The 72,089-nt window shown below is 48.9% G+C and overlaps 1 pseudogene; it reads right to left on the bottom strand.

Moving 5' to 3' along the window:
- Window positions 1-48,870: 48,870 nt before the first annotated feature.
- On the bottom strand, window positions 48,871-50,297 carry LOC103634108 (patellin-3-like; annotated as a pseudogene).
- Between the last annotated feature and the right edge of the window lie 21,792 nt (window positions 50,298-72,089).

Genomic DNA, 72,089 nt, shown 5'->3' with positions numbered 1-72,089 from the left:
GTCGGCCGGGCCAACGGTCGGCCGCGCTATCTACGCGGGACACGTGGCCGAGCCAACGGCTAGAAGGGGGCACCGGACTGTCCGGTGTGCACCGGACATGTCCGGTGCGCCAACGGCTCCAAGGCCGCCAACGGTCGGCTTCGCTATTTAAGGAATGAAATCGGGCACCGGACAGTGTCCGGTGTGCACCGGACTGTCCGGTGCGCCAAACGACAGAAGGCAAGAATGGCCTTCCAGATTTGCTCTCAACGGCTCCTAGCTGCCTTGGGGCTATAAAAGGGACCCCTAGGCGCATGGAGGGAAAAACCAAGCAACCTTAGAGCATTCTTGATTATCCACACTCAGTCTTTGCGCATTCGTTTGTCATTCTCAGTGATTCGAGCTCCGTTCTAGTGAGAACTTTGAGATAGTCTTTCAAGCTCGATTCTTGGCCGTGTGTGTGCGCATTTTGCTGTGGATTTGTGTGTGTTGCTTCCCTCCCTTACTCCGTGCTTCTTTGTGAACTTTAAGTGTAAGGGCGAGAGACTCCAATTTGTGGAGATTCCTCGCAAGTGGGATAAAGATAAGCAAAGCAAAACATCGTGGTATTCAAGTGGGTCTTTGGACCGCTTGAGAGGGGTTGATTGCAACCCTCGTCCGCTGGGACGCCACAACGTGGAGTAGGCAAGCGTTGGTCTTGGCCGAACCACGGGATAACCACCGTGTCATCTCTGTGATTGATCCTTGTTGGTTGTTGTGTTTTGTTGAGGATTCAGATCTAGCCACTTGGCAATTATTGTGCTAACGATTAACCAAGTTTTGTGGCGTAAGATTTTGAAGTGTTACAGGATCACCTATTCACCCCCCTCTAGGTGCTCTCAGGTTCGGAACCGAGTCGGGAACGGCGTCCGTCGTATGGCGCGGCTGAAAGCCTGCGGACCGGGTGGTTCGGGCGAGGGACTCTGATCCTCCCCGCTGTCGTAGCGTCCCCCACGCCTGGGGTGGTAGCCTCGGCGCACCCTCTCGTCGAGGTGGGTTCGACGGTTGCGGTGAGGGTATTCGTTGCCGAGGCGACCCGGGGCCGCAGGCGCTGTGTTGCGCGTGCGCCCGGTGTGGACCGAGGCTTCCCGCATGAATCGGGAAGTCGCGGCGCGATGTTCCGAGGGGTACCCCTGCCTTCGGGAGGCAGAGCTTTCGGCCCGTCGGACCGCGGCATCCTCCAGGAGGTTCTTGAGCTCTCCCTGGATACGCCGCCCCTCGGTGGTTGATGGCTCCGGCATCGTGCGGAGAAGTATTGCCGCTGCAGCCAGGTTCTGGCCGACACCACTGGAAACCGGTGGCGGCCTTACCCTGACATCGTCGGCGACGCGGTGCTGGATGCCCTGGGGTAGATGACGCACTTCTCCGGCCGGAGGTTGGCCCGTCCATGCCTACCCATTGTCCCGACGGAACGGCTCAAGTGTTCCTGCTCCCTCGTCGAGCCTGGCCTGCATCTCGCGGATTTGCTCGAGCTGTGGGTCATGACCCCCCACCGGGATGGGGACCACAGCTAGCTCCCGAAGGATGTCAACGCGAGGCACAGGCCTAGTGGGATCACCGTTCTCCGGCATACCAAGATGGTTGCCTTCGTCGAGACCCCCTAGATCGACATGGAAACATTCACGACTTGGGCCGCAGTCCTTGTCGCCGAGGCTACGGCTACCGTCGGAACAGTCGGAAAGGCAGTAGTCGCACGCGGTCATAAAGTCCCGCATGGCACTGGGGTTACCAAGTCCGGAGAAATCCCAACTAAAGTCGGGCTCGTCATCTTCCTCGGAACCCGAGGGCCCGTAGGTCGAGACGGCCGTCAGCCGGTCCTAGGGCGACCGCATACGATACCCCAGAGGGTTTGGACTCGCCTCTATGAGAGCGTCCACCAAAGTGAAGTCGCTTGGTGGGTCGAGGCTAAATCCAAAAGGCGCGAGATGGGAATCGGTCGGTACCTCTTGATCGACGGGCGGTGACGAAGTCACGTCAGGGGCTGACTGCACCGTCGTCTCAGGTACGAGGATGACGCCCAGCAAGTCCTTTGCGAGCGTGCTGGCGTCGTCCGTTTGCTTGGGGTTGGCGTGTTGCGGGGAGATGGCGCTCGTCTTCATCTCAGACGCGAGGTCGATGCCCGAGGTCATTACTTGTTTACCGGAGCGAGCCAGATGGGACGCCAGTCTTGTTCCCCATAGCCTGAGTCAGCTTGGGGTAGGGTAATGATGGCGCCTCCTGTGACATGGTCGGTCCGAGCCCTGGGTTGGGCGAGGTGGAGGCTCCTCCGAGGTCGAGGTCGAGTTTGTCTTCCAAGGCTGAGGTCGAGTCCGAGCCCCTGGGTCGGGCAAGGCGGAGACCGTCGGCTGAGGCCAGGGCTGAGTCCGAGCCCTGGGGTCGGGCGAAGCGGAGTTCGTCGTCTTCCGGGGCTGAGTCCGAGTCCGAGCCCTGGGGTCGGGCGAAGCGGAGTTCATCGTCTTCCGGGGCTGAGTCCGAGTCCGAGCCCTCGGGTCGGGCGAAGCGGAGTTCGTCGTCTTCCGGGGCTGAGCCCGAGTCTGAGCCCTGGGTCGGGCGAAGCGGCGTTCGTCGTGTTCCGGGGCTGAGCCCAAGTCCGAGCCCTGGGTCGGGCAAGGCGGAGCTTCCTATGGCGCTCGAGGCCAGACTTGGCTGCTGTCAGCCGCACTCTGCCGAGTGGCACAGCAGTCGGAGCGGCGCAGGCGGCGCTGTCCTTTTGTCAGGCCGGTCAGAGGAGCGGCGAAGTGACTGCGGTCACTTTGGCTCTGTTGACTGAAGGGCGCGCGTCAGGATAAAGGTGTCAGGCCACCTTTGCATTAAATGCTCCTGTGATTCGGTCGGTCGGCGCGGCAATCGGGCCAAGGTTGCTTCTTGGCGAAGGCTGGGCCTCGGGCGAGCCGAGGGTGTGTCCGCCACTGGAGGGGGTCCTTGGGCGAGACGTGAATCCTCCGGGGTTGGCTGCCCTTGCCCGAGGCTGGGCTCAGGCGAGGCGAGATTGTGTCCCTTGAGTGGACCGATTCTTGATTTAATCGCACCCATCAGGCCTTTGCAGCTTTGTGCTGATGGGGGTTACCAGCTGAGATTAGGAGTCTTGAGGGTACCCCTAATTATGGTCCCCGACAATTTTTGTCAAAACCTTATGAGTCATGACATGTTGCATCATGCTAAGCTTAAAATATTCTTTGAAGTGTTGCACAAGTTTGGATTTATCTGAATTTGAAACCTGATTTGAATTTGGATTTGAAAAACCCTATAGAAAAGGAATTAGAAAATCCAGAGAAAAAGAAAAGGAGAAAGCAGCCCAAACCAGCCTAGCTCGGCCCAGCCAGGCCACGCGCCCGCGCCGCCTGACAGACGGACCCCGCCTGTCAGCGGTAGTTTTCCCTCGCGTGTGCCCTCCCTCTCTCGCTCTCTGCCTAGTGCGGCCGACCTATTGGCGCCAGTTTCCTTCGCTCGTTCGCTCTCTCTCTCTGTCTCACGGGCCCGGTTCGCCAGTTGTCGAGCCGTTGCCCCGCACGTCCTCTTTTCTCTCTGTGCGCCGTGGGCCTGCTTTGTCAGTTCCGCCTTCCCCGCGCTCGTCGTGGACCGACGCGTGCGCACTCGCGCAAGTCAAGGATTTCTCGGCCATGACGCCCGCCCACGCGCCCAGCTCCCTTTTTAGAGCCCCGCCCGTGCCCCGCGCTCACCCCTCGCCTCATTTCGCACACCCTCGCCCTCTCTCGTGCTCTGCCCTCGCCGCCAGACGCCGCCGGAGACCGCGCCAAGCCTCCCCGAGCTCCGCCCCGAGATGAGACACCTTTCACTAGTACAGAGAAGATCTATACTGGCGGTCGTAAACATATTTTTAGTGGTGTTTATCGTAACCGCCAGTGCTAGGGGCCAGTAAAAATCATCATTTTTACAGGCGGGTAACTGAAGACCGCCAGTGAAAATCGATTTTCACTGGCGGTCGACGTAATAAAACCGCCAGTGAAAATCGATTTTCACTGGCGGTCGACGTAATAAAACCGCCAGTGCAAATCGTTTCCAGGAAACATAAAACAGATTTTAAAAATAGCAAAAAATTTTATTTGTATTAGACCACCCCACCCGCCAAAAAAATTTAAAACCACCACTGGCAAGTCGCGGCATTTTTCGCGCGCTACGCGGTTGTTAGTAATCGAACCGTAGACCTCACCCTCGCGCGTACCCTCAACTACCACTCCGTCTATGACATGCCTTGTGTCTAGTTTGTAGTTGTTTTCTCCACATATTACAATCATTTGAGTGTAAATTGCTTATTTGAGAACCTAAACGAATTCAAATAAAAAAGTTGTCAACTACAAAGATAAATAACTTTTGAAGTTCTACAACTTTTATTTTGACACTTTTTTCATCCGAGGTAGTTTGCAAAATTTGAATTTTAAATTTGACATACTTAGATTCAATTTTTGAGAACCGAAATGAGTTCAAATAAAAAAGTTGTCAACTACAAAGTTTCATAACTTTTAGAGATCTACAACTTTTATTTTGGTGGTTTTGTCATACGAGGTCGTTTGAAAAACTCGAAAAATTAAGGATAAAAATGATTTCTAGTGGCGGTTCCTTAAGAAAACCGCCACTAGAAATCATATTTCTACTGGCGGTTCCTTAAGAAAACCGCCAGTAGAAATCCATGATTTGTAGTGGCGGTTTTCTTAAGGAACCGCCAGTAGAAATACGATTTCTAGTGGCGGTTTTCTTAAGGAATCGCCACTAGAAATAGCACAGTCGGTGGATAACCGGATCCGTCTGTAAAAATATATCGTCCCGCAGGTGTTGACCCTTTTTCTACTAGTGTTTGCCCGTGCCCAATTTCCCTTATTGCGCCCTGTGTTCGTCCAATTTCGCCTTCGCCGGTGCTCGACCGTGGCGGTCCGCCGTGCTCGCGCGGTGGCCGGCCGATTTAGCCCGGTCTAGTTCACCGGAGTAGGTCCCTGTGTCGCCCTTGCCTCTGCTGAAGTTAGCCAAGGCCTTAGTGCGCCTTAAGTCCCCTCCCCGTGTCCTGAATGGCTCACCGGAGTTTCTCCGGCCCGCTCGAGACTCTCTCACCACCGTTCCCCCTCTCTGTCCGTGGATTCATGGCCCTTTCCCCACCATCGAGTTTGCCGTGGAACCCTCTCCCTCTCTGCCCAACTCCTGTGACCCCGGAGCCACCCTAGCTCGCGCCTATCTCAGCTCCGGCGACTTCACCGCCGCGGAGAGGAGCGGCGCCGCCCACAGCCGTCTGTTTCCCCGGTCTGATCCCCTCCGTCCGATTTAGATCGAACGGCTCGGACCACGGGTAACGCTTCGCGCACGCACGTTTGACGCCCTATCCCGCCTGTCACCGCCGCCCGCAGCCGCTCATCCTTCTCGGTCTGATTTCCCCCGTCCGATCTTGATCGAACAGCTCAGACCCCCCCCCCCCCGTCCGGTCTTGATCGAACGGCTCGGACCCCCGTAGCCGTCTGTTTCCCCTCTGGCGCTGGGCTCGCTCGGTCAGCGCGCTCTCCCCCTCTGTCGCTGACACTCCCTGTCCCACCTGTCAGCGCTCGCCCGCGCGCGCGCCCTCGACCGTAGATCTAATCTGGGTCGTCGGTTTCTGATCCAATGGCTGAGATCACCCCGTACCCCTTCGCGTGGTTGTTTTGTTTAAGAACCCCCTGGTTTTAGGAAATCAACCCGTGGTCCTCTGTTTTAGCGCATAGGTCTCTGGTTTGTTTTCATATGAACTCCAAATTTAGTGGTTCAAATTACAAAATGTTCACCAAATTATTCTCTATTCAAATAAAATATGACCAACTGTAATATGTACACTTTAATTTTTACACTTAGAATATAGAATTAAAGTATATGTTGATTTATTTATTTAGTGAAATAAATAAAAGGAGAACCCTAGGAATAAAGTATATTCAAACTTGTGAGATTAGTGTTATGCATTACTTGGATTTACTTTTGGTTTAACCTTTAGACCCTAATGTGATAAATAGAATTAGGTATGTAATTATGAATAATATTTAAAGGATAATCAATTCCTAAATGAGAGTAGTTTATATTATAATTATAACTTTCCTTTGTTTTAATCACTACTTAACCCTTTTTAGCTATGTCCTAAACATTTAGAGAGTAATCAACTCCCCAATTAGGATTACTTCATTTTCTTTGTAACTTGATATCATTCCCCTACATTTAATGCTATACCTTTTTGAGTTATGTGTCAATGATTGTAAATGTTTGATGTGTTGTTCATTTATACTTTTCCCAAATGTATTGAATGTATGCTCGCTTTACTTAGACAACGAGCAGTCCGAGATTTCTGAGTGTGTTGTTGGAGACCTCCCTGAGCAACAACCTGGTGAAGGCAAGTGTCCTCAGACCTACTATGTCCTACTATACTTTATAATTCACTGTCCCGCATTACATTACTGAAACTTAAGGATTGACTAGTTTGTATTTCCCTTACCCTTGTTTACCTTTTTGGGTTAATTATGGTTAGCTTATGCTATTGCTTAAACTTAATCAATGAACATGATGCGATCTTTTATGATACGATGATGTTATCCCGATGAGGTCCTTGTGATTGCTTTAGGGGGCTCAGGCTCTTTCCTGAGTGCCTCTCCATAAGGACCTGTTTGGGGAGTGACAACCCGGGATCTCAGTGCAACCATGAGGGTGGAATGGGACGCCCTTAGCTGATTAATTAGAGGAACCAGAGGAGTAGTTGGCTTCGCCGTAGGGCCGTCAATGGGGTCCGGGCACAATACTTGCTCTGCCGAGGTTGGTTGCAGAGGTTCTTTGATTTGGTTTTGTTAGTCACCCTTCCTTTGGGGAGATGTACTGTGTTTATCAAACTGGAGAAACCTAACAGGCGGCTATGACCTCTGGGAAATCTTTGTAAAGGCTACGTAGTGAGACCCTGCTAGGTCACCTTGGTAGTGATCAATGGGGAGGCTAGAACCCCGGGCAGAATGGGAATCACGGCTTGTGGGTAAAGTGTGCGACCTCTGCAGAGTGTTAGAAACTGGTATATCAGCCGTGCTCACGGTTATGAGCAGCCTTGGGATCCTCTTCGATTAGAAGAACAATGGTTACTTTTATGATGATGGTTAATAATGATGATATAAAATCTGATCTCTGGTATTTCCTCTTTTGAGGAGGTACTTCTGGGTAATAACTGGGTTGTTACTAAAACTAGGCTCTACTTATAGTAATAAAACTTGACCAACTAAAGGCATCTACTTATCCTTAACTCCACATACAGCTAGTCCACTTTAGCCAAACGGGACATTTGATGAGTACGTTGATGTGTACTCACCCTTGCTTTACAAACCACCCCACCCCAGGTTGTCCCCATTGCTCTTAGTGCTCAGGAAGTGAAGCTGGCAACATGGATGACTTCGAGGAGTTCCAGGAATACGATGAGTTCTAGTTTAGCTTAGTGGCAAACCCCTAGTTAGCTGCCTGTGTAGGCTTAGCATCTACGTTTCGTATCTCTGCACTTTGATATTATGTTGAACTATGATTATGTAATAGACTCTATGGATGTCTCAGACATCTTGATGTAACCAAGTACCTTTCCGCTATTTAATTCAAGCATTGTGTGATGATGTCCAATTATGTAATCGCTGTGTACGTGAGTTTTGATCCTGGCACGTACATGGTTCGCATTCGGTTTACCTTCCAAAAACCGGGTGTGACAACTGCTCCCCCACTTTGGCCACTGTTCTCGAACAACTCCGGATGGGACATGCACGCGTCTGGGCACAGCCTCACCCTCGGGAGAGAACTCTGCATCGCTCAAAGACGGCTTCAACCTCGGGAGAAGTCTCTACCTCGCCTGATGATGGCTTCAGCCTCGAGAGAAGTCTCCACCTCGCCCGAGCACGACCTCGCCCGACTGCCCTAACAGCAAGCCACCAACTCCTCGTGAATCCAGCAGGAGGCCACTCTGGTGACTGTTCTAACCACTCTCTACACGACTGCATGTCTCAGCGCAGGTCCGATCATGGCCTCGAGAGGAACCCCTGCCTCACCCGAGCATTGCCTCAGTCTAGATAACATCGACGAAAGGACGCCTGATGCTACCTATCCGTTCGCAGATACTGCTGACATCGGGATGGCTACAGGAACTATGAGGTCGGTGACGAGTCTGCTTTACACCATGGGACAAAATACCATCTGCTTTTTCCCATTCTTTTTATTATTCCAACAACTACGATTCGGACAACACATCCACAAGATATGCTCGGGTACGCGTGCGATCCTCGATCCTGGCCTCGTCTCTCGGCTCGGTCAAGATGCAAGAAATAGGGGTCGGACGTCCTCCCCCTGATCCAAGTCAACCACAAGTACAAAGGCCATTCCGGTGGCCATGCTGCTACAGGGGCTCGGACTTGCTTTCTCTCCCATTTACGACAAACACTACAGGAATTCAGGCAATCCCCGTGTTGGAACTTGCTATCAGTCGCAAGAAAGCCAACAGGGGTGAACAGTGTGGACAGTAGGGTTACGCGTAAGATGGCCAATAGCTCTATTATCCAGGCCTCTCACGGGCACTGTGCGGGGGTATTTATAGGTACCTGAACGCCCAGCGCCTTGTGTTAAGGACGCATGTGCCCTCAGCTACCTAGGTCATCCCCGGAATATTCCCATAAAGCAGGGTTACAGACTGTAATTACAGGGATGCCTTTACAAATTAGGCCCGTAACACGCGGCGGCCACGCAGGGCCCGTTACAATGGGCCGGATCGCACGTGGGCCTCTGAGCTGGACGAGGCCGCACTGTGGGATGCCTTCGTCGCTGGTCTTCGTCCGGTGCCGATCAAGCGAAGGGTGTCCCTGCTCGCTTTGTCTCTGTCAGAGCAGCGGCTAAGCAGCGGAGACTTCGAGCGAAGGGTGGCGTTTCTGCCTTCGCTCCAACATCTGCCCTCCGAGGGACCAGTTCGACAAAGTCACCTGGTGCCGAAGACGTCGCTAGATGGTGGAGACGCTGCCCTCGCTCGAAGTGGTTCCGCAGGGGTTTTTGATGTGACCGTTGATTGACCGCGTACTGTTGGATTGCGGGTTTCCCGAAGCGCCACGCTCTGTTGGATTGCGGGTTCGCAAATGGAGAGTTTTTCCTTACGGGTGGAATATTGCTGCTGTTGTGTCGGCAGTGATGGACAAGGATCGCCAGGGGGCTGCACAAAAGCGCCAGGCGGCTGTCAGGCTTGTTGAAGCCAGGCCAAAGAGGCAGCGGGGGTCGGCGAAGGCTGCGGCCCCCGGCGGAGGCAAGCCGCCGCTGGCGGCGAAGTCAGGCGTCCCTGCATCTAGCAAGGCGCCAGAGACAGCGGCGGGCGCCGGAGGCTCCAAACCGGCGAAGGCTGTGCCGCCGCCCAGCAGGGTGGCGGAGGCCGCGAAGGCCGCCCGAGCGTTGCCGTCGGCAGGCAAGCGTGTCGCCGACTTCGCCACCGACATTTGTGTGGAGGACTATCTTGGTGGTAAGTCGCTGGTTTTTTTTAATGTATTGTTGTTTTTCCGTTGATACGTTGCAGGGTCGGACGAAGGCCAACTTGTTATGGTTGCGCCTGCCGCGGCGACAGCGGTTGCTGCCGCAGCGCCGAAAGCGAAGGGCGGGGCTCTTAGCGCCGGAGGCGAGGTGTCAGCCCTCGCGGTTGTCATGGATGAGGCGGGCGCTGCGACCCGCCGGCTAAAGGAGGTGACAGAGGCGCTAAGTCAGGTCCGCTGAGCTGGACTTCGTTCCCCCTTCTTTTTTTTTACCGGCTTGCTGGGGTCGCGGTCTTACGATTGCTCTGCAGGTGGCTGACTTCGCCAGCCGCACTACGTCGGGGGCTCTCACGGCAGCTGTGGCTGCCGAAGTCGAGAGACTTCGGACACAACATGCTGACGCCGTCCGTGAGAAGTCGGCCGCCGACAGCAAGTGTCGCAAGCTGGCGGACAAGGTGGCCACGCTGGAGGGAGAGAAGACTGACCTCCGGCGCCAGCTGGCGGGGGAGAGGAGGGAGACCAACGAGGCTCTTGTCAAGGCGCAGGCTGCGCAGGCGGAGGCTAACCTGGCACGAGCGGAGGGCAATCTTGCCAGGGAACGCGCCAAGCAGCTGCAGGAGCGGCTCACCGCCCTGGAGAGCCGCGTGGAGAGGGCCGAGGCCATGTCGCGCGCGGAGGCGGAGCGGACGCGCCAGCTGCTTGTGGATACATACCGTGGGCTAGGCGCGGGGACCGGTGATTTCGAAGTGCCGGACCGGGAGTCCGGACTTCGCTGCCTGGAGTGGGTGCAGGAGGAGTTGCAGGCTCTCCCCAATGTCGTGGAGGGGTTTATGGCGTATGCCTCCCTGGTCACCTGCGAGGGGGCGATGAATGCGCTCTCCCGGGAAGGGTGCCGGCACTTCGAGGTTTTCGACCAAGTCGAAGAAGATTTTGAGCGAGATATCTTTAAGGTTGAGGACCGCGTAGTGAAGGAATCCGCCGGAGCTATCTTCGACCGGCTATGGGGCGAACACGGTCGCGAGGTGGTCAGAGAGCGGGCCGAAACGGCGAGGGTTCAGGTAACATTTTCGAATGTTTGGTGTTTGTTGGATGTAGGCTATGTGTGTGTGTTTGATGAGTTTGGTGTGTTTTGTCTTAGGCGGCGCGTGGCGAGAGGGTCGACGACTTCGGGGCGCTGAACAGCATGCTATCTGACCCGGAGTCAGCCCCAGCGGAGGCCGTGCCTGGGCCCGTCCTGGGGCCGACCCCGGAGACTGGGGGAGACGCGCCGGGTGCCTCCGTAGCCGCTGCGGCCAGCGAAGGCCTGCCCCCAGAGGTCGCCGAAGGCGCACCTGATGCCTCCGCAGCGGCTGCGCCGAGTGCCGTAGATCCCGCAGCGGTGGCGGCGGGGATAACAGCGGAAGCAACGGCGGAGCCAACGGCGGAGGCTCCCGCAACGTCAGGGCCGTCGCAGGTGGCGTAGTGGGTGTAGAGGGTTGGGGAAATTTGTACATGTTACTGAATTTTGGTTGCTGCGTAGGTTCAAGATTTTGGGCCTGCGCACACAACCGCTACTACTAAAATTTTGGCGGCTTCGACCGTGGAAGATGGTAATGAATGTGGTGGGTCTGCATCTGAGTTTTTGGATTGTGCTGACTCTGGGAGCTCGGTTGAGTGGACTGAGGAGTCGTCGGAGGAGGACTTGGACTACTTTGCGGCCTTGGATGTGGCTGCGGCGGAGGCTTCGCCGCACGTCGCGGACGCAGGAGATGTGCCAGGTCCTAGCACCGGGCGACGACGACGAAGGGCGGTTGCGAAGCGTAGAGTTAGTGGGACGGAGGGGGCTCGGCTTCGTGTGAGTGGGACTGGCCGGCAGGAACTGTTGTCTTTGCCGGCCACCGTGAATACAGGTGAAGGGGAACTGCGAAGTCTTTTTGTGGGTGAGGAGCTTAGGATAATGTTATTTAATTATAGGGAGATGGGAATTATTCCTAAGGTTGAGCCGATGTAGAGTGTGGTGCCCTCGCTTGTATATGTAGAGGCCTGTATGATGAAGTTGTGTGCCCTCGCTTGTATACGTGTGCGAAGGCGTTGTGTACTTTGTCTGGTATGTTTTGTTATGCTGTGCTGGTGTGATTATAGTTCGGCTGCGCCCTTAGGCGGCTTCGGCGGGGATAGCCTTCGCGGTAGGCTTCGGTTTTTTCGCACTTGTGCTAATCCGGCTGCACCCTTGGGCGACTTCTGCGCGGATAGTCTTCGCGGTAGACTTCGGTTTTTGCGCACTTGTTGTGCTAGTCCGGCTGCACCCTTAGGCGACTTCTGCACGGATAGTCTTCGCGATAGACTTCGGTTTTTGCGCACTTGTTGTGCTAGTCCGGCTGCACCCTTAGGCGACTTCTGCACGGATAGTCTTCGCGATAGACTTCGGTTTTTGCACACTTGTTGTGCTAGTCCGGCTGCACCCTTAGACGACTTCTGCACGGATAGTCTTCGCGATAGACTTCGGTTTTTGCGCACTTGTTGTGCTAGTCCGGCTGCACCCTTAGGCGACTTCTGCGCGGATTTGTCGCACGCGAGGGTGGCTAGCGCTTGGCCTCACGGTGACCTCGAATTGGTCGAATGTCGAAGACCGTCGTCGCGGTCTTTTTTCGACGCATGTTTTTGCGGGGGATTTTTCACACATATATTACATGGCTCCGCCTCGTTAAAAACCTCACCCCCCAGGAGGAAAAGAGTGCGGGCCGGTACAAGATTGTTTTTGGCGAGTTACAAGGGCAGAATCAGCCCCGATGAGTCAAGCAAAAAATTTGCGAAGGTTGTCGATGTTCCAGGAGTGCTCCAGGTCCTCGCCGTTCGGCGTTGTGAGCCGGTAGGCGCTGGGGGGAAGCTTTTGTCTTGACTATAAAGGGGCCCTCCCACTTGGGCTCCAGCTTGCCCCTGGACTCCGTCCGAGCTGTTCGGACGAGTACGAGGTCCCCTTCGCTGAACTCCCTCGGGATGACTGCGTGGTCGCGCCATGCTTTGGTCTGGGCTTGGTATTTGTTTAGGGCCTGTAGGGCGAAGACCCGGTCTCCGTCAATGAGATCTTTTGAAGTAGGCTCGTCCACGTCGGGGACGGCTGTCGGAACTGTACGCGGGGACCCATGCTTTATTTCTTGCGGGGTCATGGCCTCCGATCCGTATAGAAGGCGGAAAGGAGTGAACCCAGTCGCCCTGCACTCGGTTGTGTTTAGCGCCCAGACTGCCTCCGGTAACAAATCGGTCCATCTACCTTTTTTTCATCGAGGAGCATTTTCTTGACAGCTGTGAAGATTTTCCCATTGGCGCGCTCCACGACCCCGTTGGACTGCGGGTGATAGACTGAAGCGAAGGCGAGTTTGGTGCCGATGGAAAAACAAAAATCCTTGAAATCTTGGCTGTCAAACTGCTTGCCGTTGTCAACTGTTAGCTCGGACGGTACTCCGAAGCGGCAAACGATGTTTTGCCAGAAGAATTTTTGGGCAGTCTTTGATGTTATTGTAGAAACAGCCCTCGCTTTGATCCATTTGGTGAAGTATTCGACGGCTACGAAATCGAACTTGAGGTTCCCCTGAGCGGTGGGCAGGGGCCCGACAATGTCCAGGCCCCAGCGCTGGAGAGGCCATGTATGGGCAATCAGCTTTGTATACTGCGAGGGGCTGCCTGACCGAGGAGAAAACTTCTGGCAGGCTTCGCAGGACCTTGCGACCCGATTTGCGGCGCAGATCATTGCGGGCCAGTAAAACCCTTGGCGGATCACCTTGGCGGCTAGGGCCCTTGGCCCTGCGTGCGAGCCGCACGTGCCACTGTGGACTTCACGTAGGATCTGCATGCCTTCGGTTTCGGTGACGCACTTAAGCATTGGCTGACTGACCCCTTTCTTGTAGAGTTGGCCCTCAATCAGTGCGAAGTCCCGGCTTCGATGTCTGAGGCGCTTGGCCTCACTGACGTCGGTTGGATGATAGTACCCCTGTAGGAACAGGGTTATTGGTGCCCGCCAGTCTTCGGTCATGATTAGGTTGACTATGCGGTGGCCCTCGCTATCATTAGTTATTTGGAGCCCTTCGGGGCTCCGGACGGCTGGCGTGCCGATGGTGTGAAAGAACACGTCGGAGGGCAAGGGCTCGCCCCTGGCGGCAGCCTTGGCCAATGCATCGGTGAAGCGTCCCGATCCTTTGGGACTCAAATGTGAATCAATTACTAGTCCCAGGAGGCTAGTAAACACATTCCTTACTTCAAATAGTACAGAGTTAAGACGAATTTATTACAATACCGGGGTACAAGCTCGAGAGAGAGCCAAATAGAGAAGCGCAGTAGGAAAATACACTAGCCCAAGCCACAGGCAGAACTGGGTGCAGACACAGCCCTCTTAATCAAGCATAGCAGAAAAGAAGTCCTCGGCTGCTGAAAAACATAAATAAATCTGGGTGAATACACTAGGTATTCCGCAAGCCCACCCCGCTCCCGTAGAGAGAAAGAGACCTATGATGTACATGCTCAATTTGGTGGAGTTGATGTCACTCATCATTCTCTTAGAGAATGGCAGTTGCTTGAAGGTTTACCCCATAGTCTTTTAAAAGTAAACAAAAACTCAACCACCACTGAGCTTCCCGCTCCCGTGGCCTTAGTTCTTTCTTAACACTTACTCATTCACACATTCCCCTTTTCTTGAAATTCATAGAGAAAGTTCTAATTGTCATACCATACCGGACTCATCCATACCAGTGGACACGGACTATTCGAATAGGTTTCAACTCTGCGCAGAGGGGTACACTTTACCCACTAGCCCGGTTTCTGCGATCTCACCGTCGCGAGACCCGAATGCCGGATCTCTTTCCTTACCCGTACGTCCTAACCTTAACGGTTATCCGGAAGGAGTCAGGCCACCGCCATGTCCAAACCGGACAAAACTTTCCCCCTCCTTATCCTCCCGGTGCTCCCCAGCCTTCTTAACCCTGGGGTTGGACCGCACGAGTTCGGATCGAGTGACTGCCCACACAGTCTCGAGTGGTTGTACGATAAAGGAGTACAGGTAGTGAAAATGACAAGTCGGTCCTTATATGAGGGGACAATCCTTCTGCTCACGCCTAAACCAGCTGAGCCAACACCTTAGGCCCTCCCCTAAACCAGGGAGTCCCTGATCACCCCACTCTCAAGGTGATGAGGGTGAGTACCCTTCATCGCATAACTTTTCAAAAAGAGGTTTTATTTGGAGAAACACTTTGCCCTACTTCCAGATCCACATTTCGTAATCGGAAATAATATGTTAATGCGGGCCATCTCTTACTCACAATGCAATATTCCCCCATGATTCCCGGCCTAGGCAGTGGTAGAGAGAATAGGTAATTTATGCATCAAGGGAAGGATGGACTTGCCTTCGTTGAAGCTCTCTTGGCACAGAAGATCTACTTCCGGAAGTTCGGGCTCCGACCCTTCTTCCGGAGCTACGGGATCCGGAACTGCGGTTCCCGCTTCTTCTAGGAAACATACAGTAAAACAATACATCAATAGTGGTTCATTAATCATAGTGTGCCATTTTCTATCAACATTATTTTATGTGGCCTTGGAAATCCTTTTTGATAATTTTTGGTGCATAAAATATTGAGAAAACTATTTAAATGGGAAAAAGGGTGGAAAAAGAAAAAGAAAAGGGGATTCCTCTCTGCTGGGCCGAGGACACGGTTTTTGGCCCACCCCGGGCGCGAGCGCGCGCTGAGGCGCTTTCGGCCCAGCGGCGGCCCACGAGCGAGGGGGGGAATGGCGCGGCCACGAGGGTAACGGCGTCGCTTGAGGGCCCACTTGCCAGCGAGAGGGGGGGGGGAGGAAACGGCGTCGCGGCCAGACGGCGGGTGAACCGGCCGAGCGCGGGGAAAAACCGGCCGCCGGGGAAGCTTGACGGCGGCTTGCCACCGGTGGCCCGGCTCCTGGTCCGAGGGGGGGGTTTAGCACGGGCGGCAGTTGGTGCTTCTCATGGTAGGTTCAATTTGGCCAGAGGGGGTCGGGAGGGGGCTGCCCACGGGGAGGGGGCGGAGTTCCGCGGCGGGGATCGCCGCCGGTGGGCTCTGGGTGGGGAACGAGAGCTGGAAGACGGTGCTTCGGGTTCGCGGTTACGCGAGGGAGCTGCTCGGCTCATTCAATTCCTTGCCGGATCAACAGAGAAGGAGAGGGAGGAGGAGGAAAGGACTCACCGGAGAGGAGAACGACGCCGGCGCTTCGCGAATTGGGCTCGGGGGAGGGGAGGAGAGGGATGGCCGGGGCTGGTGCGAGGAAGGAGGGGCTCGAGGCGAGCTTTTTATAGGCGCGCGGGGGAAGGGGCAGTGGAGCTCCCTGACTCCGGCGAGCTTCCCCGTGCCGCCATAAATGGCACACAGTGCCGCCGAGGGGATGCTACGGCGGGGCGGTACCGACGAGGACGCTGGTCAAGGGGAGGAGGACGGAGCGGTGCCAACCTTCCCTGTGCGGCAGGATGGCAGAGGGAAGGACGGAGGCGACGGCCGGAGGTGACTTCGGCGAGGGGACGGCGGACGGGCGACGAAGCGCCTGACACGCGGGGCCATCCTGCCAGAGGGAGCGAGCGCGCGAGAGAGAGAGAGCGGCTGACGGGTGGGGACACCTTGCCAGCGAGAGAGGTGCGGGGCGAGGAGCGAGCTGGCGCGCGCGCGGAGGCAGGCCGAAGATGGGCCGAAAGCGGAGGAGTGCGGGCGCGTGGGAAAGGGGGAGGTCGCGGGCTTGGGCCGGGATTCGGTCCAGCAGGGGGAGGAGGGAGTTGTTCCCTTTTTCTTTTTACTTTCTAATTTCTATTTCCCATTTTGTCCCTTTTTCTTTTGAACAAAATATTTTGTGGATACTCTAAGTGTTTGGAAAATAGAATCTAAGTGAGGTGCTTTGTGATCAAACAAAATGTATGCATATGATGAAAGAAAAACTAGTGGAGGTATTCGATTTAAAGGATGAAGGGAGGGGAAAGGGGTAGATTAGGGTTTCAAACCTGGGTTAGGATTTTTGGGATGCTACAAACCTACCCCACTTAAAGGAATCTCGCCCTCGAGATTCAGATGGGGCTCGAGAAAAGGTAAGGGTATTCCTTCCTCAGAGAGTCCTCACTCTCCCAGGTGGCTTCCTCTTCTCCATCTCTGCTCCACTGAACCTTACAGAGCTTCACTTCTGAATTGCGGGTCCTTCTGACTGCTGAGTCGAGAATCTTCACTGGCTTTTCCCGGTACTGGAGGTCCTTTTGAATCTGAATTGTCTCTGCCTCGATACGGGTTTCTGGTACTTTTAGGCATTTGCGGAGTTGAGACACATGGAACACATTGTGAATATCTGACATGGATTCTGGTAGCTCAAGACGGTATGCCACGGGTCCTATTCGGGAAATGACCGGGTAGGGACCGACGAAACGGGGTGCTAGCTTTCCTTTCATCTGGAACCTTTTGACACCACGCATTGGGGAAACCTTGAGATAAACAAAATCTCCTTCCTCAAATCTGAGTTCCCTTCGCCTATTGTCTGCGTAACTCTTCTGTCGACTTTGAGCTTCAAGTAACCTCCTGCGGATCAAAGCAACTTTTTCTTCGGCTTCTTTAACAAAGTCGGGTCCTTCTAGTGTCCTTTCCCCCACATTGGACCACATTAGGGGAGTCTGGCATTTTCTTCTATACAGTGCTTCGAATGGTGACATTCTGATGCTGGCCTGATGGCTGTTGTTGTACGAGAATTCGGCGTACGGTAAACTGGACTCCCAATCTCTGTCGAAGGCTAACACACAGGCTCTGAGTAAATCTTCAAGGATCTTGTTGACTCTTTCGGTTTGACCATCTGACTGGGGATGATAAGCAGTGCTGAAATCTAGCTTGGTGCCCATTGCTTGCTGAAGGCCCTTCCAAAATTTTGAAGTGAACTGCGTTCCTCTATCTGATACTATCTTCCGTGGAATGCCATGTAGCCTGACTATCTCTTTAAGGTATATTCGGGCAAGGGCTGCTCCTCCAAAAGTGGTCTTTACTGGAACGAAATGGGCCACCTTGGTGAGATGATCGATTATTACCCATATGGAATCATTTCCTTTTTGTGATCTGGGTAGTCCGGTTACGAAATCCATGCCTATTTCTTCCCACTTCCATTCGGGTATTGGGAGGGGTTGAAGTAGGCCTGCAGGCTTCTGATGTTCGGCCTTTGTTCGCTGACAGGTGTCACATCGGGCCACGTACTGTGCTATTTCCTTCTTCATTCCTTTCCACCAATATCTGGCCTTGAGGTCTAGGTACATCTTGGTGGTCCCTGGGTGGATAGAGTAAGCTGAGTTGTGGGCTTCATCGAGCAGGGTTTCTCGTGCTTCTCCCACTGGCACGCACAGGCGGTCCTTGAACCAGAGGGCTCCTTGCTTATCTGTCCTGAGGTCCGGAAGTTGCTCCTTTCGTGCTCTTTCCATAAGCTTGGTGGTTTCTGCGTCCAGGCGTTGAGCCTTGCATATGAGATCTTCTAGATTTGGCTTGACTTCTAGGCCACCGTTGTCTCCCAGACACGCATTTAGCTGAGCTGATTCTTTCTTCCAATCTTCCAGAAAGTTTGTTCCTTTACCCCCGAAAGGTTTTCGGCTGAGGGCGTCTGCTACTACGTTGGCCTTTCCGGGGTGGTAGTGGATTTCGAGGTCATAATCTTTGATCAATTCGAGCCACCTTCTTTGACGGAGGTTGAGGTCTGGTTGCGTGAAGATGTACTTCAGACTCTTGTGATCAGTGAAGATGTGGCATTTGTTCCCAATCAGATAATGCCTCCAAATTTTTAGGGCGTGCACTATGGCTGCCAATTCCAGATCGTGGGTGGGATAGTTCTGTTCGTGCGGCTTGAGTAAGCGAGATGCATAAGCAATGACTTTCTCATTTTGCATTAAGACACACCCTAAGCCTTGCTTGGAAGCATCACAGAAGATGACAAAATCTTGGTGTATGTCTGGCAGAGTCAGGACTGGTGCAGTTGTAAGTTTCTCTTTGATGATTTGGAAACTTTCTTCACGCTTGGGAGTCCACACAAACTTATTGTCCTTTTTGAGAAGTTCGGTCAAGGGCTTTGCTATGCTGGAGAATCCCTTGATAAAGCGGCGATAATACCCTGCCATTCCCAGAAAGCTTCGTACTTCACTAACATTGGATGGTTGCTTCCAATTTGAAACAGCTTCTACCTTGGATGGGTCCACTTCTATCCCTTCTGCAGTCAAGATATGCCCCAGGAAAGCTATCTTCTCTAACCAGAACTCACACTTGCTGAGCTTCGCATAAAGTTGATGTGCTCTGAGTCTTCCGAGGACGATTCGAAGGTGATGCTCATGGTCCTTGCGATTCTTTGAATAAATAAGGATGTCGTCGATGAAGACCACGACAAACTTATCCAATTCTTCCATAAATACCTTATTCATGAGGTTCATGAAAAAGGCGGGTGCGTTGGTTAGTCCAAATGGCATCACTGTGAACTCATATTGCCCATATCTGGTGACGAATGCAGTTTTCTGAATGTCTGCCTCTTTGATTCTCAGTTGGTGATACCCTGACCTGAGGTCTATCTTGGAGAAGTATTTGGCTCCTTGTAGTTGGTCGAATAGGTCATCGATTCGAGGAAGAGGGTACTTATTCTTGATTGTGACTTCATTCAAGGATCGATAATCAATACACATCCTCATACTCCCATCCTTTTTAGTAACGAAAAGAACGGGTGCTCCCCAGGGAGACGAACTGGGACGGATGTACCCTTTTTGTTGTAGTTCTGAAATCTGGAGTTTCAATTCTGCCAACTCAGTGGGGGCCATGCGGTATGGTCTCTTTGCAATGGGTGCAGTGCCGGGAATGAGATCTATATAGAACTCTACTCCTCTTTCTGGTGGCATCCCGGCCAACTCTTCTGGAAATACATCTTCAAACTCCTTGATTACAGACATGCTTTCTACTGCCAGATTAAATATCATTGGATCATTTGCGGGCGGCTGGACTTGACAGGAAACTGCCTTTCCTTGGTGATCTATGAGAAGAACAGCCTTGCTTGCGCAGCTGATAACACCCTTGTGCTTAGCTAGCCAATCCATTCCTAGGATTACATCAATTCCTTGGGATGGCAAGATGGTTAAGTCTGCCAGGAACACTACCCCACTTAAAAGGATTCTGACTTGGGAGCACCTGAGTTTGCACAGGAGGTCCGATCCCGGGGTTCGGGTGACCAAAGGGATAGCTAGGGGTGTAGAGGGGATGCCATGCTTTTCCACAAACTTAGCAGCTATGAAAGAATGGGATGCTCCTGAATCAAAAAGCACAGAAGCGGGAGTAAATTCAACAAGGAACTCACCGAGCACTACTCCCGGGGCTTGCTGAGCTTCTTGAGCGTCGACGTAGTTGACCCGGGCCCTGCCCTGGTACTGAGTCCTGCTCTGCTGGCTGTTGGAAGGAAGCGCCTTGGAGGTAGGTGCCGATGGAATCTTGGGGCCATTCACCGAGTTGGAATAGGTTGGTCCCGGTGCCTTCAACTGAGGGCAGTTGTTCTTGAAATGACTGGGGTCCCCGCAGTGCCAACAGGCGTTTGCTGGCGGCTGGTTGCTTGCCACGGAGGGTGCCTGATGGGAGCTCTGACTCTGCTGACTGTAGCATGATGGAGAGGGTCCAGATTGTTTATTGAAGCTTGGACCCCTGGGTGGAAGCCCAAAGGGTCGAGCTCTCTGGTGACGTTCTTGCTGTTGCGCTCGGAGGACCTGGAATTTCCTCTTGATGTGCCCTTTCTCTTCCTCTTTTGCTCTTTCCACTTGAATAGCTTTGTTGGAGAGGTGAGAGAAGTTGTGGAAGTCTTGGCTGGCGAGGATGGTCTTAAGCTCGGGTCTTAATCCTCTCAGGAAACGGGCCATCTTTCTAGACTCGGTGCTGACATCTTCAGGCGCGTAGCGGGCCAGCTCTGTGAACTTGTGCACATATTCACTGACTGACCTTCCGCCTTGAGTTAACTCCCGGAATTCATCCTCCTTGAGTTGAACTATCCCCTAGGGTACGTGGTGCTCACGGAAGGCTGCTTCGAATTCTGCCCATGTAGCATCTCTGACGGCTTCACTGAAAGTGTCCCACCATGCTAAAGCCATTCCTGAAAGCTGATGAGCTGCCAGCTGAACACGCTGATTCTCAGGACAAGCGATGGCTTCCAACTTCCTCTTGATCGTGCGAAGCCAGTCATCTGCATCGAGGGGATTGCTGGACCCCGCGAACGTGGGAGGCTTGAGTCTCAGAAATTCTCCCATCCTGTCCTGGGGCCTTCCACCGCCTGGGCGCTGGTTTTCCAGACTTCGAGTGAGGACTTCAATGAGTCGGGTTTGATTGGCCAGAACTTGGGCTAGGTCTAGTGGTAGTTCTGGAGGTGCGGGGAGGTGGGTCTCACCCCCTTCTCCGCCAGCCTCTCCTTCAGCTCCTAGAGGAAGTCTTGCTCCAATCCCGGAGGCGGTAGGCGTGGTTCTATCCGAAGCCATCTGCCATGGGAAGAGAGTCACTATTATGCACATGCCCCCTTTTTTTACTGGTTATTTTATTCATCACATCAAGCCATTACACAACACACTGCTACCACTAGCTCATCACACGCGGGTGCTATTTAAGGTACCCCCGAACTCTTTCTCTAAAGTGTCCCCAAATTCCTTGAGAAGGTCATCAAGGCTGGCCAGGGACATGTCCTCGGTGTCGGACTGGTTCCTAGGAGGGTTCTCTTCCTTCTGCTCAGTCTGACATCCTTGGCTTTTGGTCTTCTTGCGGATCTTCCTTGCGGGGGCGAGCTTCTTCAGTTTCTTGTCGTAGTCCATTTTGAGGGTGCGGTAAGCTTCACGGGTATTGGTCTCTTCGCCTTCAGCTATCGAGAGGCTCTCTTGAAGGGACGCTTTTTCTTCTGAAAGTTCCCTGACTTTTTGCTCCAGGCTTTCCACCCGGGAGGTTAGGGAGGTGCAGTGGAGGGCGAGGTCATCATATTGGTTATCGAGGGTGTGAAGGTATCCAGCCATGTAGACAATGGTGGGATCATTCTCCATAGGATCTCCTCCTGATAGGGCCGGAAGTCTTTTCCTCCAGGTGGGGGTATTCTTGTTGCTGGGTGGAAAGTAGCGAAGGGGGGTTTCAATGATTACTTTGTTGTAGTTCTGACACAGTTGTCGGAGGGCTTTTCGGGCGACATTTTGGCAAGCATCTAGGAAATGGTCTCCGGTAAAAGTGACTTGGAAGGAACGTTGGTTTGGATAGCTTTGGCTTTCCCCCAGGTAGACTGCCATAGAGCATCTCATCATTCCGCCCTCGATATGCTCCGTCCAGACGTATTCCGTTTTCTTGCGGATTCCCATGCGGAGCGCACAGCTTCGCAAGAGGCGTGGGAACCCTTCCACTTCCGAGCAGTAGGATGACTTAATGGCCAGAGAGTCTTCCATCTGGAATAGGAAAAGAAGGGTCTTGTTAAAACCGGGGAAGGGAAGAGAAAACTTTTCTTGAGGTAAGAGGTATTTTCTTTTTAAAGTAAGTTTTTAGGGTCAGGGCTGCGACCTACGGCCAGTCCTATGGGTTCTGATACCACCTGAAGCGTCCCGATCCTTTGGGACTCAAATGTGAATCAATTACTAGTCCCAGGAGGCTAGTAAACACATTCCTTACTTCAAATAGTACAGAGTTAAGACGAATTTATTACAATACCGAGGTACAAGCTCGAGAGAGAGCCAAATAGAGAAGCACAGTAGGAAAATACACTAGCCCAAGCCACAGGCAGAACTGGGTGCAGACACAGCCCTCTTAATCAAGCATAGCAGAAAAGAAGTCCTCGGCTGCTGAAAAACATAAATAAATCTGGGTGAATACACTAGGTATTCCGCAAGCCCACCCTGCTCCCGTAGAGAGAAAGAGACCTATGATGTACATGCTCAATTTGGTGGAGTTGATGTCACTCATCATTCTCTTAGAGAAAGGCAGTTGCTTGAAGGTTTACCCCATAGTCTTTTAAAAGTAAACAAAAACTCAACCACCACTGAGCTTCCCGCTCCCGTGGCCTTAGTTCTTTCTTAACACTTACTCATTCACACATTCCCCCTTTTCTTGAAATTCATAGAGAAAGTTCTAATTGTCATACCATACCGGACTCATCCATACCAGTGGACACGGACTATTCGAATAGGTTTCAACTCTGCGCAGAGGGGTACACTTTACCCACTAGCCCGGTTTCTGCGATCTCACCGTCGCGAGACCCGAATGCTGGATCTCTTTCCTTACCCGTACGTCCTAACCTTAACGGTTATCCGGAAGGAGTCAGGCCACCACCATGTCCAAACCGGACAAAACTTTCCCCCTCCTTATCCTCCCGGTGCTCCCCAGCCTTCTTAACCCTGGGGTTGGACCGCACGAGTTCGGATCGAGTGACTGCCCACACAGTCTCGAGTGGTTGTACGATAAAGGAGTACAGGTAGTGAAAATGACAAGCCGGTCCTTATATGAGGGGACAATCCTTCTGCTCACGCCTAAACCAGCTGAGCCAACACCTTAGGCCCTCCCCTAAACCAGGGAGTCCCTGATCACCCCACTCTCAAGGTGATGAGGGTGAGTACCCTTCATCGCATAACTTTTCAAAAAGAGGTTTTATTTGGAGAAACACTTTGCCCTACTTCCAGATCCACATTTCGTAATCGGAAATAATATGTTATTGCGGGCCATCTCTTACTCACAATGCAATATTCCCCCATGATTCCCGGCCTAGGCAGTGGTAGAGAGAATAGGTAATTTATGCATCAAGGGAAGGATGGACTTGCCTTCGTTGAAGCTCTCTTGGCACAGAAGATCTACTTCCGGAAGTTCGGGCTCCGACCCTTCTTCCGGAGCTACGGGATCCGGATCTGCGGTTCCCGCTTCTTCTAGGAAACATACAGTAAAACAATACATCAATAGTGGTTCATTAATCATAGTGTGCCATTTTCTAACAACATTATTTTATGTGGCCTTGGAAATCCTTTTTGATAATTTTTGGTGCATAAAATATTGAGAAAACTATTTAAATGGGAAAAAGGGTGGAAAAAGAAAAAGAAAAGGGGATTCCTCTCTGCTGGGCCGGGGACACGGTTTTTGGCCCACCCCGGGCGCGAGCGCGCGCTGAGGCGCTTTCGGCCCAGCGGCGGCCCACGAGCGAGGGGGGGGGGGGGAATGGCGCGGCCGCGAGGGTAACGGCGTCGCTTGAGGGCCCACTTGCCAGCGAGAGGGGGGGAGGAAACGGCGTCGCGGCCAGACGGCGGGCGAACCGGCCGAGCGCGGGGAAAAACCGGCCGCCGGGGAAGCTTGACGGCGGCTTGCCACCGGTGGCTCGGCTCCTGGTCCGAGGGGGGGGGTTAGCACGGGCGGCAGTTGGTGCTTCTCATGGTAGGTTCAATTTGGCCAGAGGGGGTCGGGAGGGGGCTGCCCACGGGGAGGGGGCGGAGTTCCGCGGCGGGGATCGCCGCCGGTGGGCTCTGGGTGGGGAACGGGAGCTGGAAGACGGTGCTTCGGGTTCGCGGTTACGCGAGGGAGCTGCTCGGCTCATTCAATTCCTTGCCGGATCAACAGAGAAGGAGAGGGAGGAGGAGGAAAGGACTCACCGGAGAGGAGAACGACGCCGGCGCTTCGCGAATTGGGCTCGGGGGAGGGGAGGAGAGGGATGGCCAGGGCTGGTGCGAGGAAGGAGGGGCTCGGGGCGAGCTTTTTATAGGCGCGCGGGGGAAGGGGGGGCGGTGGAGCTCCCTGACTCCGGCGAGCTTCCCCGTGCCGCCATAAATGGCGCACAGTGCCGCCGAGGGGACGCTACGGCGGGGCGGTACCGGCGAGGACGCTGGTCAAGGGGAGGAGGACGGAGCGGTGCCAACCTTCCCTGTGCGGCAGGATGGCAGAGGGAAGGACGGAGGCGACGACCGGAGGTGACTTCGGCGAGGGGACGGCGGACGGGCGACGAAGCGCCTGACACGCGGGGCCATCCTGCCAGAGGGAGCGAGCGCGCGAGAGAGAGAGCGGCTGACGGGTGGGGACACCTTGCCAGCGAGAGAGGTGCGGGGCGAGGAGCGGGCTGGCGCGCGCGCGGAGGCAGGCCGAAGATGGGCCGAAAGCGGAGGAGTGCGGGCGTGTGGGAAAGGGGGAGGTCGCGGGCTTGGGCCGGGATTCGGTCCAGCAGGGGGAGGAGGGAGCTGTTCCCTTTTTCTTTTTACTTTCTAATTTCTATTTCCCATTTTGTCCCTTTTTCTTTTGAACAAAATATTTTGTGGATACTCTAAGTGTTTGGAAAATAGAATCTAAGTGAGGTGCTTTGTGATCAAACAAAATGTATGCATATGATGAAAGAAAAACTAGTGGAGGTATTGGATTTAAAGGATGAAGGGAGGGGAAAGGGGTAGATTAGGGTTTCAAACCTGGGTTAGGATTTTTGGGATGCTACAATCGGCCTCCTCGTTCTTGGCCCTATCCACATGCTGCAAGGTGAATCCTTTGAACTGTCTCTCGAGACTTCGGATGGCCGCGAGGTACTGCATGAGCGCGGGGTCTTTTGCTGCATAGTCTTTCTCGACCTGGCCGGCAACTATCTTGGAGTCTGTTTTGATGATACATGTGGTGACTCCGAGGGCCCTTAGCTTGCGGAGGCCGAGAATAACCGCTTCATACTCTGCTATATTGTTTGTGCATCTGTCGGATTCCAGAGCGAAGCTGAGGCGTGCTGCATATCTGTGTTTGACTCCGGCTGGTGAGGTGACGACTGCGGCGACGCCTGCCCCCGCATGGCACCATGCGCCGTCGCAATGGATGGTCCAAACCTTCTCTGTGGACGGGTCCGGCTGTGTTATTGGCCCTGTCCAGTCGACAACGAAGTCTGCCAGGACTTGTGACTTGATGGCTGTCCTGGGCTCAAAGCTGATGTGGTAGCCGGAGAGTTCGGCTGCCCACTTGGCAATCCTCACCGATGCCTCCGGGTTTCTGAATAGTTCGCCGAGCCCCCTGTCTGAGGTGACTCGGACCTTGAATGCTTCAAAGTAATGGCGCAGCTTGCGCGAAGACATGACAATTGCGTAGGCGATCTTCTCCAGCTCTGTCATGTTGCATTTGGACGGTGTCAGGACCTCGGAGACATAGTAAACAGGGCACTGTCTGACCGTGCCCTCAACTGTCTGCTCCTGCACTAGTGCCGCGCTGACCGCGTGCAGCGAAGCCGCGACATAGAGCAATAGGGGGAGCGAGGAGTCGGGGCTTGTGAGGATGGCCAGCTCCGACAGGTACTGTTTTAGTGAGGCGAAGGCCGCTGCTTGCTCCGGTCCCTAGGCGAAGTCTTTTGCACCGCGGAGTGTTTTGAGGAAGGGGAGACTTCGCTCGGTGGACCTGGAGATGAATCTGTTGAGAGCGGCCAATCTGCCTGTCAGACGCTGGACGTCCCTGGCGGACTGCGGAGGTGACATGTCGACGATGGCCTGGATCTTGGTTGGGTTGGCCTCGATGCCGCGGTGTGACACCAGGTAGCCCAATATCTTGCCCTGGCGAACACCGAAGACGCACTTTTCCGGGTTTAGGCGGAGTCGTGCATCTCGCATGTTCGCGAATGTCTCGGCGAGGTCGGCGAGATGGTCCTCCTTATTCTTGCTGGCGACGACGATGTCGTCCACATATGTAAATATATTTCTGCCAACCTGCCCTTCAAGTACTGTTTTGGTGAGTCTGGAGAAGGTGGACCCGGCATTCTGATGAAGCAATAAGTGCCGAAGGGTGTTATAAAGCTGGTGCTAGCCTTGTCTTCCTCCTTCATGTATATCTGGTGATAGCCGGAGAAGCAGTCGAGGAGTGACATGACCTCGCATCCGGCCGCGCTATCGACTATTTTGTCGATCCGCGGCAACGGGAAATTGTCCTTTGGGCAGGCCTTATTGAGACTGGTGAAGTCTATGCACATTCGCCATTTCCCGCTTTTTTCTGCACCATTACGACATTGGAGAGCCACGTGGGGTAAGCCACTGGCTCGATGAATTTAGCTTCTAGGAGGCGGTGCACCTCCGCCTTGGCGGCCTCTGTCTTTTCGTCGGACATTTTGCGAAGCCTTTGCTTTTTTGGTCGCACCGAAGGGTCAATTCCCAAGCTGTGCTCAATTATGGATCGGCTGACTCCGACCAGGTCGAGGGCGGACCAGGCGAAGACATCTTTATTCTTGGCTAGGCAGCAGAGAAGCTTCTCTTCTTCATGTGAGGTAAGGTCTTCGCTGACAGTGACTGTCTGCTTGGGCATGGCCTGATCGAGGGGGACAGTCTTGGTCCCGTCTTGGCTCTGCAACTGTGCCTTGTCATGCTGCTTATCGGTTGGGCTGGCGGGTGCAGGGACCTCACGCTAGGTCGTGAGGCAGTGCACGTTCCTCTGACCAGGCACGAAGTCCCGCTCTATGTTGCGCGCCGTCTGCTGGTTGCCGTAGATCGTAATAGCGCCTAGCGGACCTGGTATCTTCATACATAGGTACAGTCCGTGGATGGCAGCTTCGAACTTATTGATGGAGCCCCGACCCATGATGGCGTTGTATGGATATACCATGTTGACAATGTCGAAGGTTACTTGCTCACTTCGGGCATTGGGTGCTACACCGAAGGAGAGGGGCAACTCTATTTTGCCAACGGGAAAGGTGCCCTTGCCGCCGAAGCCATACAACGGGTTGTCCGAAGGCTTGAGCAGGCTGTGGCTTATACCCATGCGGTCGAAGGTGTGGAGGAAGATGATGTCCGCCTGACTGCCGTTGTCGACTAGGACTTTGTGTAAGTCCCAGCCTGCCACGCTGCAATTGATGACCATGGCGTCGATGTGGGGGGCGCTGCGCAGGTCGACGTCTCGTGCGTCGAAGGTTATCGGTATGTGGGACCACTTTGTCTGCACGACTGGGCCAGTGACGGCGACATGGTTGATGCTGCGATAGTGGTCCCGCTTCTGCCGCTTGGTGTCGAAGTCAGTGCTTGACCCCCCTGTTATCATGTGAATGATTCCGCGATATGGTTGATCGGCGAAGTCTTCCTGCTTTGGGGCATGGGGGATGTTTTGATGTTGCTGGTGTGGAGGTGGGGGTGGAGGAGGTACGATTTGTACTTCCTGATGGTGTTGGTAAGCGTGGTGCGGTGGATGCGGAGCGGGGGCGTGGATATATGGTGGAGGGGGTTGCTGGTAGTTGTGCGCGACAATTCTAGGGTTGTCGGCTGGCTGCGCCCGTGCCATTCTGTCTCTGGTGGCCTTCGTTTCGGGGCAGTCTTTGGTTTGGTGGGCGCAGTCTTCGCCGTGAAAAAGGCAGTAGAATCGGCGCGGCGGCTGTGCGCGCCCTCGGCCCCTGCCACGAGTTCCATTTCCGCGGCCTTGGGGGGGATATTCCTGGCGGCGAGGGGGGTCAGCAGCGGGATGCTGGTTGGTGATGTTGTGCACTTGCTGCTGACTGCGGCCGTCTCGACCGGAGTCTGGCTGCGGAGTCCTCGTCCATGTGCGGCTGGACTGCGGGGCATCTTTGGGCTTCCGCTGTGACTCAACCTTGCGCTGGTGGAGCTCTTCGGATTTGGCATATTTTTCAAAGAGCTGATATAGCTCCTAGAGGTTTTTGGGTGGATCTCTGATACAGTGACTGTAGAGGACGCCGGCACGAAGGCCACTGATGGCGTAGTGGATAGCGATCTGATCATCGACGGAGGGCAGCTGTGACTTGAGTGTTAAGAATTTGCGGTAATACTCCCGCAGAGTCTCCTTTTCCAGCTGCTTGCAAAGCGAGAGCTCGGCCAAGGCGTCGGTGTCTGGGCGTTACCCTTGGAAGTTGAGCAGGAACTTATCCCTGAGACTTCTCCATGAATCAATGGACAGCGGAGGCAATCTGGTGAACCAGGTGAGTGTTGGGCCCTCTAGGGCGATGATGAAAGACTTCGCCATTGTGGCGTCGTCCCCTCCGGCGGATGCAACGGCGACCTGATAACTCATTAGGTATTGTGTCGGGTCGGTGCTGCCGTTGTACTTGGGATAGGTCCCTGCTCGGAAGTTAGCTGGCCAAGGCGTCACTTGTAGGTGTGGCGCTAGGGGACTTCGCTCGTCGAGGTAGTTGACCCCTTGGAATGGCGCGCCGTGCTGGAGGGTGTAGTCATGCTGGGGGAAACGCGGGTTCTCCGGCTGCGCTCGGTGTTGCAGGGGTGGCCCATGCTGCAGGCCGAGGTGGCCTTCGCGCGTGTCTTCCGGTTGTGCGCGCTGCTGGAGGGGTGGCTCTTGCTGTAGACCGAGGTGGCCTTCGCGCTGCATCAGCGCGATCTCGCGCTCGAGGTCTAGGGCCTTCTGCTCCTCATCGCGTATCATTTGCCGCACCTTGGCTAGTGCGGACACACGCTGGCGCTTGGCCTCCAGTATCTCTTTCTGCCTCTGGAGATTGCGGTTCTTGAGGCGCAGGGCGCGCAGCTGTAGCTGTTCTTCTGTTGAGACGCCGAGGACCTCGCCGTCCTCGGTGAGATCCGCGCCTTCCAGTGGGGCGAAACCTGGGGGCGGCTGCGATTGTCTTTCGGGCCCGCAGGTGCGGAAGGTGTCGTCTTCGCAAGTGCGAGGAACATTGTCTTCAGTGGGCTCTTGGTGGGTGGATTGGGTGAGGACGAGGGCCTTGCCCTTTCTTGCGGCAAGCAGTGCTGCCTTCGCAGCCTCGTCAGCCTTCAGGTTAGCTCTCTTGGGTGCCATCACGGGTGGTTTTGTCGTAGCACGAACGGTGGGCGCCAAATGTTGGAACTTGCTATCAGTCGCAAGAAAGCCAACAGGGGTGAACAGTGTGGACAGTAGTGTTACGCGTAAGATGGCCAATAGCTCTATTATCCAGGCCTCTCATGGGCACTGTGCGGGGGTATTTATAGGTACCTGAACGCCCAGCGCCTTGTGTTAAGGACGCATGTGCCCTCAGCTACCTAGGTTATCCCCGGAATATTCCCATAAAGCAGGGTTACAGACTGTAATTACAGGGATGCCTTTACAAATTAGGCCCGTAACACGCGGCGACCACGCAGGGCCCGTTACAATGGGCCGGATCGCACGTGGGCCTCTGAGCTGGACGAGGCCGCACTGTGGGATGCCTTCGTCGCCGGTCTTCGTCCGGTGCCGATCAAGCGAAGGGTGTCACTGCTCGCTTTGTCTCTGTCAGAGCAGCGGCTAAGCAGCGGAGACTTCGAGCGAAGGGTGGCGTTTCTGCCTTCGCTCCAACACCCCGTCGGCCAAGAACCGACGGGAATTAGCCCTAAACCGACGGAAATTACTAATTCACATCGGTATATTGTTAATTCTCGTCGATTCTAAGCCGACGTCATATAATGGTTGGGGTTAAGTTAATTCTCGTCGGTAGCTGACGGGAATTAACTTATTCCCGTCGATTTATGGGCAGCCGATGAGAATTAATTAGTTAATTCTTCTCAACCATTCAATTCCCGTTGGCGCTCCTGGGATCCCTCCTTGAGGCTATAAAAGGAGAAGTCCAGGGCTGCCAAGGGACAGGGGGAACACTTCACATGTTTTTGCCTCCACGGCCGATATTCACACTTGCCTTAATCACCTTCAAAGACTTGGGATCCACTCCCTCTCTCGACTAGCTTGTACCCCCTACTACGAGCACTTGGGTACAAGATAATATAAGTCTCATCCCCCCTCTGCTGGAAGTAGGACCTTCTATTGCCCGAACCAGGATAAAACTTGTGTCTTCTTGCATCACCCATCTGGACCAGAGCACGCAACACTAATTCACTAGATGGTTAGGACCCTCAGGTCAAAACACCGACAAGACTCTAATTGCTCAATTTTAGTTGTTAGCTCATAATTCAAGTTTGCAAAAGTTTCAAATTTCTTTAGCAAACATTTATAATTATTTTGAGAGATAAACAACTTATTTTACAAAGTTTAAATTGAGCCTTTTGTTTAGTGCAAACATCCTAAAAAAACTTAACATCTTGCACAAGTTCATCTAAGGAGGGATTTCCCTCACCATCACAATAATCATCACTATCATCACTAAAGGATGGGATACTTGATTTACCTCTTGCCATAAGGCACTTGTGTGATGAGCGTGAGGAGCGTGATGACGAGCGATCGCTGCGGGTACTTGGAGGTTCAACTTCACTTGAAGAATTATCCCAAGTCTTGACACTTGTAAGCGCCTTGCATTTGCTCTCCTCTTTTTGGGTTCGGCCATATTTGGGCAATTATCTCGAAAGTGGCACTATCCTCCACCTGTAGGGGCACACCCATTAGATTAATCTTATGAATCATTCTCATTACATTTTCGACATGACATATTGTTTCTTTGTCCTCGGAGGATGATGTAGAGGCTTGATCATCTTGTTCATCATCACTTTCTTCTTTTTCTTCACTTGAGGAGCTTAGGCTAGGAGCCTTCTTCTTGCCTTTCTTATTTTCATCACATGCAAAAACATACGACTTTGAAGAAGTTGGCTCCTCTTGACCCATCTTTCACGACATCTTAAATGCCACAATCTTTCCAATCACAATCGTCGAGGTCATTTGGCTAAAGTCCTCAAAATTGTGAAAAATAGTGATAATGCTCCCAGATTTGTGTTGTGGTGGCAGAGAGATGGTCTTACTCACAATGTCTCTATCACCTAGCTTGTTAATGCCAATATAATTGAGCTCATCGATAATTAGATTCAAACGAGAATACATATCTCTAACAAACTCATTTTCTTTCATAGCAAAAGAATTGTAATCATTCAATACTAGGCAATGTTTTGCTCACGGACATTGGATAGTTGTTATGGAGCTCATATAAATCTAAATTCTCTAAAATAGTATTTATAAGTTAATCTCTTCTCTAAAATAGGATTAAGTATCTTTTCACTCCTTTTTCTTCTCTTTTCTTATTTTTTCCGGTAGTCTCCGGCCAAGAGCAGAACTGCTACTTCTGCTCGTGCGTGGAGCCACGGTGAATGGGGAAACAGTTTCCATGAAGAGATAAACGATAGGCGAAAGCAGAGTTTTAGCGACTCCACTTGTGTAGGGAATTTATCTGAGGTGTATTTTGTGTCCTTCTGAATTGGTTATCTGCATCCCGGTTGTGCTGTTTATTGTTATGGTTGGAATTTTAACCTGAATCCAGAATTTGTCTTGAAGTTGACCATCCCACGTTTTGTAAATTGTTAGACTAGCTACTACGCACTCGATCTACTGGCACGGCAGGCTTCTCTTCAGTATTGTCTGCGTTAACATACGTGATTCGTGATGTCTAAATGTTTGCGGTGAAAAAAACGTGTTAGTTCCCCTGATTACATTTTTTTTGTGGAACTGCCTTTTCGCGGTCTTGTACATACTATGTATTTTTGTCACTTCATCTTGTGGCTATGTTCGTACAATTTTATATATAGTCTGGTTGATAGAAATAATGTAGAACTAAACAATGCATGTAGAACTTAGCCATCATTCTAATCTGATTTAGAAGAGCCATGTGAATTGGAGTGGTCGAGGTAACAAAACAACTCATCCTCCGATGATGATGACGACGACGACGACGATATGTTGTCATCCATCATCAAAATTTCCAGAAAAACCCTAGCTACACAGAATCTGCCCCCGCCAAGACTGATGAGATTGGACCTTAACACAAGCCAGTTGTTGGGCATACTGAGATCTGTTTCCAAGACATGCTGCTGCACTGTGGGTGGCCGCCGCTCAAGGACGAGCTGCTCCATGGCAGCGAGGTTTGATGTCACACACAGATGGTGGGGCTTCCTCGTGGGGAAACCAAGCCAGATATTAAGGTTAGAGGACGTACCGACTCCACTTAAGAACGGTAGCTCTCCCAGTAGCCGGCGTGCCACCACTCACGCTCCACTGTGTCAAAACACAAGGTGCCAAAGCAGCCTGATATGCAGATGGTGCGGCCACCATCAACCACGGTGTGGGAGACAACTTGATCGTCCATGGGTAGCAGTGGAAGAGATTCCCAATGCCAGGCATGGTGATCCCTAGGAAAATTCATGGCCTCGACTTCCGGGCCAAATCTGAGGACATGGAAGCCGTAGTGTATATATAGGTTCTCTTCCAGGGCACCGGGCCTGCCAGTGGAGATGGTGATGGGCATGACTCACTGTGAAATCTCGCAAAGTCGGGCATGACTTGGGCAGAGTTGGAGTTGGCATCGTAGAGGATGGTGTCGCCCTGGTTGTTGCAGCAGATGATCCTACCGTTGTTGTCGCGGGGGCTCACATGCGCGAATAACGTCAGATCCCCCGTCTCGAAGAGGGAGTTGTTGGGACCATGCTTCGTCGCCGAAGTTCCTGCAGAAAGAAACAGCTTCGGCAAAAGCTGCTTATACGTGATAACCGAAGCTACCACTCATAAAGTTTCGATGTTATAGCGTACCCGAAGATGAAAGATCGAAGCGACTTAAACATAAAATGACCTTTTAGTCCATGAGAGTCTGAGTCATTGTTGTAAACTTTTATAAGGGGTATGATTGTAATTCTTTATAGGATGTGTCTTATGCCTATAAATAGTGAACAGTATTCCTTTACTGTTCACGTAATCTTGTAATTGCAAACGCATTACTCTGGAATTATTGTTTGCTGCCAAGGCAAAGGTATAAATATGTCTAAACATTATGTTTTAGTATTTAAATTCATATAATAAAATATGCGAATAATGTTATCTATCTATGGTACATCTCTCTTTAATATTTCGTGTTTTATATTTTATTTCATATTGTTTTATAAGTCTGATCACGAAGGTATGACCTTCGTGATATTTTGCTCATGGTCTTCGTCCGAAGTTCATTAAATCCTTGGGGAGATAATACTTCAGCGGACGAAGGGCATTAATATTTAACATTTTATGTTGCCTTGTTCTTGATTTAAAGCATTTGAGAATAAGTCCCCAACATTGGCGCCCACCTCCGATGAACTCACTTCCACTTTTTGAGTTGATGACTTCGATCAAGAATCAAGCCCCAACATTGGCGCCCACCTCCGATGAACTCACTTCCACTTTTTGAGTTGATGGCTTCGATCAAGAATCAAGCTGGAACTGCTTCGGCTCCGAAGCTGATTCTCCCGATAACAGGCGGTTCATGCTCAGAGCCGGCCAACAAGAAACAGAAGAAGGAGGCACAGAGAAGAGTACAACACGTAGGGGTACAAGAACCCTTCATCAAATCAAGATGGTCTCACATCCCAATTACCTTTTCTCAAGAGGATCTTCAGCTCAAGGATTACCCACACAATGATGCTATGGTTATCTCTTGTGTGATCAAAGGATTTCTGGTCCACAATGTTTTGGTTGATACAGGCAGTGCAGCTGATATCATATTTGCTAAGGCCTTCAGTCAGATGCAAGAGCCCGAAGACAAGATCCATGATGCCACACATCCCCTTTGTGGCTTCGGAGGAAGGCAGATTGTAGCACTCGGAAAAATCACAATGCCAGTAACCTTCGGATTTATCAACAACACAAGGACTGAACAAGTTGTGTTTGATATTGTTGACATGGAATACCCTTACAATGCAATCATTGGTCGTGGTACTCTCAATGTCTTCGAAGCAATTCTTCATCCAGCATATCTTTGCATGAAGATACCTTCGGACCAAGGACCCATTGCTATTCATGGAAGTCAGGAAGCTGCTAGAAGGGCCGAAGGAAACTGGACAGACTCAAAAGCAATCCATAACATAGATGGAGCTGAAGCTTGTGAGCAATATAAGTTCAGAAGGGAGAAAGCTGCTTCGGCCGATCAGCCGAAGCCCATGCTCTTTTGCGAGGACATAGCAGAGCAGAAGGTGCTATTGGGATCCCAACTGTCCGAAGAACAGGAGAAAACCTTGATAAGGTTTCTGTTCAACAACAAAGATGTTTTTGCATGGTCAGCTAATGATCTTTGCGGAGTCAACAGGGATGTTATTGAACACTCGCTCAATGTTGATCCATCCTTCAGACCCAGAAAGAAGAGGCTTCGGAAGATGTCTGATGACAAGGCCGAAGGTGCTCAGAATGAAGTGAAAAGACTCCTCAGCGCCGGAGTTATCAGAGAGGTAAAATACCCAGAATGGCTGGCTAACACGGTTATGGTAAAAAAGGCCAATGGTAAATGGAGGATGTGTATTGATTTTACTGATCTCAACAAGGCCTGTCCGAAGGACGAATTTCCATTGCCAAGGATAGATTCCCTAGTTGATTCAGCAGCTTCATCAGAACTTATGAGTCTGTTGGATTGTTATTCAGGCTATCATCAAATTTGGATGAAGAAGGAGGATGAGCCAAAAACCAGCTTCATAACCCCTAGTAGAACATATTGTTACCTTCGGATGCCTGAGGGGCTCAAGAATGCTGAAGGAAGCTTCAGCAGAATGACAGCGAGGGTTCTTCATTCGCAGATAGGCAGAAATGTGCTAACTTACGTTGATGATATCATTGTAAAAAGCACGAAGCAAGAAAATCACATTACTGATCTGCAAGAGACCTTCGCTAATTTTAGACAGGTCGGTTTAAAGTTGAATCCAGAAAAGTGTGTCTTCGGAGTGAAGAAATGGAAATTTCTTGGTTGCCTAGTTTCAACAAAAGGGATTGAGGCTAATCCAAATAAAATCGAAACTATCCTTCGAATGGAACCACCAAATACAAAGAAGGGGGCTCAAAGATTGACAGGAAGACTGGCATCTCTCAACAGATTCATATCTAGATCAGCAGAAAGAAATTTACCATTTTTCGAAGTACTGAAGTCAGCCGAAGTTTTTCAATGGGGACCAGTCCAGCAGAAAGCCTTCGAAGAGCTGAAGCAATATTTGATAGACCTAACAATACTAACTCCACCAACGCCAGGGGCTCCTCTGTTGTTATATGTGGCAGCTTCGCACTCAACGGTAAGTGCAGCACTTGTCCAAGAGAAGCTTGAGGGGCAAGTCAAAAAGCAAGCCCGAATATACTTTGTATCCGAAGTCCTTAGTTTATCAAAGAAAAAGTATACAGAATTGGAGAAGGTGCTGTATGCTGTTTTGATGGCCTCCAGGAAGCTTCGGCACTATTTTCAAGCATACAATATAATTGTCCCTTCTTCACAACCATTGAAGGATATTATGAGAAATAGAGAAGCTACTGGAAGGGTTGGAAAATGGGCTGCGGAACTCAATGAATTTTGCATTGATTATGTGCATAGATCTTCGATTCAGTCCCAAGCGTTGGCAGACTTCATTGCTGACTGGACGCCAGGGGCTCAGGAAGAAGAAACGAGTAAAGATGCCGAAGTTTGGACAGCATTTTGCGATGGATCTTGGGGAACCTTCGGAGCAGGAGCAGCTGCTGTGTTGGTCGCACCTTCCAAAGTTAAAACTTGTTATGCAACAAGACTTGATTTCAGTTGCACAAACAACATTGCTGAGTACGAAGCTTTGCTCTTGGGTCTTCGAAAGTTAAAGGCAATGGGAATTAGAAGGGCGGTTCTCAAAACTGATTCCCAGGTTATTTCTGGTCATATTGACAAAAGTTATAAAGCGAGAGATCTGAAGCTTGAAAAATATTTAGACACGGTCCGAAGGATTGAGGCTTCCTTTGAAGGGTTTTCTGTTAAAAATATTCCTCGTGGAGAAAATGAATATGCTGATTTATTAGCTAAGTCAGCAGCACAGGTGCTGCCCTTACCTTCGGAAGTATTTTTCGAGACAATAAAAGCACCTTCGGTCGAACTTCTTGAAAGAGCAGTCCTCAACATATCCCCTGTCTATAGTAAAGACTGGAGAACTGAGATCATCTCTTTCCTTCAGGGTAACTTTCTTTTAGATGACGAAGCTTATAACAGGAGGATAGAGGCAAGAGCTCGGCCATATGTTATAATAGAAGGGGAGCTGTACAAGCATGGAGTCTGTGCTCCATTACTCAAGTGTTTATCCAGAGCCAAAGGTATAGAATTGATGAAGGAAATACACGCAGGCCTATGTGGATCTCACATTGGATCTAGGCCTTTGCTTGGAAAAGTTTTTCGTCAAGGATTTTATTGGCCAAAGGCAGCTTCGGATGCAGCAGAATTAGTCCAAAAGTGCGAAGGTTGTCAGAAATGTGCAAGAGATCAAAAACAACCTTCGTCTCTAACCCAGTTAATACAACCCACTTGGTCGTTGCAAAGGTGGGGCCTTGATTTGTTAGGTCCGTTACCACCAGCACAAGAGAACTTAAGATATGTTGTAGTGGCAGTGGAATATTTTCCTAAATGGATTGAGGCAAAGCCTTTAGCCACAATAACTTCGGTCACTATTCAAAAGTTTTTCTGCCAAAATATTGTTTGTCGTTTCGGAGTGCCGAAGACTATTACTGTGGATAATGGAACGCAGTTTGATTCCGAAGCATTCAGAGAGTTTTGTGAACAAATTGGCACGAAGATCCATTTTGCATCAGTTCGGCATCCGGAGTCAAATGGACTTGTTGAAAGGGCTAATGGCATCATAATGACAGGAATAATGAAGTTAATCTTCAATCAGCCTAGGGGAAAGTGGCCAGACGAATTAATCAAAGTGGTTGGAGCCACAACACAACAATATCAAGATCAACAGGTTTTACACCATTCAAACTATTGTTTGGTGACGAAGCAATAACTCCGGAAGAAGCCAAAGCAGGATCAATAAGAATAGTAGTTTCGGCAGAAGACGAGGCTGAAGCTGATTACTCTGTGGAAAAAGATGCTATAAAGGGGATCAGGCTTCAAGCTGTGGAAAACATCAACAAATACCAAGCTGAAACAATAAAACGGCGGGATAGAAAGGTTAGGCTAAAGAACATTGAACCAGGACATTTGGTGCTTCGAAGAGTAGCCAACCCAGAGACAGTAGGCAAATTACAGCTGAAGTGGGAAGGACCTTTTCTGGTAGTATCTTCGTCAAGACCCGGTTCCTACAGATTGAAGGATATGGACGACAACAACATTCCTAGATCATGGAATGCGGACGAGCTTCGGCGATATTATGTTTAACTTGATGTAATTTTTTCTATTCTTTCTTGTGGTTACCTTTTCCTTTCCAAAGGGGGAGAAAGGTTTTTAATGGGGCCACAACATGTAATTTTTCTTTTCCTTATTTCAATTTTATAAGAGCGATATCTGATAGTCGCCTAGAGGGGGGGGTGAATAGGGCGAAACTGAAATTTACAAATATAAACACAACTACAAGCCGGGTTAGCGTTAGAAATATAAACGAGTCCGCGAGAGAGGGCGCAAAACAAATCGCGAGCAAATAATGAAGTGTGACACACGGATTTGTTTTACCGAGGTTCGGTTCTCTCAAACCTACTCCCCGTTGAGGAGGCCACAAAGGCCGGGTCTCTTTCAACCCTTCCCTCTCTCAAACGGTCCCTCGGACCGAGTGAGCTTCTCTTCTCAAATCAAAGCCGGGAACAAAACTTCCCCGCAAGGGCCACCACACAATTGGTGCCTCTTGCCTTGATTACAATGGAGTTGTGATCTCAAGAACAAGTGAGAAAGAAAAGAAGCAATCCAAGCGCAAGAGCTCAAATGAACACGGCAAATCACTCTCACTAGTCACTAGGGTTTTGTGTGGAATTGGAGAGGATTTGATCTCTTTAGTGTGTCTAGAATTGAATGCTAGAGCTCTTGTAGTAGTTGAGAAGTAGAAAACTTGGATGCAATGAATGGTGGGGTGGTTGGGGTATTTATAGCCCCAACCACCAAACTTGACCGTTGGCTGGAGGCGTCTGCTCGATGGCGCACCGGACAGTCCGGTGCACACCGGACAGTCCGGTGCCCCTGCCACGTCATCACTGCCGTTGGATTCTGACCGTTGGAGCTTCTGACTTGTGGGCCCGCCTGGGTGTCCGGTGCACACCGGACATGTACTGTTTGATGTCCGGTGCACCGATATGGGCATGTCTGACGTCTGCGCGCGCTGCGCGCGCATTAAATGCACCGCAGGGAGCCGTTGGTGCCGAAAAGAGCCGTTGCTCCGCTGGTACACCGGACAGTCCGGTGCACACCGGACAGTCCGGTGAATTTTAGCGGAGCGGCTGCCGCGCGAACCCGAGGCTGGCGAGTTCTGGAGACCGCGCTTCCTTGGAGCACCGGACATGTCCTGTGCACACCGGACAGTCCGGTGAATTATAGTGCGCCGGCTTCCGAGAATTCCCGAGGGTGAAGAGTTTGAGTCTGAGTCCCCTGGTGCACCGGACAGGTACTGTTCACTGTCCGGTGGCACACCAAACAGTCCGGTGCGCCAGACCAGGGGTGCCTTCAGTTGCCCCTTTGCTCCTTTATTGAATCCAAAACTTGGTCTTTTTATTGGCTGAGTGTGAACCTTGTACACCTGTATAATCTATACACTTGGGCAAACTAGTTAGTCCAAAGATTTGTGTTGGGCAATTCAACCACCAAAATTATTTAGGAACTAGGTGTAAGCCTAATTCCCTTTCAATCTCCCCCTTTTTGGTGATTGATGCCAACACAAACCAAAGCAAATAGAGAAGTGCATAATTGAACTAGTTTGCATAATGTAAGTGTAAAGGTTGCTTGGAATTGAGCCAATATAACTACTTACAGGATATGCATGGAATGTTTCTTTCTTATGTAACATTTTGGACCACGCTTGCACCACATGTTTTGTTTTTGCAAATTCTTTTGTAAATCCTTTTCAAGGTTCTTTTGCAAATAGTCAAAGGCAAATGAATAAGATTTTGAGAAGCATTTTCAAGATTTGAAACTTTCTCCCCCTGTTTCAAATGCTTTTCCTTTAACTAAACAAAACTCCCCCTAAATGAGATCCTCCTCTTAGTGTTCAAGAGGGTTTTGATATATTTTTGAAATACTACTTTCTCCCCCTTTTGAACACAGTAGGAAAACCAATTGATAATATTCTTGGAAACACGAAGTTTTTGAAATTGGTGATGGTGCGGTCCGTTTGCTTTGGGCTCTTACTTTCTCCCCCTTTGGCATGAATCGCCAAAAACGGAATCATTAGAGCCCTCTAAGTGCTATCTTCCTCTTTGGTCATAAATAAATGAGTTAAGATTATACCAAAGACGAAGTCCGGTCCTTTTGCTTTGGGCTTCTTTCTTTCTCCCCAAAGACAAAGTCCTTTTCTTTGATGCTCATGCTTTTCTCCCCCAAGAATGGAGAGTTGCTTGGAGTGACGGCGAAGGATGAGTTACGGAGTGGAAGCCTTTGTCTTCGCCGAAGACTCCAATTCCCTTTCAATACACCTATGACTTGGTTTGAAATAGACTTGAAAACACATTAGTCATAGCATATGAAGGAGATATAATCAAAGGTATACAAATGAGCTATGAGTGCAAGTTAACAAAAGAAATTCCTAGAATCAAGAATATTTAACTCATGCCTAAGTTTGCTAAAGGTTTGTTCATCAAGAGGCTTGGTAAAGATATCGGCTAATTGATCTTTAGTATTAATGTAAGAAATCTCGATATCCCCCTTTTGTTGGTGATCCCTCAAAAAGTGATACCGAATGGCTATGTGTTTAGTGCGGCTATGCTCGACGGGATTGTCGGCCATTTTGATTGCACTCTCATTATCACATAGCAAAGGGACTTTGGTTAATTTGTAACCGTAGTCCCGCAGGGTTTGCCTCATCCAAAGCAATTGCGCGCAACAATGGCCTGCGGCAATGTACTCGGCTTCGGCGGTGGAAAGAGCGACCGAATTTTGCTTCTTTGAAGCCCAAGACACCAAGGATCTTCCCAAGAACTGGCAAGTCCCCGATGTGCTCTTCCTATTGATTTTACACCCCGCCCAATCGGCATCGGAATAACCAATTAAATCAAATGTGGATCCCTTAGGATACCAAAGCCCAAACTTAGGAGTATAAGCCAAATATCTCAAGATTCGTTTTACGGCCGTAAGGTGAGCTTCCTTAGGGTCGGCTTGGAATCTTGCACACATGCATACGGAAAGCATAATATCCGGTCGAGATGCACATAAGTAGAGTAAAGAACCTATCATCGACCGGTATACCTTTTGATCCACGGACTTACCTCCCGTGTCGAGGTCGAGATGCCCATTTGTTCCCATGGGTGTCTTGATGGGTTTGGCATCCTTCATCCCAAACTTGTTTAGAATGTCTTGAGTGTACTTCGTTTGGCTAATGAAGGTGCCCTCTTGGAGTTGCTTCACTTGGAATCCTAAGAAATACTTCAACTCCCCCATCATAGACATCTCGAATTTCTGTGTCATAATCCTACTAAACTCTTCACAAGTAGACTCGTTAGTAGACCCAAATATAATATCATCAACATAAATTTGGCATACAAACAAGTCATTTTCAAGAGTTTTAGTAAAGAGCGTAGGATCGGCTTTACCGACTTTGAATCCATTTGCAATAAGAAAATCTCTAAGGCATTCATACCATGCTCTTGGGGCTTGCTTGAGCCCATAAAGCGCCTTAGAGAGCCTATAGACATGGTTAGGGTACTCACTGTCTTCAAAGCCGGGAGGTTGCTCAACATAGACCTCTTCCTTGATTGGTCCGTTGAGGAAGGCACTTTTCACGTCCATTTGATAAAGCTTAAAGCCATGGTAAGTAGCATAGGCCAATAATATGCGAATTGACTCAAGCCTAGCTACGGGTGCATAGGTTTCACCGAAATCCAAACCTTCGACTTGAGAATATCCCTTGGCCACAAGTCGTGCTTTGTTCCTTGTCACCACACCATGCTCATCTTGCTTGTTGCGGAAGACCCATTTGGTTCCTACAACATTTTGGTTAGGACGTGGAACCAAATGCCATACCTCATTTCTCGTGAAGTTGTTGAGTTCCTCTTGCATTGCCACCACCCAATCCGAATCTTGAAGTGCTTCCTCTATCCTGTGTGGCTCAATAGAGGAAACAAAAGAGTAATGTTCACAAAAATGTGCAACACGAGATCGAGTGGTTACCCCCTTATGAATGTCGCCGAGGATGGTGTCGACGGGGTGATCTCGTTGGATTGCTTGGTGGACTCTTGGGTGTGGCGGCCTTGGTTCTTCCTCATCCTCCTTTTCTTGATCAATTGCATCTCCCCCTTGATCATTGCCATCATCTTGAGGTGGCTCATCTTCTTGATTTTGCCCTTCATCAACTTGAGCTTCATCCTCATTTTGAGTTGGTGGAGATGCTTGCATGGAGGAGGATGGTTGATCTTGTGCACTTGGAGGCTCTTCGGATTCCTTAGGACACACATCCCCAATGGACATGTTCCTTAGCGCTATGCATGGAGCCTGTTCTTCACCTATCTCATCAAGATCAACTTGCTCTATTTGAGAGCCGTTAGTTTCATCAAACACAACGTCACATGAGACTTCAACTAGTCCAGTGGACTTGTTAAAGACCCTATATGCCCTTGTGTTTGAGTCATAACCAAGTAAAAAGCCTTCTACAGTCTTAGGAGCAAATTTAGATTTTCTACCTCTTTTAACAAGAATAAAGCATTTGCTACCAAAAACTCTAAAGTATGAAATGTTGGGCTTTTTACCGGTTAGGAGTTCATATGACGTTTTCTTGAGGATTCGGTGAAGATATAACCGGTTGATGGCGTAGCAGGCGGTGTTGACCGCTTCGGCCCAAAACCGGTCCGGTGTCTTGTACTCATCAAGCATGGTTCTTGTCATGTCCAATAGAGTTCGATTCTTCCTCTCCACTACACCATTTTGTTGTGGCATGTAGGGAGAGGAGAACTCATGCTTGATGCCCTCCTCCTCAAGGAAGCCTTCAATTTGTGAGTTCTTGAACTCCGTCCCGTTGTCGCTTCTTATTTTCTTGATCCTTAAGCCGAACTCATTTTGAGCCCGTCTCAAGAATCCCTTTAAGGTCTCTTGGGTTTGAGATTTTTCCTGTAAAAAGAATACCCAAGTGAAGCGAGAATAATCATCCACAATAACAAGACAATACTTACTCCCGCCGATGCTTATGTAAGCAATCGGGCCGAATAGATCCATGTGGAGTAGCTCAAGCGGCCTGTCGGTCGTCATGATGTTCTTGTGTGGATGATGGACCCCAACTTGCTTCCCTGCCTGGCATGCGCTACAAATCCTGTCTTTCTCAAAATGAACATTTGTTAATCCTAAAATGTGCTCTCCCTTTAGAAGCTTATGAAGATTCTTCATCCCAACATGGGCTAGTCGGCGGTGCCAGAGCCAACCCATGTTAGTCTTAGCAATTAAGCATGTGTCAAGTTCAGCTCTATCAAAATCTACTAAGTATAGCTGACCCTCTAACACACCCTTAAATGCTATTGAATCATCACTTCTTCTAAAGACAGTGACACCTACATCAGTAAAAAGACAGTTGTAGCCCATTTGACATAATTGGGAAACAGAAAGCAAGTTGTAATCTAAAGAATCAACAAGAAAAACATTGGAAATAGAATGGTCAGGAGATATAGCAATTTTACCCAATCCTTTGACCAAACCTTGATTTCCATCCCCGAATGTGATAGCTCGTTGGGGATCTTGGTTTTTCTCATATGAGGAGAACATCCTTTTCTCCCCGGTCATGTGGTTTGTGCACCCGCTGTCGAGTATCCAACTTGAGCCCCCGGATGCATAAACCTACAAAACAATTTTAGTTCTTGACTTTAGGTACCCAAACGGTTTTGGGTCCTTTGGCATTAGACACAAGAACTTTGGGTACCCAAACACAAGTCTTGGAACCCTTGTGTTTGCCCCCAACAAACTTGGCAACCACTTTGCCGGATTTGTTAGTAAGCACATAAGATGCATCAAAAGTCTTAAATGAAATGCTATGTTCATTTGATGCATTTGGAGTTTTCTTTCTAGGCAATTTAACATGGGTTGGTTGCCTAGAGCTAGATGTCTCACCCTTATACATGAAAGCATGATTAGGGCCAGAGTGAGACTTCCTAGAGTGAATTCTCCTAATTTTGCTCTCGGGATAACCGGCAGGGTATAAAATGTAACCCTCGTTATCCTGAGGCATGGGAGCCTTGCCCTTAACAAAATTTGACAATCTTTTAGGAGGGGCACTAATTTTGACATTGTCTCCCCTTTGGAAGCCAATGCCATCCTTAATGCCCGGGCGTCTCCCATTATAAAGCATGCTACGAGCAAATTTAAATTTCTCATTTTCTAAGTTGTGCTCGGCAATTTTAGCATCTAGTTTTGCTATATGATCATTTTGTTGTTTAATTAAAGCCATATGATCATGAATAGCATTAATATCAACATCTTTACATCTAGTACAAATAGATACATGCTCAACAATAGATGTAGAGGGTTTGCAAGAATTAAGTTCAACAATCTTAGCATGAAGAATATCATTCTTATCTCTAAGATCGGAAATAGTAGTATTGCAAACATCAAAATCTTTAGCCTTAGTAATTAAATTTTCATTCTCTAATCTAAGGCTAGCAAGAGATACATTCAATTCATCAATCTTAGCAAGCAAGTTAACATTATCATCTCTAAGATTGGGAATTGAAATATTACAAACATGTGAATCAACCTTAGCATTTAAAATAGCATTTTCATTTCTAAGGTTGTCAATCATCTCATGACAAGTGCTTAGCTCACTAGATAATTTTTCACATTTCTCAATTTCAAGAGCATAAGCCTTTTTAACCTTAACATGTTTTTTGTTTTCTTTAATTAGACAATCCTCTTGGGAATCCAAAAGGTCATCCTTTTCATGAATAGCACTAACCAGTTCATTCAATTTTTCCTTTTGAGCTATGTTAAGGTTGGCAAAAAGGGAACGCAAATTATCTTCCTCATCACTAGCATTGTCATCACTAGATGATTCATATTTAGTGGAGGATTTAGATTTAACCTTCTTTTTGCCGTCCTTTGCCATGAGACACTTGTGGCCGACGTTGGGGAAGAGGAGTCCCTTGGTGACGGCGATGTGGGCGGCGTCCTCGTCGTCGGAGGAGTCGCTTGAGCTTTCGTCGGAATCCCATTCCCGACAAACATGAGCATCGCCGCCCTTCTTCTTGTAGTACCTCTTCTTCTCCTTTCTTCTCCCCTTCTTGTCGTCGCCCCTGTCACTATCACTTGATAATGGACATTTAGCAATAAAGTGACCGGGCTTACCACACTTGTAGCAAACCTTCTTGGAGCGGGACTTGTAATCCTTCCCCCTCCTTTGCTTGAGGATTTGGCAGAAGCTCTTGATGACGAGTGCCATTTCCTCATTGTCGAGTTTGGAGGCGTCTATTGGTTGTCGACTTGGTGTAGACTCCTCCTTCTTCTCCTCCGTTGCCTTCTATCATGCACTCAAAACTTACAAAATGCCCGATAACTTCCTCGGGGGTCATTTTAGTATATCTAGGATTACCACGAATCAATTGAACTTGAGTGGGATTAAGAAAAATGAGAGATCTTAAAATAACATTTACCACTTCGTGGTCGTCCCATTTCTTGCTCCCGAGGTTGCGCACTTGGTTCACCAAAGTCTTGAGCCGGTTGTACATGTGTTGTGGCTCCTCTCCTTTGTGAAGCCGGAACCGACCGAGCTCCCCCTCGATCGTTTCCCGCTTGGTGATCTTGGTGAGCTCATCTCCCTCGTGCGCGGTTTTGAGCACATCCCAAATCTCCTTGGCGCTCTTCAACCCTTGTACTTTGTTATACTCCTCTCTACTTAAAGAGGCTAGGAGTATTGTTGTTGCTTGAGAGTTGAAGTGCTCGATTTGGGCCACCTCATCCTCATCATAGTTTTCATCCCCTACCGACGGTACCTGTGCACCAAACTCAACAACATCCCATATACTTTTGTGGAGCGAGGTTAGATGAAATCGCATTAAATCGCTCCACCTAGCGTAATCTTCACCATCAAAAGTTGGTGGTTTGCCTAATGGGACGGAAAGTAAAGGTGTATGTTTGGAAATGCGAGGGTAGCGTAGGGGAATCTTACTATACTTCTTACGCTCTTGACGCTTAGAAGTGACGGAGGGCGCATCGGAGTCGGAGGTCGATGTTGATGAAGTGTCGGTCTCGTAGTAGACTACCTTTCTCATCCTTTTATGCTTGTCCCCTCTCCGATGCGGCTTGTGAGAAGAAGATTTTTCCTTCTTCTCTTTGTGGTGAGAAGAAGATTTCTTCTCCTTCCCTTTGTTGGAGGAGCTCTTCTTCTTCTCCCTCCTTTTGGTGCGGGACTCTTCCGATGAAGTGCTCCCGTAGCTTGTAGTGGGCTTTTCGCCGGTCTCCATCTCCTTCTTGGCGTGATCTCCCGACATCACTTCGAGTGGTTAGGCTCTAATGAAGCACCGGGCTCTGATACCAATTGATAGTCGCCTAGAGGGGGGGGTGAATAGGGCGAAACTGAAATTTACAAATATAAACACAACTACAAGCCGGGTTAGCGTTAGAAATATAAACGAGTCCGCGAGAGAGGGCGCAAAACAAATCACGAGCAAATAATGAAGTGTGACACACGGATTTGTTTTACCGAGGTTCGGTTCTCTCAAACCTACTCCCCGTTGAGGAGGCCACAAAGGCCGGGTCTCTTTCAACCCTTCCCTCTCTCAAACGGTCCCTCGGACCGAGTGAGCTTCTCTTCTCAAATCAAAGCCGGGAACAAAACTTCCCCGCAAGGGCCACCACACAATTGGTGCCTCTTGCCTTGATTACAATGGAGTTGTGATCTCAAGAACAAGTGAGAAAGAAAAGAAGCAATCCAAGCGCAAGAGCTCAAATGAACACGGCAAATCACTCTCACTAGTCACTAGGGTTTTGTGTGGAATTGGAGAGGATTTGATCTCTTTAGTGTGTCTAGAATTGAATGCTAGAGCTCTTGTAGTAGTTGAGAAGTAGAAAACTTGGATGCAATGAATGGTGGGGTGGTTGGGGTATTTATAGCCCCAACCACCAAACTTGACCGTTGGCTGGAGGCGTCTGCTCGATGGCGCACCGGACAGTCCGGTGCACACCGGACAGTCCGGTGCCCCTGCCACGTCATCACTGCCGTTGGATTCTGACCGTTGGAGCTTCTGACTTGTGGGCCCGCCTGGGTGTCCGGTGCACACCGGACATGTACTGTTTGATGTCCGGTGCACCGATATGGACATGTCTGACGTCTGCGCGCGCTGCGCGCGCATTAAATGCACCGCAGGGAGCCGTTGGCGCCGAAAAGAGCCGTTGCTCCGCTGGTACACCGGACAGTCCGGTGCACACCGGACAGTCCGGTGCACACCGGACAGTCCGGTGAATTTTAGCGGAGCGGCTTCCGCGCGAACCCGAGGCTGGCGAGTTCTGGAGACCGCGCTTCCTTGGAGCACCGGACATGTCCGGTGCACACCGGACAGTCCGGTGAATTATAGTGCGCCGGCTTCCGAGAATTCCCGAGGGTGAAGAGTTTGAGTCTGAGTCCCCTGGTGCACCGGACAGGTACTGTTCACTGTCCGGTGGCACACCGGACAGTCCGGTGCGCCAGACCAGGGGTGCCTTCGGTTGCCCCTTTGCTCCTTTATTGAATCCAAAACTTGGTCTTTTTATTGGCTGAGTGTGAACCTTGTACACCTGTATAATCTATACACTTGGGCAAACTAGTTAGTCCAAAGATTTGTGTTGGGCAATTCAACCACCAAAATTATTTAGGAACTAGGTGTAAGCCTAATTCCCTTTCAATATCCCCAAAGATGTAAATGTAAAAGCTGAGAACGCACCATCGAGTGCAAAGGAAAAAAGAAAAGAAAAGAGGGAGAAGCTCAAAAGTCGTTCCTAAGGGAATGCAGAGCTTGCAGCGAAAAATAAACGCTGATTCCGCCGAAAGTAAAAGGCGAAGAAGCTCCTAAGGGAGGCTTACAGCGAAAAATAAACGCTGATTCCGCCGAAAGTAAAAGGCGAAGAAGATCCTAAGGGAGGCTTACAGCGAAAAGTCAACGCTGATACACCGAAAAGTAAACGGTGAAGCCGAAAAATAAACGGCAAAAAGATTTGAGTCATTCCCAAGGGAATGAAGGCTATGGTTATGGTTTTAACAATACATTCGGATATTCATTTGCACGATACATTACATCATGACATTTGCATTCATAAACATTCACTAGGTGTATGCCCTTGCGTTGCTATAGAGTAAATATGTTATGATAAGATACGTTGAAATGCAGAAGCATTAATTGTTGTTCTATACTCTTGTTAGCATCTTTTAAAGATTAAGAATGTTTACAAAACTGTATCATGGTAAAGCTTGAAGAATTGCTTCCTCATTTCTGGATCTTTAGCTCTAAGTCCGAGCATATACAGTATTTCAGTCTTATGAAAAAATTCTTACTGAAAAGCCAACGGATACCTGCACGAAAAGAAACCATTAAAGAATAGAGTGACGAAGCATGCAGCTCCATCTAATCAGTTTTTGGCAGAAAACACTATGAGGCCATTCCGACCTCATGCCCTCCTGGCCTCATTTCAATTGCTAATGCCCCCAGACTCACCAGCCCATTAGTCCTTACATCCCTCACTTCTTCTATTCCCTTCACTAAGGACAGGGACACGGAGGATCGTCACCATGTCATCTAGTGACGAAGCAGCCTGTATCATCTACTGGGGAAAATAGTATTGTAATTTTAATGTTTGTACTAAACATCTGCACACTTTGTAAGCAAGTATATTTAGACATTGCTTATCTCTCTCGTTTTCCCCCAAAAACATAACAATGGTGGTAATAAAGTATTGACTCAAGTTTATGTGAAACTGGAGAAAGAATAAGTGAAAGCTGACTCAAGTTTTTTCTCTAACCAAAATCTCTTGCATGCTTTGACTACAATTCTGCAGCTGCCCGTCTATCTACATCTACAGCTTGCATGCTTTGCTGTGCATGGTGTTTTTTTGGCTTTTTAGACATCTTACCTGACTATTCATTTTATTTAAAAATGCGTAAAATAAATAGTTAAACAAAAAAACGTCGTCTGTTTTAGGACCGAGACAACAATACCCCTAGACAAGCATGGAGAGGAGTGAAGATCCTCGCGTCCATGGCTCGTCCTCATCTTTGCCAAATCCAACGCAAAAGCCCCAGGGCAAACGACAAAACGGAATCAGCAGAAGAACATTGGATTAGGCACACGGCGCCGGCAACGACAGACACAACTTTCTAAAATCAACATGTTGATGCAAGGGAGAATCTATGGATGAAATGTACTGGCACATGTACAGAGCAGTAATTATATTGTTCAGGACCTTCATCCCCAGTGACCCTGGCTATCTCATAGAAGCCATCGCTAGCTCACATATGGTTTCCATGTAACAAACGCGTAAAAATGCGACCCCCAAAAAAGAATAGCAAAGCCAACAAATAATCAAAGAACCGATAAAAAAGCAAGCAGGAACTCTATCATGCAGCATGTTCAAATGATGGCGGTATGGACGACAAGGCTGTCGTTCTGATTATATAATCAGCCGGCTCGTTGTGGCCTGAGAACCACACACCTCAGCCTCAGGCGGCAGGTTCCGCCGCGATGCTCTTCACCCTGAACCGGTATAGCAGCAGCTTCTTCTTCTTCGACGCCCGGTTGTCCACAGCCAGCACCACCTTGCCGCCCTAGCGGCCTTGAAGCTGCCCTTCATGATCGACTCCTCGTGCGCCGGCACCTTCCTCATCATCTCCACGATGACGGTGTATCCGCCCTCTTCATCCGGGGCGAACTCTGCGTCGTAGCTCACCTCCCATCCTAGCACGTGGAGCCCTCGGTGGCGGGGACCTCGACGGTTTCTTTGGAGGATGGTTTCACGGTGAGCTCAGTGACGGCGTCAGAGGCGGAGAACTCGGTGTCGTCCTCTTTGTACAGGCCGCCGAACCGGACGGGGACTTGCTCTGGCGCGACGTATCTGTTATCAAACGTGTGAGGATGGATGTATGTGAGACCTGAATGTGTATGGTAGCAACAGCGTGCTGATTGATTTAGTGCTGTGAATCCCTTGTGCCGACCTGAAGAGGGTCTCCGCGGACCTGTCGGGGCTGCAGAAGACGATCTTACTCTTGGTGCGCTGGGTCAGGAACGGGCTCATCACCTTGTTTGCCACGAGGTACCACCACGGCACATTGATGAACACCTACAGTTTGATCAATGGTCCGACCAGATCAATCGATCTTCCCCAGTTCAGAAAATCATTCTGCGCCTGGTAGAGCTGAAACCACAGTGCTCTCACAAAGGAAGCATGTATAGCAGGGGAACATCAAGATGAAGCAGGAAGGGCGTAAAAACACCCAGCTTTGCTTGCACAACTATTCCGAGTTAGCTACGTAACTTTTACTGTTAACAGAAACAAGCATGACAGCGACGTAAAGAATTTAGAGATCCCATTTTTTATCAAGCACAGAACTGAATATGCGGGACTTCTCGAGTTCTTAGTTGAAAGTGTAGAATTTTGGACTATGATTCTAGGATTTTTTTAACAATTTGATCCGGTGTAAAAGAAGAGAGAAATCATACATACCTTCTTGGCCACAAACTCGGGGTAGTTGTCCTGGAGCAGCGCGAGAGCCTGGCGCGTGACGCCGTGGTGCTTGCCGAGCATGGGCGGCGAGTTCTTGAGGTCGGTGACCTGCACCATGGAGCAGATGCCGCTGGGCGAGAAGTCGAGCTGCTCCCGGATGCTGCGCTCCAGGAGCTGGATGCGCCACCTGAGGAAGCGCTCCTGCTTCCCCTCATTGTCGAAGGCCTTCTCGTAGAGCTCCTTTCCTGGAACTCGCCGTGCACGATGTAGCAGACGGGGTGGCCCTCGCGGTAGAACACCACCTTCTCCAGCTCCGGCAGGCCGAGGTCGACGCGCAGGAGCTCGTCGATGCCGAAGCGCTTGCGCCACAGCACCGCCGACTTGAGCATCGCCATGGCCTCCTTCACCTTGAACTCGCGCGCGCGGAGGAACTTATATGTAAAAGTATGGGGAATAATGTAGTTGCCCAGATCTGCAAATTCGCCCGCATCTACCTCGCGCGCGTCCAGGATGGCCACTTCTTCCTCCGCCCGCCCTAAGGTTCCGTAGCATGGGCCACTCTCTCTCCTCGCATTCCAAATCTAGCCTCTCCTCTCCGCCGCGCCGCAGCAGGTCGCTCTCGCCGATGGGTCCGCCACTGCGGCTGACCGCGCCGATGCAGATCGCTGCAGAGGACAGCGCAGTGGTAGTTCGTCCTCGTTTGCGCCGCCAGCCTGGGACTACACCCAGGACCTGCCCCGACGAGATCCTCGCGCTCGTCTTCGCGTCACTCTCGCCCACCGACCGCAACGCCTGCTCACGCTAGATGGAGGTCGACACCACCGCCTCTCCCTCGATGCCCGCGCCGCGCTGGGCAACGCTGCCCCGCGCTGTTCGCACGGTGGCGCAGATAGCCTCTCCGACTACGGCGTTGTGGCCGTCACGGAGACTTATTATGTCGTGGGGAGGAGGGTGGGGGTGTGGGGCGGAGGCGTCCATCGCGGAGACGAGATCTGCGCGCTGGTGGTAGGAGATCCCTTGATGGCACCGCAGATGGCGTGGGGAGAAGGGTGGGGCGGAGGCGTCCGTCGCGGAGCCGGGATCTACGCACTGGGGGAGGTTCGCCGAGGAGAGGGGGCGCGCGGGCAGACAGCTGTACAGAGGCAGAACGCGGGGCGGGTGTGGACGCCTACAATAAGGCCTTATAGAGTAGTAAAGATTTAGACATATATAGGATCATTATCATCATACCATACAGAAAAAGGCAGGTGCTTCGGCTATGAGGAAAAAACTTCGGAGAAAGAGGAAATTTTCATGCTTCGTTGTGTACGAAAAGAAGGGAAGGTGTTTTTCGCCTTCGGCTCAAAAATGAAATTTCGTCCACAGCAAAGCAGATCGTACACGGATAAAGGAGAAAAGATATATTACAAGGTATGCACAAATTTACATAAGTTTTTCTACAATTATATTACAAAGATTTCTCCAGAACTTTTTGCAGAAAAGATATATTACAAGCAACTGTTAAGCTTCAGCTCGTCATTCTTCAGCTTCATCATCCTGTACATATTAAAACAGAATGAGAAAGGTGCAGAATTCAAGGAGAAGGTAAAGGTAACAAGTATAAGTTTCTCACCAGCTTAAGGTGGCTCCGAGCTTCGTCACCAGCCATTTTTCGCCCGCCGTTTATCCAAATCTGGGTCATAAACCTGTTTCCTATGCTTCGGGCTAGGCTTGGGATGTCAACCAAATCCGCCGGTGACAAGCTGAAGTTTGGCCTATTTACAATTTTCCCGTGCGTGCAGCCAGCCTTCAGGAAAGCGATAGCTGTGCCTCGAGAAGCTAGCAGGGCGCAGAAATCAGCATGCCCAGCAATAACTTCGTCAAGTGCATCAACTTCGCCCTCAATGTATTCCAAGGTGCTTGGCAGGTTTTCAGCTGAAGGTGTAAACTTATCAGAGCTAGCTCCAATTGAGTGAAACACATCCTTCAGCCGCTGCACACATCGGCTCCCAAAATCTAAGCATTTCTCCTGAAGCTCCTTCAATGATTTTTGCAAATTTGAATTCTTCTCAATTTCAGTCTTGAGATTTGTTTCGAGATTCTTCTTTTCCTGCTCAGATTTTTCTGATTTTATAAGTAATTCATTGTTTAATTTGTTATTTTCGGCTTGGGCTTCAGCCAGTGAACCTTCCATAGAATGAATGACGAAGTCTTTCTTTTCCAAGGCAGCTTCGTGATCTTTAACATTGATTTCAAGGTCTTGAATGACGGAGTTTTTTTTCCTTCAGAGCAGCTTCGTAATTTCTGACTTTGTTTTCTAGATCTTTGATGGTAGCTTCATTTTTCTCATCTTCAAGATCTTGTTGCATTCTCAGCACTTTACTTAGAAGTATACTCTGCCAAAACAACCTTCGTCAGAAAACAACTTAATTCAAAAAAATGAGAGTTTTTTACCTTAAAATTAGCATAGAGCAAGCTACCAGCGATATGTTGTCGCTGGTACCTGCAGAGGTCCGCTTCTATCTTCGGCAGGCCAACGCTTTTGGAGAAGGTCCTAACAACCTTGGCCTCGGTTCGATTCCGAAGGCATCTTAGCTTCCCTTCATTGACTCCACCAAATAGCAGAGACCCTGGTTTGTATCCGCAGGATATAGCATATTTCTTTAACTCTTCTTTCTCAGCATCTGTTAACTCTTGTCCAAGTATATCTTGAAAATTAAAATTTTCTTCTTCCAAAGGGTCTTCAATCTGCTTTTTTCCTTTTTCAATTGTCGTGTTCACCGCAACCACAGCAGCTTCTTCTTCAGCCATTCCCAAAAGTATATTGTCAATATCATCAAGCGTGATTTTCAGGTTAGGATCTTCGGTGGCTTCGGCTTCAGTGGTTGCTCCGGTAGCTTCGGCTCCGGTAGTTTCGGCTCCGGTGGTTTCGGCTCCGATGGCTGAGGTTTCGGCAGTGACAATTTTTGACGCCGATATCGGTGGCGGTGTCTGATGAATGACATCAGCCACTTGGATAATTCTTCGTTTTTTAGGCTTTGCGGGACTTTCTGCTGCCGAAGCTTCTTTGTCCTTCTGAAAAACTTCGTCAGTTCTAGCGCCAGCGGACTTAGCTTGACAGGCAAAGTTTCAGTCATTACCTTCAGAATCTCTTCCACTTCGGCAGCAGAAGGTGTTGCAGGAGCTTCCTCCTCTAGGGCCGATGTCTTTGGTTTTGGAGATGCAGCTTTTCTTTTCCTTGGAGCAGCTATCTTCGGCTCAGGGCTCAGTTTTTCAGAAATTTCTTTTTCCTTTTTAGCCAATTTGGTGCTTTCTTTGTCCAGGGCGCTGGCAATCCTCTTTCTCTTCGGTCCTTCGGCATCTCCGCCCAGTTGCTCGTAATCAGGGTAATCAAAATTCAAGGCATCTAGCACACGATTCAATCTTCGCTTCGGACGAGTGCCGAAGGCTGCAGTCATCAACTGATCTTCTTTCTTAGAATAATTTCCGAGGATATCGTTGCACATAATCTCGATTGTGTCCAACCACTCCTGGCAGGGTTTTTTAAAGTGTTTCTTAAACTTGTAGTGATAAGGCAATCGAACAAGTTCTGCCTTTTTCTTTTCTCCCTCCAGCTTCGGCATCTCCCACTCCTTCATTGTTGGGAACACTTTAAAAGCCAGAAATTCCTGCACCAAGTCTCTAGTGCCAATATGATCTGAAATCACTCGAAATTCAGCTAAAGCAATCTGGCTCGGGCTCCCCCTTATCATGTTGCAGTGGGGCCTCGTCTCTCCGAAGGTTAGCTCTAGCGGACTCTGGACCAATTTATCTTCGTTTTCATCAACTTTAACATAAAACCACTCAGACTTCCATCCGGCTGGCCATTTGCTTTGGTAGCTTATCACGGGAAACTTCGTAGTCTTGCGATAAGCAAAGTTGTAGCAGCCAAAATTCTCATGTAGACGATCTCCTCTAGCTTTAGTCTGGTAGTGTAATTCATGAACTCGGCAGAAACCCTCACCGAACGGTTCCACTCCCTGGCTACGAAGGGCCCAAATATAAACGCTTAATCTAACGATAGCATTAGGGGTCAGCTGATGAAGGTAAACCCCAAACTTCTTCAAAACATCAGCAATCATCCCATTCAAAGGAAATCTTAATCCTGCTTTAAAGAAGCTTTTGAACACTACAACCTCATTCTTTTCCGGCTTCGGAGTAATTTCCTCTCCGCCAAAACGAACCAGCTCCTTTTTTGCTTCGCTGAAATAGCCTAGCTTCACCATTTTGGGAAGATCAGCTTCAGAGATGGTGGATTTTCCAAAGTCCAAATGACTAGGTTTACTTGGCACCCCGCAGCTGTACTCATCTTCGGAACCAACTTCTTCAACGTCAGCTTGTGTTGCTTCGGCATTAGGTGTGTCTGATGAAACCAGCCCAGAACGCCTCATTGCTTCAGAAATCGGAACAGTTTCAACGGCTTCGGTCTCATCTCCATCACGCTCAACCCTAGCAGTGGAGCGTACTCTGGCCATTTGATTTTAAATTTTCTTGAAAATTCCTTGGAAGTTAATAACCTTTTTCCGAAGCTCTTCTCGTGATGAAGCAGAATCCAAACTGGAGCTTCGTTTGAATGCAAAAGTCAAGCTTCGGCTATGGTTAAATTTTTGGTAGCGAAACAGTGCAATAGCAATGAATGTTGTGGTAACTTCACACCTACATGTCTGTTTATATAGTGCTGCAGGTAAGAAGGTGAATCGTCAAGATTTTTACACCGAACAAACAGTCGCTCGCACCCACTGAACGGTGGGCCGCAAAAACTGAGAAAGTGAACCTACATGGTGGGACCGCCCCGCGCTCGGAAACTGCATCGTTTCTCGGCAACGAGCTCAGGGAAGGTGTTTTTCGGACCTTCGACTTCCCGAAGCCTAAGAGACTTTTTTCACGGATAAAGCTCGTTACGAAAAACGATCTAGCACCGCGAAGGGGCTACTGTTGGGACCATGTTTCGTCGCCGAAGGTCCTGCAGGAAGAAACAGCTTCGGCAAAAGCTGCTTATACGTGATAACCGAAGCTACCACTCATGAAGCTTCGATGTTATAGCGTACCCGAAGATGAAGGATCGAACCGACTTAAACATAGAATGACCTTTTAGTCCATGAGGGTCTGAGTCATTGTTGTAAACTTTTATAAGGGGTATGATTGTAATTCATTATAGGCTGTGTCCTATGCCTATAAATAGTGAACAATATTCCTTTACTGTTCACGCAATCTTGTAATTGCAAACGCATTACTCTGGAATTATTGTTTGCTGCCAAGGCAAATGTATAAATATGCCTAAATATTATGTTTTAGTATTTAAATTCATATAATAAAATATGTGAATAATGTTATCTATCTATGGTACATCTCTCTTTAATATTTCATGTTTTATATTTTATTTCATATTGTTTTATAAGTCTGATCACAAAGGTATGACCTTCGTGATATTTTGCTCATGGTATTCGTCCGAAGTTCATTAAATCTTTGAGGAGATAATGCTTCAGCGGACGAAAGGCATTAATATTTAACATTTTATGTTGCCTTGTTCTTGATTCAAAGCATTTGAGAATAAGTCCCAATAGGAGTCGTGGAAGAAGCCTGGAAGCTGAAGCATGGCGGAGGCACCAGCTCTAATTTGGGTATCATTGTGGTCCCTTTCGTACTTGCTTCGGCTGCGGATGGAAAGAAGAGATGCTTGGAGACGTCAATGCGGTGTAGGGAATACGTGCGGCTCTTGTAGTTCTTCGCCACGAGATTTCACAAACTGTCGCATCATCATATTGTAGTTGCAGATCCCGGATCTGGTTCAGAGAGAGGAGAAATTAGGGGAAGATCGACATAGTTAAAAGAGAGAGAGAGAACGATTAAGCGACGTTTAATTGCCATTTAAGCGTTGTTAAAACCCATGCCTATCCGCCGCCGACACCCAGATGCGCAGTGACTGGCCTCGTGCGGAGAACTCGCATCACTCGTCCACCGCCGCCCAGATTCACCTGGCCAACACTCTCCTGGTCCTGCAAGTCCCCTGGTCTGGGCTAGCTGCGCTGGTTTGCCCGGCAGACGAAAGAGAACAAAGGAAGGGGGGAACGGGAGATGAAGGGGCTAGCATACGTCTGGTTTAGGTGCTCGGTTTCGCACAGCGCGAGGGTCAAACCTATAGGTGGCCAATGGGCCGTGCCGGGCTAGCACGGCCCGGACCCGTCATGGGCCGGGCCAAATTAGCTGGGCCGAGGCACGGCACTATTAATTGTCGGGTCGTGCCGTGCCGGCACTTAGGCCTGCGCCGCAGCTCAAGCCCGACACTATTGACTTTAATCGGGCTGTGCCGGGCCGTAGTGCCGTGCTGGGCTTCCGTGCTGTGCTGGCCCTATACCCACATCACAAACATGAACATCCATGCAAATAGCAAATATGTACGTAATACATTTGTTCGACAATCAAGAATACAAATACAATCATACAATACACTAATACAGCATTACTGTCACCACAATATACAACCATACAATACACTAATACATCATTACACCACCAGCCATACAATCAGACAATCAGCCATAGTGCCATTGCCATACAAGTATACAAGCATTACACCACCAGCCATACAATCAGACATAGTGCCATTGCCATACAAGTATACAAGCATTACACCACCAGCCATACAGAATCAGACAATCAGCCATACATGAGATGAGACATCAAAAAATAAATCACCATGCTTTATAAAGAGCTATTTAGATTGGTTGCCTCGTTAAAAACCTTTAGGTAAAACCCCATTTCAACTACATGGGGACAAAACCCTAAAGGAAAAAAGAGTACAACCTAGCTCTTTTAGTGATCATGTCCATCTCCACCACCAACACAAGTCGATCCTTCTTGTGCATCAAGATACATATTTTCCATTAGCTCTTCAAGATCTTTGTTCTCAACGCAGTGTTGCTGCCGAACAGCTGCTTGCTCCCAATCCTTGGCCAGGGACAGCATCTCCACATGTTCTGGTGTTAGACTTCGTCGTCGTTCCTCAATCAACCTGCCACATAAACTAAAAGCCGACTCAGAAGAAATAGTGGATACAGGGACAGTTAAGACATCTTTAGCTAGAATTGATAAAATTGGATAAGTTCTTTTATGATCACGCCACCAACTAAGTACGCTAAATGAATCATCAAACTCAGTAAGAGGATCACTATCTAGATAAGATGATAACTCAGAAATTGTGCTAGAAATAGGTGTGTTAAAAACAGTTCCAGTAGAAACAGATGGTGCTGATGATGGATTAGTCCTCACAAACCTTTTCCATGAAGACAATACATTACCAGGACCAATAGTTGCAGGTTGGGGTCTTTGCAAACGTACAGAACCAAATTTAGACTCATATTTGGCATATAGAATTGACAATTGAGTTTTAACTTCAATGGAATAACTAGAGTAATCAAGATGAAGTGAATCAGAAAGAACATGCAATGCATTATTAAAATTAGTGAGTTTAGCTCTAGGATCCAAAATGAATGCAAAAGAATACAACAATGGTATCTTCTCCCAATATTTTAGAAACTTGGATTTCATAGGCACGATAACTTGTCTAAGTTTACTATCATTTTCAAAACGATTTAGGTGAGCAGTAATTTCAATAACAGCATGCATCATTAATGGAGATGTAGGATAATATACACCTGACAGTGAAACAGTTGATAAATAGAATAACTCGGTGCGGCGAGTTGGCTGCTGTAGGATAATGGAGATGTAGGAGTCTCCATTAGAGGGCTGCTGGGTGCTTGGCGAGTTGGCGGCGAACTCGGTGCGGCGGCTTCGGCTTGCGCTTGGCGAGTTGGCGGCAAACTTGGGTGGCGCTTGGCGGCTGGCGAGTTGCGGTCCTTGCGGATGGCGAACTCGGGTACTCCGTACGCCACTCGGTGCGGCTGCCGGCCGGTGAGTTGCTGGCGACTGGCGAGCGCCGGCTGCCGAACTCGGGTACGCCGTACGCCACTCGGTGCGGCTGGCGAGTTGCTGGCGAAGTGGCGCTGGCGCCTGGCGACTGGCGAGCGGCGGCTGGCGAGCGGCGGCTGCCGGCTGGCAAAGTGGCGACTGGCGAGTGGCGACCGACGAAGTGGCGAGGGCGACTGGCGACCGGCGAAGTGGCGACTGGCGGTGGCGAACCTAGGGTTTTCGGCCGTCGTCCGCTGGCGGCTGGTGCGCGCACTACTGTCTACTGTCTGGCTGCCTGCGCTGTGGCCAGTGGGTTACTCAATTTAGGGAATTAGGGTTAGCCAGCCGTTGTCTCCTGTCTGGGCCAGTGGGCCGTCTGCGCTGCGGCGTCTGCCAAATGGGCCTTGTCTCTAAGCGAGTGGCTGGGCGCCTGGGCTGCCTGCCTGGTATTGGAATTTGGATATTGAACCATCTCTGGATCTGGAGACTGGAGTCTGGAGTCTGGACTCTGGACTAGTGGTAATCGGGCCATAAATGGACCGGGCCGGGTCGTGCTGGGCTTTTTGGGCCGAACGGGCCAACCAGCGGGCTAAATGGGTCGTCGCTAATCGTGCCGTGCTCGTGCTGCCCAACGGGCTTATCTCTAAGCCCAAGCACGGCCCATGATGGGCCTCGTGCCAGCCCGGGCACTATAATATCGTGTCGTGTCGTGTTCGTGTCGTGCCAAAATAGTCGTGTTTCGTGCTAGCCCATATAGCCCGGCCCGTTTGGCCACCTATAGTCAAACCTGATCGACGAAGAGGGAGGCACTGCTCGCACTACCGTCACCGGCTCACCGCCACCACAGAGGTCCGTACCGACTTGTCTCTATGGATTGTAAGTGGGAACAACTGACTTTAATCGAGGGAAGTCCGGAAGTAACGGCCAACTTTCTTTATTTTCAATTCTTTCATTCTGTTTTCCTTCTACTCTCTTTGTCCTAATAGTTTGACTTTTTTATATTAAATTTTTTTGCAAAAAAGTGAAAAAATCAAGACATGGTTAAAGTATACTAGTTAGATGTTCATTTATTACTACGTATTTTATATATCACAAGGAAAATTTCACTCTATGGTGTATACGGCAGCAAGTGCCTATGCGTGATAATGAAATCAAGTGTATACCTACTCGTGGCCTCCTAGGAGAGCGACCTTCTTCCTTCATAACCTGGACTATAACCACGGTTTACAAAACTGCCCGTAAATAGCGGTAAACCGAACGGTTTACCGAAACCGTCGTTGAGCAGTATCGGTTTACCACCGATTTATTTTCAAATTATAATCTAAATTTTTAAAAAAATTATAAAAAATAGAAAAAATAAGATAAAAAACTGCATCTTCTCATGAGTAATCTAATATACAAGATATTCAAATTTAGTCTCGTTTAGCCCATTAAAAATAGACAAGGTTTAGACCTGTTAGGGTTTTATAACAAAACAAAAATCTTCTCCCCTTCCCCTCACTTTCCCCACTCCTCTCGGCCCCAGCCTCCTGCACCCACCCCCTCCCTGCCCAAAGCCGCCGCCGCAGTAGCAGCAAAAACCACCCCGTCGACGCAGTCGGGAGCGGTTAACCGATGGCCGACCGAGCTCCCTCTCCAATCGGTTCCCGTGGCTCCCCTAGCGCAAAACTGCCAGTTAACCACGCAAATCTAGTGGTTTACCGCTAACTAGAATCGGTAAGTTGCGTTTTTACTGAGAAACTGGATTTAATGCCCACAATAGGTTCTAGTTTCCATATTTAGTGCCCATATTTGTTTTTTGTGAGTTTAGGCCTTTAGGGTTTCAGATTTGTTTGTGATGTTAATATTTATTATATATTAGTATTGTTAATATTTAGTTGTATATGTTAGTATTTAGTTATATATGTTATTTGTCGGTGTTCGGACTAAGGGTCCCAACCAACTAGTAAATAATATCGCGTGCCTAGAATTTAGATGGTGTGTGAGTCGACACAAGCAGTTTTATCCTGGTTCGGGCAATGCAAAGCCCTACTTCCAGCAGAGTGATTAAGCTTATATTACTCGCACCTGAGTGCCTATAATAGGGATTACAAGCACAACGGGAGAGGGGAAGTCCCCAAGTCCCTGAAACTGATTGAGGCAAGTGCCAATATCCTAAGACTTAGTGGGAAACGACTATGTGTTCGCATGCCCCTTGGAAGAACTAAACTGCCCTATTTATACATTTAGGAGATGTATGTTGTGAAGCATGGGGTCGTTGTATTCCAAGGGGAGATGTCTTGGCGCCCTGTAAGCCGACGTGACGATGCACTGCATTGTTGACTTGTGTCTGCTGATTTCCTGCTGAGAGCTGAGGCAGAGGCCGAGGGGTTGGTCGTACGCTCGAACCCTCGGGGGAGGGGTTGCCTATACTGTAGTTGTTGTAACAGCGCCGTGGTATGGGTAACGCTTACGGGGTGCATCAACATCCCTATGGGGTGACGTCGTGATTCCCTATTGCGTTTATTGAGGTCAGAGCCCTGCTCGGGCGAGGCGGAAGCCTTCCCGAGGCATTGGTTGAGCCATCCCTTGACATGTGCCACAGTCGGCGGAGTGGCCGCTCGCGGGATTCACAGTGGAGCAGGTAGCCGAGGCCGTGCTCGGGCAAGGCCGACGAATCACCTGAGGCTGAACTAAGCGTCGGGCGAGACGGAGATTGCGCCTGTGGCCGAACTCAGCGTCGGGCGAGGCGGAAGTTTGCACCTGAGGGCCGGACTCAGCGTCGGGCGAGGCGAGGAGGAGAAGAGGGCTAGGTTCAGGCAGCAGATGAGGGCAGATGAGGGAGCACAAACCCATTTTGGTGAATCAAATGACGATGGGTATGAGGATGAACTTCAGGCGTCTATGCATCAGTCACGTGTGGAGCACAAATTTAGTTAGAAGATTGGTGCAAGGTATGACAGGGGTGGTGGATCTGGATCCTCCATCTAGAGAGTATCTCGAGGGCCACTAGGATGATGGGAAGGAGTAGGCAACAAGTACCTGAGCATGTTAGAGACTACAATCTTGTTCAAGGAGACACGGAGGAAGTGCAAGAATGGACTGATGAAACAGTTGGCGACACCCACCTTAGCAAGCGGAAGACAATACTTAGTCCAGTGTAGTGCTGATTGTAATATTGCTTGACGGTGTGTCACAACTAGTGCTTGTGTGGGAAAGAGGGGGTCCTACCCTTTTATAGATCAAGGGTAGGCTCTTACAGTGGAGACTTGTATTCTGTTGGTGAAAACGTGGCCCATTGCCCTAGCGTAGCCTACTGTCATCGTGAGTAGTCGTTCCCTCAGTATATCGTACCGCTCACCCGCCATACGGATTCTGTAGCTGTTATCTCTGTATGGCGTACCGCTCACCCGACGTACTTAGGGCCTGTTTGGTTCAGCTTTTTTGACTAGTTTTTCTGAGAATCTGGTTGTGGAGAGAATCTGACTGTGGGAAGAATCTAAGTATCATGGGAATTACATGTGGAAGAAGATGAAGTGGTTCAAAGGGTTCAGGATCTAGAAAGTGATGGATTCCTACTATCGTGACGAGTCGACCGATTCTGTCTTCATGTTGATTTTGGACGATTTTACTAAAGCAATTCTTATAAAAATGGACTAAAAAGTTGAGGTGTTTTTATTGTTGTTGGGGACTTGTTCTCAAATGCTATGAATTAAGAACAAGGCAACATAAAATGTTAAATATCAAAGCCCTTCGTCCTTCGGAACATTATTTCCCTTCGGATATAATGAATTTCGGACGAAGGTTGTGAAGAACATACCTTCACAATCATAATAAAAGATAAGAGAGATTTATACACAAAACACGGAAAATAACATGATTACTTTGAACATTATTATTAATTTATTTCTATTTATCTTATTTATATAAACAACAACAAATTACAAATGTACCTTCGGCTTGAAGGAAAGTAAAGGTACAAGCGTGATGCTAATGCAAATGCCAAGTCAGCGTGAACAGTACGGGAGTACTGTTCATCTATTTATAGGCACGGGACGCAGCCCGTGTAAAATTACATTAATGCCCTTTACTTTTATCAACAACTCTATAGTAATTCTTCGAGGTCTAATTTGGCTTTTCATCTTTAAGTCGGTTCCCCTTTTCTGTTGTCATGTCGAAGCTTTTCTGCACATAGCTTCGTGATCGTTTCATCCTTCGTCATGATCGTCTTCTATTTCAGTCAAGCTTCGTCTTGACCATGCTCTTGTATACCCGCAACCTGATTCCAAAGATACCTGCTCGCATACTTGGAAAACATTGTCAAATCATGTTTTTGAGGACCTTCGGAAGCCGAAGGCCCCCAACAGTAGCCCTCGCAATATTAATTTGCTGTAATGATAGATTCATATTGCGATATGGACGAAGGCCTTAAGCCGAAGGTCCGAAAAAACACCTTCTCTTTGCTAGAATAGCAACAGTCTTTGACAAGCGGGACCCTCCAGTTTTCAACGCACTAGGTGTATAAATAAGAGCTCATCACGAGTTTATTTGGCACGCTCTCTTGCCAACTGCTTTTTCTCACCCAACTTTTAGCCTGCGCGCAACAACACTTGCTTGGCTTTTTAGATTTTTAAGCTTCGGTTTCGAGAGCACTTTCTCAGCGTTTGCAAAGATGTCTGAAGATAAAAAAGCTATTGGTGATTCGAAGCTAAGTCTTTCTGAGGAGATGCATCTGGGCTTTCTTCAATCAATGTCGAAGACTAATACAGAGAAGATTACTAAAGAAATTTTGGAGGGTTTATCTGAAGATACTGGTGACAGTGACAGTTATGATGTGGATAGTGGTGGTGAAGACTCCGAAGATCGACCTTGGCGACCAAGCCATGCGGTTTTTGGTAAATCAAGTATTAAAGAAAATCATCTTGTCAATATGAGGGGTAGATATTTCCAGGACTTGTCCGTTGTGAGGGCTGATGAAGGAGAGAAGACTTGCCCGACTCCTGAGGAAAATGAAGTCGTGGTATTCCGAAGCTTCTTGAAAGCCGGACTACGATTTCCCTTAAGCAGTTTTGTTGTAGAAATACTGAAGACATTTGAAATCTACCTTCACCAACTTACCCCCGAAGCAATCATAAGGATGAATATCTTTGTGTGGGCCGTGAGAAGCCAAGGTTTGGAACCTAATGCGAAAAGTTTCTGCAACATACATGAATTATTGTACGAGACAAAACCCTGGGGTAAAGAACAGTATCACAACAATTTTGGCTGCTACAGCTTCGGCTCCCGGTCTGGGTCAAGCTGCCCCGTGCCGACCTTTCGAAAGAGGTGGCCCGGCGACTGGATGACGGAATGGTTTTACGTGAAGAATGACTTGAAATCATGGGAAGATATAAAAAGGATCATTATGCGTCCCATCTGGCAACGCTTCGGCCTGCGGAGGCCGAAGGTGGAAATGAATGAAGCAGCCGAAGAATGCCAGAGAGCCTTCGGTGTTGTTTGCTCTTTTATTGGGACAAGGGATTTGGTCCAAGAACACATTGCCTTCAGAGTATGGTCACTTGTGGAAAAATGGGAAATGCCGAAGGAAACCATTAAAGAAACTGACGAAGGTGGACTAGTCAGGCTGAAATACACATTTAAATACAGAGATAAATTCGTTGAGCCGGATGATGACTGGTTAAAAAGTATTGAGGCCATCAGTGATGAATTGCTTGGTGTATACTCAAAGGCCGAAGATACTGCATTATCAGCGGACTTCGGAGGCCGAAAGAGGAAGAGGCTCAATCGAGTATTTGATGCAATTGGGTTTGTCTACCCCCGACTACCGCTATCCAGCGCGGGGTCAAAAAAGAAAGAATCCATCCTCTGCGAAGGAAACTGCTTCAGCCGCTCCTAGTGAGCCGGCGCCGAAGAGGAAAAGGGTAAAGGTTCTCACACACCGGCCACGTTATATTGAACCGGCCATAGTGCCTGAATTTGCTGGTGAGACCTCTTCGGCCACCGAAGCTAAAGAGCCAACTCCCCTGCCAAATATTGAAGTGCCAGCGACTGAAAAAATAGAAGAACCGAGAGCTGAAGAAATAAAGACATCAGAAATCTTGAGTCCTTCGGCAGAAACTGAGACGACAAAAAGCCATAAGGGTCCAGCAGTGACCCCTAAAAGAAGAAGGATGGTTAATGTGCTAGATATTTTAGAGACAATCAAATCTTCAAGCACACCTCCAAAGAAAATTGTTAAAACTTCCGAAGTACATACTGAAGCTTTTGTCGCCGAAGCTTCAAAGCAACAGTCTGAAATTGAAGCCGGGCCTTCAGAGCCTGCCAAGGTGAAATCCTTGGAAGCTGAAAAAATAAAAATAGCAGAACAAATTTTGGCTGAAGAAACTGGCGCTGCTGCCCCCGAAGCATCTTCCAAAGTACTTGATTATATTGTACGACATGCTTCGGGGAAGAAATTATCTGAAGAAGAAATTTTTGAAGCTAATCACTATGCCCGAGAACTGAAGTATCCGAAAGGGGCCTTAGTATTCAACGGCACAGATAAAGATGACTTCTTATACTGCCTCCCAGACAACAAAGAATTATCTGTCTGCTGGGAGATGGCTAGAAGTATGGGGTTCCCGAAGCTTGAAGCTGGGCTCTGCGCTATGACGAAGGACGATCTTGCGGATAGCCTTGCATATAATAGTCTGAAGGTATGAGAATTGTGTATTTGGAAATTTGTAATTTTTGAATCATTCTTTTATTCTTATACTAATTCTTTTTTCATATAGGGTTTAATACTGAGCAACGCTTTGAGAGAGCAAAAGAATGCCGAAGACGAGAGCTATAATATTGCTTTCAACAACCTACGAACAAAGGTTATTAAGCTGAGGAACGAAGCTTTGGAAAAAGATAAAATTCTGCTTACACTGGTGGATAAAATAAAGGAAGACGAAGCTAACTCTAAGGCTCAAACTGAAGCTCAAAAACGCAAAATTCAGGATCTTCGGAAACAGCTGGCCAGAGCTAAAGAAGAACGCATACTTGAAGAAACAAAACGAGAACTTAGTGATCAATGGGCAAATCATTTGGAAATAAATGTTGAAGAGCTTCGTGCATCCAAGAAAAGGTGTTATGACAAATCCATAGAGTGTGTTAAGAAGATAAAATCCAGCTTCGCCAGCGTTGGCGCATTCTCTAGCGAAGAAAATTTCACAAGGGGGAATCCAGAAGGCCCGATTGAATGGATCAGTCACGAAGCTGAGGCCTTCGAGGAAATCTTGAATAGCCGCGGAGACATATGTGCTTTTTCAGGCGCCAGGGGGATTGCTACTGTTTTGAAAAGAAAAGGTTGTGATCATGTGAAATCTTTAGCGCAATCCGAAACTGCCTTGTCTTCCGAAGATATAAAAGACCCCTCTGCCGAAGCAAGCCTGGTTGGTGCAAAATTTTTCACCGACATCTGGGACAATGGCGGCCGAGAAATGGCCCAAGAAATCATTCAAAAAAGCGAAAAAGGCATCCATGATGCTAGGAAGGTAGCAGAGGCTGCTGAGAAAAGCGCAGAGCCCGAAGGGCAAATAGGTATTAATTAGTGATAACTGACTCTTCGTTGTAACTTTTTGATTTCGAACTTGTTCATGGTTTGTAATAGTAATATATCCATATCTTCTCTTCCCTCAGAACCTGCTGAGCTATCACCAGGCCCCCGCACGAAGGGGGATGACGAAATTAAACAAATGGCCAAAGCCATCATGGATAGAGTTGTTGATCAGCTTTTAAATGAAGCTGCAGAAGTAGTCTTAAAGGAAGATTAAATGCTGCTGTAAAAACATTTAGATTGTAATACTTGCTGAGTATCATGTGTAATATTGTGTAACTTTGGATATAGCATTTTAGCTGTTTATAATTCTATTTTTGACGATGTATGAAACATCATATACGTACCATTTTTGAGCCTTCGGCGAAAAAACACCTTCCCTTCTTTTCATGCTTCGTAAAAATCAATGATCAATCCTTGTAAAATCAATAATCAATAGGTCCTTCCATTTCAGAGTTTGACGATGGTATAACTTTTCAACGGCTATTTTTTGTGCCTTGTCACTATTTCTTCAAAACAATCTTCGAATATCAATATCGAGACCCCCCTTCTTGTGTTGTTGATGCACTATGATGTATGATGTTATGCTGTGCAAATGATGTAATGATGTAATGTTGTGCAAAATGATATTTGCCGAAGGTTGACATTAATTTTTCTCTGTAAGCCTCCCTTAGGAGCTTCTTCGCCTTTTACTTCAGCGGAATCAGCGTTTATTTTTCGCTGTAAGCCTCCCTTAGGAGCTTCTTCACCTTTTACTTTCAGCGGAATCAGCGTTTATTTTTCGCTGTAAACCTCCCTTAGGAGCTTCTTCGCCTTTTAATTTCAGCGGAATCAGCGCTTATTTTTCGCTGTAGGCTCAGAAAACTTACACTGCGCTCCCTTAGGAACGACTTTTTGCTGCTTCAAAAAAAATTGTGTTGCATTCCTTAGAACAAATTTTTGATAATTCGAAGGTCCTCCTTGCCATCATAAATTCTCATGCTTCGGCAACTCGGGCCTATGGAGAAGATATATTTTCATTATGGTAAAAAGCGAAACTATTACAAGAAATTGAAAGACGATAAAAGACATTTAGACTCTCCATAATTGTTCCTTATTAAAAAGAAAATAATACTGAATGTGAAAATGCGAAAAGCTGCTGTCGAGGTAGGATATTTGTCAGTAAATGTGCTTCGACTCTGGCACAGTGCTATTGACTGTGCGAGCTTCGGACTCCTCTCTGAAGTCCCGTTGAAGGTGAGTGTGCTGACTCCCTTCTGGCTGTTGACCTCGTTGTGTTGGTGGTGGCGGTGGAGGCTGTTGCCAAGATGCTTGGGGTTGGCTTGCCGAAGCAACAGAAGCTGCAGAGTGATTGCCTACATATTCTGGAATGTAAGGCGAATGGTACGAAGCAGTATGCATGACCTGCTTTGGCTGACTCTGCTGTGCTGCAGCTTCTGCTATCTCCTTTTGCTTCTGGATGGTAACATGGCACATCCTGGTGGTATGGCCCTTGTCTTCACCACAGAATAGACAGTAGATTTTTCTTGGCTGATCCCCAAATCTTCCTCCGAAGCCCCTGGCACCTCTGCCCCTTGGCGCTGGCAGCCGAAAAGAGCTTTGCTGCTGCCCCGAAGCTTACGAGGAGTATTGTGGCCTTTGTTGTTGGCTCCCTCTATCATCACTCTGAGTGGAGTTATGGATTGACCTGACGTGCCTCGGATGAAATCTTCCTCCGAAGCCCCTGGTCATTTCAGAGAACCTGAATGCCTCCTCCCTTCTTTGGCGGAAGTCATTGTCAGCTCGGATATACTCGTCCATCTTCTGGAGCAGCTTCTCCAAAGTTTGTGGTGGCTTCCTGGCAAAGTATTGCGCTAAAGGTCCCAGCCGAAGTCCCTTAATCATGGCCTCAATGACAATTTCATTGGGCACTGTTGGCGCCTGTGCCCTCAGACGCAGAAACCTTCGGACATACGCCTAAAGGTATTCTTCGTGGTCCTGGGTACACTGGAATAAAGCTTGAGCAGTAACTGGCTTCGTCTGAAACCCTTGGAAGCTGGTTATCAACATATCCTTCAGCTTCTGCCATGAGGTGATTGTCCCTGGCCGAAGAGAGGAGTACCAGGTTTGAGCGACACTCTTGATGGCCATGACAAAAGACTTTGCCATGACTGCAGTATTGCCACCATACGAAGATATGGTTGCTTCATAGCTCATCAAGAATTGCTTCGGGTCTGAATGACCGTCGTACATGGGGAGCTGGGGTGGCTTGTAAGACTGGGGCCATGGTGTAGCCTGCAATTCTGTTGATAGAGGAGAAGCATCATCAAAAGCAAAATTTCCATGATGGAAATCTTCATACCAGTCGTCCTCATTGTAGAAGCCCTCATGATGAAGCTCTCTGCGCGGAGGCCTTCGGTTCTAGTCATCTTGAGCAAGATGACGAACCTCTTCCGAAGCTTCATCTATCTGCCTCTGAAGGTCAGCTAGACGAGCCATCTTCTCCTTCTTTCGTTGCACCTGTTGATGGAGCATCTCCAGGTTTTGGATTTCCTGGTCCAAATCATCCTCCGGAGGCGTTGGACTGGTGGCCTTCCTCTTCTGGCTTCAGGCCTCCCTAAGAGAAAGGACGTCCTGATTGGGGTCCAGCGGCTGCAGAGTGGCAGCCCCTGTCGCTGAAGCTTTTTTCGGTGGCATGACGAAGGTGCTGCTTGCCGAAGGTGTTCAAAGCTCAAGAAATGGAAGTGAGTTCACCGGAGGTGGGCGCCAATGTTGGGGACTTGTTCTCAAATGCTATGAATTAAGAACAAGGCAACATAAAATGTTAAATATCAAAGCCCTTCGTCCTTCGAAACATTATTTCCCTTCGGATATAATGAATTTCGGATGAAGGTTGTGAAGAACATACCTTCACAATCATAATAAAAGATAAGAGAGATTTATACACAAAACACGGAAAATAACATGATTACTTTGAACATTATTATTAATTTATTTCTATTTATCTTATTTATATAAACAACAACAAATTACAAATGTACCTTCGGCTTGAAGGAAAGTAAAGGTACAAGCGTGATGCTAATGCAAATGCCAAGTCAGCGTGAACAGTACGGGAGTACTGTTCATCTATTTATAGGCACGAGACGCAGCCCGTGTAAAATTACATTAATGCCCTTTACTTTTATCAATAACTCTATAGTAATTCTTGGAGGTCTAATTTGGTTTTTCATCTTTAAGTCGGTTCCCCTTTTCTGCTGTCATGCCGAAGCTTTTCTGCACATAGCTTCGTGATCGTTTCATCCTTCGTCATGATTGTCTTCTATTTTAGTCAAGCTTCGTCTTGACCATGCTCTTGTATACCTGCAACCTGATTCTGAAGATACCTGCTCGCATACTTGGAAAACATTGTCAAATCATGTTTTTGAGGATCTTCAAAAGCCCAAGGCCCCCAACAACAGTCCACAACAGCTTTTGGTGGACATTAGCCCAAAAAGTCCAAACAAAGAGGGCCTTAAATAGCTGGCGCAACCGGTATAGGTTCCAAAAATAGTTTGCCCCACTTGTCATTACGCACGTCCGAACACACCGCAGATGGAAGGTGTGAATCATCTAGGCCCCTTAGTGATGTTTTGGTAATTAATGACAACTGCTTGTGGACTAACGGTTCTTGGAGAAATAAGAATGCAGGGTTGGACTACATAGAACAGGAAATCTTGGAGATTCATAAGCATTGGTTGTGGATCAAGTGAAGGCAAAGGTATAACATAGGTTTTGTTTTTGCCGGTCTTGAGAAGTTTAGAGAAGATACTTGACCGGATTAGTAGGTTAGATAGCCGTACTATTAAGAGGGGTCAATGACTTTGATCTGTGTAAAACTTAGTGCCTCATAGAGCATCAAGTGGTTGCATTTGCATGAGGACTAACAGCGCTTCAAATTTCATGAGTTAAAAGTCCTTTCAAAAGCTTGTTTTTGAAAAGTGCAAAGTCTTGGACGCGCGGACCGTCCGGGCCTTGAGGGCGGACCGTCCGCGATCCTCTAGCGGGGCCCGAAGTCTGATCACTTCGGACAAGTCCTGTTCATTTGCACTACGGACCGTCCGGGCCTTGGGGCCGGACCGTCCGCAGTCCTGACCAGAGGAGGCTGCTTTCGGCACAGTCCCTGAATTATAGTGCGGACCGTCCGGCCTTGATGGGCGGACAGTCCGCAAGTGCCAAATATGGTTTGGGCAGGGACTGTGTGGTTTTTGGGATTTGTACTACGGACCGTCCGGAGGATAAGTCCGGACAGTACTGTCTCCAGGTCTCGGACCGTCCGGCCTTGTAGGCGGATGGTCCGCCTGTGTTAACCAATCTTGGTCAGAGGTTCGGGTGCTTCAAGTTGCCAGGTCGTGGACGGTCCGGCCAAGGTGGGCGGACTGTCCGGACCTAGCTTTTCTAATAGCTCTGACAGATTTCAAACGAGGAATATAGTTGTTATGTGTACGGCGGACCGTCCGGCCCTAGGGCGTGGACCGTCCGCGTGTGCGCAGAACAAGTGCTTTTTGCTCATAACGGTTGGAATTTAGTGGGGGACTGTAAATAGAAGGGTAGCTCGTGTGTGAGGCTTCTCTTGGCTATTCTTTGCATACATTGAGCTCAATTGTGATCCTCCAACTCACTCTCTCACACTCTTTGCTTGAGATTGCATTCTAGTGAGAGATTGAGTGTTCCTAGTGCATTTGCATCCATCGGTGATTCTTGAGGCACTAGGTGGTACACCGAGCAAGCGTCATCGGCTTGTTACTCTTGGAGGTTGCCGCCTCCTAGACGGCTCGGGTGATTGTCTCCGTCGAGCTCTCCAAGAAGATTGTGGAGAAGTCGCGGTGTTGATTGTGAGGGGTTTGTCACACCCGGCTTTAAGGAACAAAGCCAGGTGCATCTCATACATGCGCCAAGAAGACAACATATATAATAACAGAGTCTATAGAGATAAATGTCATAAAACATCAGAGTATTATTACATAGCGGAAGATTTATTACAAAATAAAAGAATAAACATAAAACGAACTAAGGATCGTTGGCGCCAATGTCAACTGAGAAACGCCACCTAGATCAGATCATACTCCTCGCCTTGTGGCTCCTCCTGAACCACCTGCTCTTCTCCTGTGGGGGGGTGTGAGACAGCAAGGGTGAGCTCACACATGATCATCGCTCAACAAGTTGTGGGGAATAATGTGACATGAACTCACCAAAGGTGGGAGTTCATGTGATGTGTAAGGCTAATCAATGACAGGGGTTAAAGCTGAGCATTGCTTTTAAGTAGTTGGTCAAAATTTTATTAGCAGTTACTAAATGTAAGTAAATACCAAACCATAAATAAAGTAATTGAACAAAATTAATAATAAACCCATGCAATGCAAATGACAAAATTGAATTTGTTGGGACCATGCTTCGTCGCCGAAGGTCCTGCAGAAAGAAACAGCTTCGGCTGAAGCTGCCCGTACGTGATGCCGAAGGTGCCATTTCGTGAAGCTTCGGAATTACAAACCGACTTAAAGATAGAATGACCTTTTAGTCCATAAGAGTCTGAGTCATTGTTGTAAACTTTTATGAGGGGTACGATTGTAATTCCTCACGGGCTGTGTCCTGTGCCTATAAATAGTGAACAATATTCTTTTACTGTTCACGCATTCCTGCAATTGCAATCGCATCACTCGGAAATTATCCTTTGTCAAGGCAGAGGTATAAATGTGTCTAAATGTTATGTTTGAACATCTTAAATTTATATAGTATATAAATGATGTTATTTATTTCCAATTTACTTGTCTTTAATGCTTTATGTCTTACGTTATTTTATATTATCTTTGTGAGTTCAATTACGAAGGTATAACCTTCGTAGTTCTGCCATTATAACCTTCGTCCAAAGTATATCCTTGGGGAAATAATGCTTCAGCGGACGAAGGGCATTGATATTTAACATTTTATGTTGCCTTATTCTTAAATCATAGCATTTGAGAACAAGTCCCCAACATTGGTGTCCACCTCCGGTGAACTCACTTCCACTTTTTTGAGCTGATGGCTTCGTTCAACGATCAATCTGGAGCTGCTTCGGCTCCGAAGCTGGTACTCCCGATAACAGGCGGTTCATGCTCAGAGCCAGCCAACAAGAAGCAGAACAAGGAAGCACAGAGAAGGGTACATCACGTTGGGGTGCAAGGACCCTTCATCAAGTCAAGATGGTCTCACATTCCAATTACCTTCTCTCAAGAGGATCTCCAACTTAAGGATTACCCACACAATGATGCTATGGTTATCTCTTGTGTGATCAAAGGATTCCTGGTCCATAATGTTTTGGTTGATACAGGCAGCACAGCTGATATCATATTTGCTAAGGCCTTCAGACAGATGCAAGAGCCCGAGGATAAAATTCATGATGCCACACATCCCCTTTGTGGCTTCGGAGGAAGGCAGATCGTAGCACTTGGAAAAATCACAATGCCAATAACCTTCGGATTCATTAACAACACAAGGACTGAACAAGTTGTATTTGATATTGTTGATATGGAATACCCTTACAATGCAATCATTGGTCGTGGTACTCTCAATGCCTTCGAAGCAATCCTTCATCCAGCCTATCTTTGCATGAAGATACCTTCGGACCAAGGGCCCATTGCTATTCATGGAAGTGAGGAAGCTGCCAGAAGGGCCGAAGGAAATTGGACAGACTCAAAAGCAATCCATAACATAGATGGAGCTGAAGCTTGTGAGCAATA

This window comes from Zea mays, chromosome 7, assembly GCF_902167145.1.
Source record: "Zea mays cultivar B73 chromosome 7, Zm-B73-REFERENCE-NAM-5.0, whole genome shotgun sequence".
Classification (NCBI taxonomy): domain Eukaryota; kingdom Viridiplantae; phylum Streptophyta; class Magnoliopsida; order Poales; family Poaceae; genus Zea; species Zea mays.
This window is presented reverse-complemented; position numbering and strand designations above follow the sequence as displayed.